Here is a 50,485-nt window from a genome sequence, read left to right as displayed (position 1 = left end):
CTGCTCGGCCACAGCTGCCCGATCCCAGGGCCTTCAGTGCGGCTGACTCCGGGACACGTAACCTGTGCCTGCACCCAGCCATGTCGCCTGCTGCTGTGACCATGGCAGCCAGCTGCCTGCTCCCAGACTTATGATGCCGTGAGGTGGCACTTGCGCTGTCCACGTGGTCAGCACACACTGGGGGTGTCAGCGCCAGTGCTAGGTGGAGACCAGCGTGGCTGCCAGCTCCCAGGAGGTGTGTCCGTGTGTTGACGCACAAGTGCTCAGGACGAGGCGCTCCGGCTGGCCTACCAGCGCCTACTTGGGACCCACTTATTAAAGTGTTCGGTTTGTACTGAGCTCTCCTGCTTCCTGTTGACCTCCTGTGCTCCGGCCAGCAGAGCCAGCAACGTGGACATGGCAAGGGTCTGGGGTTGAAGCACCAAGAGGAGACCAGTGATGGTGGAAGTCTCTTGGCCTTTCACCTACTTCTTGCTTACTCTTTCCCCCACACTCTTATTAGCGCAATTGGATACAGCTGAGTCCAGTAGACCAGGTGCTTCTAGCCCCAAGCCCACTCCTGTAGTGCTCGGCTTAATGAGCCCTAGTCAACTCCTTAGCCCACAACACTCCTGGCCGGATGCCCCAGGGTCTGGTGGGGCGGCGGGCCCTGAAGCCTGCTGTCCTGGGGTGTTCCTCGTGGCACTGGTTCCTGTCACCCCCTTCCCTCAGCCTACACCTCTTCCCAAGTGTCCCCAGTGCCTCGCCTTGCTCCTAGCCTGTCACTGGACACTCAGGACCTAGCTGCGCTTCCTCTCGACCGGCTGTGCAGCACGTGCCCTTGGTACCTGGCAGTCCTGTTCCAGAGCCATGACTGGTGCTGAGCAAGGGGACATGGGGACTGGGAGCACTGGGCGAGAGGAGCTCCTGGCCTGTAGTAGGTAGGAGGGGGTGTATGGCACAGGCAGTGCCAATGTCCAGGCCTGGGGTCACGTCCTCAGAGCCTCATGCCAGGATTGCCAGTGCTGAGGCCAGTACCCACGCAACTGATGCCCTGGGCTGCCGGGCTACTTCCTCCGCGCTCTGGAGGAGAAGCCAGTTTGGGCCGGCCGACATGGGCGGTCCGGTGGCCCGTTCCCTGGGTGGGAGAGGCAGGCAGTCTGGCATTGGCACGTGTGGGGCAGACACTGGGCAAAGCCTGGCCGTCATGGGCACTCCAGGACTAAGGTCAGAGCCAGCGCCGGGCAGTGGCCTCCCCTCCTCCCTGGGTCTAGAGCTCGGGACTCGGGTTTCCATCTGGGCCAGCAAAGCCCGGGATGGATGCAGGACTGGGAGGCGTCGGCACGGCTCGGCATTCCCTCCCCGGTCCCCAAGGCCCCTTCGTGCAGGCTGCCGCTGGCCGGGTTTAGCAAGCAGCTTTCCCAGCGAGTCGAGGCAGGTCCTGGTTGGTCCGACTTCCAGGGTGCGGAGACCCCTCTTGGGGCCAGTCCGTGTGAACGCCCCCCTGGCTGGAGGGGAAAGCGGGGTCTCGGACAGGCAGCTCCACCTGCTGCTCACTGCTCGAGTGGGCGCCTAAGGAGCCCCTTCCAGCAGCCGCCTTCGGGAGCGCTGGGGACGGGCAGGCGGCCGCGCGGTCCACCGCTCCCTCCGCACGCCTCCTTCAGCCCCGACACGCCCGCTTCCGCCTCAGGTCATTCCGGAAGTGACGCGTAGCCATCTCGGGACTGTGGGAATTGTAGTATTTCTGCCTCCGTGAGGGAAGGGTATGGTGACGCGCAGGGCTGAGCGCAAGCGCCGGCCGCCTGCATCCGGAAGCCGTCGCTTTCTGGGCTCCCGGCGTGGCCTGCGTCAAAGCGCAACCCGCTGTGAGGGCGCTGGGGTTTAGTTTCGGGACGGACCGGAAGAGCGTGGGGACGACAGTTGTGTCCGGCGGTGGAGCGAGCGGAACCGTCACGCCATGTTCCTGGCACGCCTGGCCGCCCGGCTGGTCAGGGCCGTTCCCACGGCAGGTGAGGGGTCGGGGAGGGACGGGCGGGGTGCGGGATGTGTGCCCCCAGACCGACCGTGTCCCTCAGGCTGACCGTGCCCCCACCCAGGCCGGGCGTGTCACCCCCCCCAGGCCGGCCATGTCCCTCCCCAGGCCGGCCATGTCCCCCCCCAGGCTGACTGTGCCCCCCCAGGCCGGCCGTGTCCCCCCCCCAGGCTGACCGTGACCCCCCAGGCCGGCCGTGTCCCCCAGGCTGACTGTGCCCCCCAGGCCGGCCATGTCCCCTCCAGGCCGGCCATGTCCCCCCCAGGCTGACCGTGGCCCCCAGGCCGGCCATGTCCCCCCCCAGGCTGACCGTGGCCCCCAGGCCGGCCATGTCCCTCCCCAGGCTGACTGTGCCCCCCCAGGCCGGCCGTGTCCCCCCCCCAGGCTGACCGTGCCCCCCCAGGCCAGCCGTGTCCCCCCCAGGCTGACCGTGCCCCCCCAGGCCGGCCGTGTCCCCCCCAGGCTGACCGTACCCCTCCAGGCTGACTGTGCCCCCCCCAGGTTACAGCCGCCCCTGGCCCACGGCCTGCCTGAGCCGGGCCGCCTCGGTCCCCGTGCCGGGCAGGGTGGCCCCACCGCCGCCGCTGGAGATGCTGGTGCCCCGGAAGATGGCCATCAGCCCCCTGGAGAGCTGGCTCACGGCCCGCTACCTCCTGGGCAGCCTCGCCCCGACCCCCGAGTGCCCGCCAGAGCCCCCGGCGGCCCCCGCCATGCGCTGCAAGAGCGTGCTCAAGATCCGACGGCGCAAGATGAACCACCACAAGTACCGCAAGCTGGTGAAGCGCACGCGCTTCCTGCGCCGCAGGGTGCGCGAGGGCCGGCTCAGGCGCAAGCAGGTGAGCTGCCCTCTCGAGTGCCCGGCCGGCCGGGCACTGCCCACGCTGGCCGCTCCTCTCTGCCTGCAGGAGCGCTTCGAGAAGGACCTGAGGCGCATCTGGCTGAAGGCCGGCCTGAAAGAAGCCCCCGAGGGCTGGCAGACCCCCAAAATCTACCTGAAGAGCAAGTGAGCTGCACACCCTCTCTCCCTGCCCTTGCCCTTGGCAATAAACTCGGACCGGCGCCCCTGCATCCTGCCTGCTGGGAGGGTCTCAGTGCTCCTGCGGAGTCCGGGGGCAGGGTGGGCTCTCCCCTGCACCTGGGACCCTCCCCAGGGTCATCAAATTGGGCACCACAGGCCCGGCTCACTGCCTGCTGAATCCCGGCCTGGCCCTGGAGCAGGCTCTCCTGCCGTTCCCACCGTGGTCCCTGCGGATGGTTTGGCAGATTTTATCTTATATCTGCCTCTCCTTCTGGAGGGCCCCCTGCCCTGGCCCCTGGGGAGGAGGGCCGGGGCTGTGGGACCCGGCCAGCCCCTTGTCCCTGTCAGGTTTGCCGACCACCAGGGAAAGGAAAAAAGCATGGACAGGCTGTTGACAAGAGGCCTGTATTGGGGAGAATTCAATTCTGGGTGCAGCGGAGAGGCAGAGAAAAAGCGGGGAGGTGTGGGGAGGAAGGGTGCAGGGGCTGTCACAGCACTCCTGACACGGGGGCTGGTGCTGCTCCAGCTCTTACTAGCAGAGGAAACACCCGTTCAGCCAGGCTCCTCTCCTGGTGACTGTGGGGTCTGACCGCAGAGACCTGGGTTCCGGGCTGTGGTGGGCGCATGCTGAGACTCCTGCGCACGCCTGGGGTTGGAGATGGGTCTCATGCCTGGTTCCTCCCCAGCCTTGCTCATGTCTTCCCGACAGGCTGGTCCCAGTGGCCTATGGCTGCGAACACAACACTGCCGGGTGGCCCCTGCTCCAGGTACACGTGTGGGTGGGCACAGCTCCTGGGCACCACATGCTGGCTCTGGGCACCCCAGCTGGACGAGCTGGAACCCCAGGCGTCTGTGTTATCACTTCCGGCAGCCCCAGGGCTGGGTCGTGGCAGCTGAGGGCCACCTGCGGGCATCCAGCTGGAGGCACAGGGTCTCCCTTGCGGAGGACTAGGGTCAAGCAACCTGCATCCCATGCCCTCCTGCTGATTGCTAACACTGTGTAGGCGACCCCTGCCTGCCAGCCTCACCCTCGATGGGCCCCTTCCACTCTGGGCTGGCAGCAGGAGCTTCAGCTGCATGATGGGCTTCTGGAGTGTTCTGGCTGAGTGTTCCCCATCACAGCGTGTTAGCAAGGTGACAGACATGTAGGTCACAAATGAAGACCTCGTTCTGAGGCACAGACGTGGCCCAGCAGCTAAGGGGCTCTGCGCTCGTCCCGTCGGCTCCATCACAGCCTCCCGCTGACGGGGACCACGTGGCGTGTTTGGCCCCAGCTGCGGTGGTCAGGTCCTGGTGTCAGGTCCACTGGGTCAGTGTTGTGTCTCCGCCGGCAGCTCCAGTAGAGGCTGCGCTCTGGAAGTCCAAGTTTCCTTCTGTTGATTGGAAAGGAGAGAGAGGAAGGGAGAGAGCTGCTGGTTCACTCCCCAAAGGACCACAGTAACAGGCCATCCCCTGCTGCCCGCGGGGCCTCTAGCAGCGAGCAGGGTTGCAACTGGAGCTGCTGGCATTGCAGTTACCCCCACCCGTGTTGGGCCTGTACCGTGGCTCCCGGCTCTTCCGTGGTCTCAGTGGCACCCTCTGCCTTTGCTGCTGCTGCTCCCCTGCAGTCTGTGACCTGCGCTGACCAGTGAGGCATGGTGGGATGCTGGGGTATTACACGTAAGGCCTCTGCCTTTGCTGCCACCATCCTATATGGGCACCAGTTCTACTCCGCTTCCCCTCGACTCCCTGCCTGTGGCCTGGGAAAGCCTTGGGATCCCGCACCCATGTGGGAGACCCAGACATGCTCCTGGCTTCAGCCAGGCCCAGCCCTGACTGTTGAAGCCATTTTGCAGTGAACCAACTTAGGGAAGATCATGTCACTCTCTCTTGTAATTCTGCCTTTCAAATACAAAGAAGTAAATCTTTTAAAAAATAAAGAAAAATACTTAAGTAAGCTTTTATCTTCATCTGTTACTCCCCAAGTGCATGCCGCTGCCGAAGTCAGGAGCCCAGAATTTCCTGGGGCCGACAGGGAGCTAGCCAGAAGCCCCGTGGGCTGGGGTTGCCTAACCTGGCAGGTGAGCTGCCAGGTCCCATGTGACAGGTGTCGGCCCTGTTACATGGGGAAGGGTGCCCCCTCAGTGAGTGCAAAGCTGAAGTGTCCCCAGGAACCTGGGGATGGGGTGAGAATCTGCTGGTTAGCCGGCAATGAGTCCTCAGATGTTGGGTCTTTGGGGACAGGTCCCGTCCCTAGAGGCCCTGATGGGAATGTCGGGGCCCTGGGCTGCAGCTGTCAGCAGGTGCAGCCAGCTGTGGGGTCCCAGGCTGGAGTCTGCTGGTCTGTGCAGGTCGTGCCTCCTCCACTGTCAGAACATGCAGCCTGGCACAGTTAATGTTTGGGCTCAGCATCTCTCAGCCCTTTAAAAAAAAATGTGAGCCCAGCACAGTGGCCTAGCAGCTAAAGTCCTCACCTTACATGCACTGGGATCCCATATGGACACCAGTTCTAATCCCAGCAGACCTGCTTTCAATCTAGCTCCCTGGTTGTAGCCTTGGAAATCAGTAGAGAATTGCCCAAAGACTTGCCCTGCACCTGTGTGGGAGACCCAGGAGAGGCTCCTGGCTTCAGATCGGCTCAGCTCTGGCCATTGTGGTCACTTGAAAAGTGGACAGAAGATCTTCCTCTCTGTATATCTGACTTTCCAGTTTAAAAAAAAAGAAAGAAGAAACTTAAGTAAATTAAAAAATGTGTGTGTGTGCATATATATATTTATTTGATTATGTAGATTGACAAAGAGGAGAGAGAAAGATCTTCCATCTGCTGGTTCACTCCCCAGATGACCACAATAACGAGCTGAGCTGATCAGGAGCCAGGAGCTCCTTTCTGGTCTCCCGTGTGGTGCAGGTCCCAAGGCTTTGGGCCGTCCTTTCCCAGGCCACAGGCAGAGCTGGGTGGGAAGTGGAGCAGCCGGGACTCCAACTGGCGCCCATGTGCAATGCTGAGGCTGGCATGTGGAAGATTCGCTTGTGGAGCCGCTTGCTGCTGGCCCTATCTCTCGGCCTCTTTCAACATATCAAGAGCTTGTGGCACTGCCCCACAGCAATGCTCAGGGCCTCAAGGTGTGGGTACAGCAGCGTGATGCTGCCAGGAAGGGCAGGCCCCCCCACACACACACACCGTCCACGGTGCCAGGAAGGGCAGGCCCCCCACACACACCGTCCACGGTGCCAGGAAGGGCAGGCGGGCAGCTGAGACTGAGTCCCCAGCTGAACCTTTCAGTCACTTTTCTGTTCTTTCCCCCCCCCCTTTTTTTTTTTTATCGGTAATCTTTCCATAGTTGATAAGGTGCAAAGGGTCAAGGGCTAGAGGAAAGTGGGCAAGACCATTGTTACTCTATTCCCTTTTCCTCTTGCATCTGTGGAAGGGGAAGATGTTTGCCCAGCCTCCCAACCGTCCCAGGGATGAGGTTGACGTGACAGAAGGATGTGTGCTCATGTGAACCATCAGTCAGGAAGGGATGGGGAAAGGTGGGGAAGGCAACTTTGATCTGGGGGAGGGGGAGAGAGAGGGGGAGAGGCTGCTCCCAGCAGCCTGACCACAGTACCGGAATGGGGACAGCCACGTGACATCACACTAGGGCCCCAATGTGCAGCACGTTAAGTGGTTCCGTAGTTCTGACACGGGTTGATTTTTGCTCCTTAGTTGAGGAAGTTCCTCTCCAGTCCATTGGCACTGCCAGTCACTGTTCCCACAAGACGTGACTGGCCTTGGCAGCTGGCACTTGTCCAGGTCACAGCTTCGTGGGCCACCTGTGCCACACCTGATGGCCAGCAGTGGGTGCTCCCTACTGCACCCCCACAGTGCAGTTCGGCCGCCTCTCGCAGGTGTCCAGAGGCTCCCACTCCTGGCCACGTGGGGAGAGGCCCTGGGAGCTGCCATCTGTCCTTGCCAGCCCTTAGGGAGACCTCCAAGGTCATGTCCTGGGTCACAGCTCCTGCTCTTTCCTGGGTCTGGGTGAGGGGTGCCTGTGAGGATTCTGACCCCCGAGTCTTGCCCTGTCTCAGGGTCCCCCCACAATCCCACCCTGTCTCGGGATCCCCTCCTAGTCCCACCCTGTCTCAGGGGCCCCCGCAGTCCCACCCTGTCTTTGGGTCCCCGCAGTGCATCCACAGCCCTGGAGACTTCCTGGCCAGCGCAGCAGCAGGCCCGCTGCCTTCATACAGGCAGTGACGGCCTGGAGGGCAGGTGTCAGGGTGCATGGCCCATCCAGTGGCTCAGACCAGGTCAGACTTGGGGGGTGGCGCTCCAGGAATTGAATCCCTGCTACCAAATGGGAGACCTAGGCTGATGTCCTGGCTCCCAGCCCTGGCCCTGGCGCAGCCCTTGCTGGTACAGGAGCTCTTCTAGGTCCAGATATTAAAGCAGAGGACAGCCATGGAATGTCCTGTTTCCCATGAATCCTCTGTGGGCCAGGGCCCAGCCCACAGTGGGCACTCAGCACACAGGTGATCCAGCCCATGAGCTCAGCACACAGACCCAGCCCACAGCGGGCACTTGATACACAGGGGACCCAGCCCACAGTGGGTGCTCGGCACACAGGGGACCCAGCCCACAGCGGGCACTTGATACACAGGGGACACAGCCCACAGTGGGTGCTCGGCACACAGGGGACCCAGCCCACAGCGGGCACTTGATACACGGGACCCAGCCCACAGTGGGTGCTCGGCACACAGGGGACCCAGTCCACAGTGGGTGCTTGGCACACAGGGGACCCAGCCCACGGCGGGAACTTGGCAAGTGCCCTCCAGGCGCAGCCGGCATGTGCGGTGGGCCTGGAGTGTCCCAAGTGCCTGTGGTTTTCCCTTCCCTGAGCCGGCTGCCTGGAATGTCCGAGTCACCGGAGCTGGAGCCAGCTTCGGATTCCCAGTCTGCAGGCCGGGGACTGGCCACGCCTCCTACAGCAGGGTTGTGGGGTCCTGTCTGCTGGGGCTCCGCTCCTGAAGGGCTGGGCAGCCGTCCATGCTGTCTGTCAGCCGCGGGCTCAGCTCCCGGGTCAGGAGGAGCCAGGAGCGGCTGTGGCTTGGGGAGGGGCAGGTAGTCGGCTGGGCGGCCAAGGCTGGATGTTGGGTTTCAGGGCTCTTTGTGGCCACTTCCTGTTGGGGTTGTGGTGGGGGTTGCATTTTACCTCTGCTGACCTCTGAGAGGACAAGAGGAACAGGGTGAGGATGGAGCCCCCGTCCCTCCTCGTGCAGGACCCGGGGGTCTGCTGCCCCTGAATGACCCCTTCCAGATTCCAGCGAGCGGCCTCTGGCCTGCGTCCCGCCAGTGGGGTCAGCATGCAGAAGTGAGGCCAGGGGCCTGCCGGGGACTGCCTCAGGGAAGGGGGCTTGTCCTGCAGCCCACTGGGAGGACAGCCAGGTAGCTCGAGGTGGGTGTCAGCAGAGGGCCAGCCTCCCAGGCATGCCAGGGAGACCCAGGGTCAGGCAGAGGGGCCAGTGCAAATGGGAACCAGCAGGAAGGCAGGAGGAGGGGCCGGGCCTTGAGGCTGGCCAGGCTGGCCTTGTTTTTCCAGAAAGAAAGGCCAGAGAGGACGGAGGGGGCATGCCGAAGGGTTCCGCCCTGGGGTCAGACGCAGCCGCAGAAACGGGTGTCCAGGGTGGGCCCACCATCTGGGGTGCTCAGCCCGGCCACCGGGCCTGGCGCCGAGTGGGACCCCCGCCTGCCAGCGTCAGCCCCCGGGGGCGGGTGCGGCTGCGCATTTTTGCGGTTGTTTGGATTCTTTCTCTTCCCTTTTTTTTTTTTTTTTTTAAGGTTTGCTTAAGTAGCAGAGAAGCCTGTGCTGGCCCAGAGCCCCTGCCACGGGGCAGCCCACTCCCCATTTCCTTCCTGTGGGGAGTTCAAGCTTCGGTCCCAGAAGGGCAGAGGCTTTCTTGAAGCCCCCCACACTGGCGCTGGCCCCTCTGGGTCAGGAGTGCTCTCCCCTCCACCTCCCGCTGCACCCCCAACACCCCCTCTCCGAGTTTGGCATCCAGGGTACATCCTGCTAGAGGTGAGGGGTCCACACCCGCTGCGGGCTCTCTCCAGGGAGGGTCTGCACCCTCAGGGTCATTTGCTGGGGACCTGCCAGCCAAGGGCTGAGCCCCTGTCCAACTCCTCCCCCACATGGACCAGGGGAGCTGCAACCACGCCGGCCCGGCATGGGGAGGCCGAGGGAGTGGGCGGTCCGCCGATGGCTGCCGGCCCAGGGCCCCGTGATGTCACGGCCGGCGGGGCTCCGGAGGGGGAGGGGGTCGGCTGTTTTTCTGGAGACAAAGCGGCCCGGGCAGGCAGGCGGGCAGGCGCCATGCAGCTGCCGTCCCAAGTCCTGCTGTGGGGACTGATGGTTCTTCAGGGTGAGTAGGGCTGGGTGAGAGAGGTGAACTCTGTCCAGAAGCGGATGCTCCCCACTAGGCAGTGGCTCGCTTGGGGGAGAGCAAGGTCTCCTGAGATGCCCCCTTGCCGGGGCCCTGGGGACTGCCTGCTCTTCCTGGGGTTCTGGGTGGAGCCCTTCGGGTCTCAGCGTCTCCTGTCCTGGGGAGGGGGAATGGCTGGAGCGGAGGCCGAGAGAATGGGGGCTTAGGAAGTGTCCTGCCTCCCGCCTGGCCCGATGCCTGCCCAGCTGGTCCTGCAGACCCTCTACCTTCCTGCAGGCTCTGGGACCCAGCCATGGCCCTGTCAGGAAACTGTGGGCTCTGGGTAGAGGACGGACGGGTTGGCATGTGCCCCTGCCTGCGGTGAAAGAGGGGGCTGCCAGGGCCCTGAGCAGGTGCAGGGACTCAACTGGGCTGTTTGTTGGGCCCTGGTGACAGCTCAGGTGTCAACTCCACCCTGGGCGACCCTGAGCTACTCTGGAACCACAGGTGGGGCTGGGGGCAGGGCAGGCATGAGCACCAGCCAAGGTGTTCCACCCCTTCCTCTGCTTCCAGGTTCCTGGGCACTTCTGTCCTCAGGTTAGTGACCCACCCAGACCCCCCACCACCCCCTTACCCCTGCCCCGCCCTCGCTGACACCCTTTCCCCACCAGGGCCCTCAGGGTCGGGGCAGGCAGGCAGCTCCGTGGTGTCCGAGTCAGTGGTGAGCTGGACGGCGGGCGCCCGTGCTGTGCTGCGCTGCCAGAGCCCGCGCATGGTGTGGACCCAGGACCGATTGCACGACCGCCAGCGCGTGCTCCACTGGGACGTGGCCGGCGGTGCGGGCGGCCCGGCGCGCCGGCTCGTGGACATGTACTCGGCGGGCGAGCAGCGGGTGTACGAGTCGCGCGACCGGGGTCGCCTGCTGCTGTCCCCCTCGGCCTTCCACGATGGCAACTTCTCGCTGCTCATCCGCGGTAGGCGGGCGGCAGGCACGGCGCGGCGGGGCGGGGGCGCGCGGGGTCCCGGCGGGGTCCCGGCGGGGTCCCGGCGGGGTCCCGGCGGGCGGGCTCACCTGCGTTCCCGGTGTAGCTGTGGAGGACGCCGACGCGGGGCTGTACACCTGTAACCTGCACCACCATTACTGCCACCTCTACGAGAGCCAGGCCGTGCGCCTCGAGGTCGTCGACCCCCGTGAGTGCCCTCGCCCCGCCCCGCGCGCCCTAGCTCGCGCCCCCCGCTGACCTCCGGCCCTCCGCAGCCCTGGCCCCGCGCGCCTACTGGGACGGCGAGAAGGAGGTGCTGGCGGTGGCACGCGGCGCTCCCGCCTTGCTGACCTGCGAAAACCGCGCGCACGTGTGGACCGAGCGGCACGTGGAGGAGGCGCAGCAGGTCGCGCACTGGGACCGGCAGCCGCCCGGGGTGCCGCACGACCGCGCCGACCGGCTGCTCGACCTGTACGCGTCTGGGGAGCGCCGCGCCTACGGGCCGCCTTCCCTGCACGAGCGCGTGGCCGTGGCGGACGATGCCTTCGCGCGTGGCGACTTCTCGCTGCGCATCGACCCGCTGGAGCCGGCCGACGAGGGCACCTACTCCTGTCACCTTCACCACCACTACTGCGGTCTGCATGAGCGCCGCATCTTCCACCTGCGCGTCAGCGAGCCCTCGGCCGAGCCGCCCCCGCGGGCGTCACCCGGCAACGGCTCAGGCCACGGCGCCGGCCCGGGCCCAGGTGTGTGCCTGCCTCTGCACGCCCTGCGCGGGGCCCGGGCCTTCCGCATGGCCCTGACGCCCCGGGTCGCCCTGCAGACCCCACGTTGGCGCGCGGCCGCAGCGTCATCAACGTCATCGTCCCCGAGGGCCGCACCCATTTCTTCCAGCAGCTGGGCTACGTGCTGGCCACCCTGCTGCTCTTCATTCTGCTGCTGGTCACCGCCATCCTGGCTGCCCAGCGCCGCCGCGGAGGTGAGGCCACGGCAGGGGTGGGGGGAGTCGGGGCCACCGCTGCCTCCTTCTACACGAGTCTCCCCTCCACAGGCGACCAGGACATGGACAGGAAGTCGGGAAAGTGGAAGGGGTGAGCGCACCCACAGGCCCGCCCCATCCTCCCCAGCCCGTGCGCTCTGACCACCCCCAGACCCCCGCCCCTTCTCTGACCACCCCCCTTAGGAAGCAGGTGAACCTGGTGGAGTTGGCCGTGGCCACAGACCGGGGCCTTCACAGGACTGAGGACGTCAACCTAGGTGACCACGCGGGGACTTGGGGTCCGAGCCTGGGCTAGAGCCTCTCCCGGGGCGCTAACCACCTCTCCACCCTCCTCAGATTACAAAAACAACCTCTTGAAGGAGAGGGCTGAGCTGGCTCACAGCCCCCTGCCCGCAAAGAACATCGACTTGGACAAAGGTGAGCGGCCCTGCCCCAGGACCCCAGGCAGCCCCGAGCCTGTCCCCTCCCCAATCTGAGGACCCCAGGCTAGGCCCGAGCCTGTCCCCTCCCCAATCTGAGGACCCCAGGCTAGGCCCGAGTCTGTCCCCTCCCCGATCTGAGGACCCCAGGCTAGGCCCGAGCCTGTCCCCTCCTGGATCAGGATCCCAGGCAGCCCCCCCGGGGATTCCAGGCCAGGCCCTGGCTGGTCCCTCCAAGTGCCCCTTGCCAGGCCCCACTAAGGTCCCCTGGGTTGGGACCCCTGCAGGGCCGGGCAGCTAGTGGCCTGTGCTTGGCCCCCAGGGTTCAGGAAGGAGTGCGGCAAATAGGAGTCCTGGTGCTGGCCGGGCCAGCAGCTCTGCCCACTCTGCCTGCCTACCTGGAGGCCGTGCTCCCGACCGTATGGCTCTCCTGGCGTTTCCCAGCAGGCCGGGCCGGCATGGAGAGCCAGGCTGCCTGCAGCTTCCTCTCTGCCTGCTCTGCTCCCCACCATCCTGATCCCCCAAGCCCCTCTCTTCCCAGTGGCCTCGGTTATCTGCCCCCCTGGATGGGCTGGGAAGGTTCTCTCCATGGGGCGGGGGATGGGAGGGAGTGGGGGAGGGCAGCCTCCCATCCCCCCCGTGCCATGCCTGAGCACTGCTGCCCACCCAGCCCAGCTCAGCCCCAGCCAAGCTCCCCCTGCTCTCCAGGGGGTGCTTGCCTGGGTGGGAACTGCTCCCTGGCAGTTTCTCTGCCTCTGACTCCTGCCCTGGCCTTGACTTCTGCCAGCTCACTGGCCTGGGATCCAGGTGACTTCAGCACGCCCCTCCCTGAGCTGGCCTCTGGGGCTAGGGCTGCACTGGGCTTCTCCCCGGCCCGAGAATGGGGAGTGGCTGGCAGTGGCGGCCCTGGGTGGACCCCAAGACCCCGCCTGCTCCCCTCACAATAAAGACCATGTCTGGACCTGGCCCTGGAGCTGTGTTTTTTTTTTTTTTTAAGATTTATTTATTTTTATTACAAAGTCAGATATACACAGAGAGGAGGAGAGACAGGAAGATCTTCCGTCCGATGATTCACTCCCCGAGTGAGCGCAACGGCCGGTGCTGCGCTGATCCAAAGCAAGGAGCCAGGAAGTTCTTCCTGGTCTCCCACGTGGGTGCAGGGTCCCAAGGCTTTGGGCCATCCTTGTCTGCTTTCCCGGGCCACAAGCAGGGAGCTGGATGGGAAGTGGAGCTGCCGGGATTAGAACTGGCGCCCATATGGGATCCCGGGCGCGTTCAAGGCGAGGACTTTAGCTGCTAGGACATGCCACCGGGCCCCAGCTGTGTGTTGTTTTAAAGCTTTATCTCCCTGAAAAAGACAGAGGTTTCCATCTGCTGGGTCACTCTCCAGATGGCTGGGCCAGGCTGAAAGCCAGACGCCCAGAAGTTTCTTCTGCATCTCCCACGCCGGTGCAGGAGCCCAGGAACTTGGGCCATCTTCTACTGCTTTTCCAGGCCACACACAAGCAGGGAGCTGGATGGGAAGTGGGGCAGCTGGGACTTGAACCCAGGCCCTTATGTGATGCCGGCATCACAGGTGGAAGCTTAGTTGCTGTGCTACGGTGCTGCCTGCCCTGCCCCAACAGCATTTCCTGAGCCAATCCTGCTGGACCAAGTGTCCTGGGTGCCCACTTTACCCTGCTGACGAAGCAGCTGTTGCCAGACACAGAGGGTTGGGTAGGGGTAGGGACCCTGAGGCCAAGTGGAGGGGGCTGAAGGCCCTGGCACCGCAGCCCTCAGCCACTGGTGGGACAGGCACCAGGGTCCTGGAGGGCTGTGACCCAGCCTGTGATGCTGTGACAGTACCGTGGGCTGTCTCCCAGAGCCTTCCGGTGACAGCAGGGACAGGAGAGCACATGACCATCGCTGAGGACTGAGCCCCACCCCCAGGCAAGGGTGGGGAAGGACCACAGTGGTCCAGGCCCTTCTAATGGTCAGCACTGCTTCTGGCTGCCAGAGTCACGGTGTCAGGGGTCCTGGCTGAGTCTTGTTGGCCTCATCGGAAGCTGAGCATGATGGAGTCCCTAGGTGCATTGGGACAAAGGGCTCAGGGTCCTGTGCCCATCCTGAGTCCCTCAGCCTGGCACCCGGATGACCACACTGGACATCACCAGCCCCCTTCCCTGTCTGCCACCCCTGCCACCTCCTCTGGCTCCCAGGGTGAGCTCAGCAGAGCCTGGCAGACACGAGAGGCCCAGGCTGCTCGAATGGACAATCATGGGCCCTGGCCAAGACTGAACGAGCCTGAAGGGCTTCCGGGGCTGCGGCGCCCAGCCGAGGAGGGCGCAGGCCCCTAGACCCGCGCGCCCGAGGGATCCGGGGTGCGTCCCTGACAGCCAGCCAGAGAGGGCACAGGCCCCTAGACCCGCGCGCCCGAGGGATCCGGGGTGCGCCCCTGACAGCCAGCCAGCCAGCCAGCCGGGGAGGGCGCAGGCCCCTAGACCCGCGCGCCCGAGGGATCCGGGGTGCGCCCCTGACAGCCAGCCAGCCAGCCAGCCGGGGAGGGCGCAGGCCCCGGGCGCGCGTGCGCAGCCCCGCCCGCCCCCCGCGGGCCGTCGCGACGTCACCGGCCGCTCTCGGGCGCCCCCGCCGGCCGCGCGCTCAGGCCCGGGTGCCCGCGGGGGCGGCGGGCGCGCTCCCGGCCGGGGCGGATGGGCGGGCGCGGGCGGCGGGGCGGCAGGCGGGGCGCGCGCGGGAGCGAGGCCGCGGGCCGGGCGGGCGGGGCGCAGGCCGGCGGGCGAGGAGCGCGCCCCGCGTCCGAGCCCCGGGCCGGGCCCTGAGCGCCGCCGCGGTGGCCGCGCCATGGCGGAGACCAAGATCATCTACCACATGGACGAGGAGGAGACGCCGTACTTGGTCAAGCTGCCCGTGGCGCCCGAGCGCGTCACGCTGGCCGACTTCAAGAGCGTGCTGAGCAACCGGCCCGCTCACGCCTACAAATTCTTCTTCAAGTCCATGGACCAGGACTTCGGGTCAGTGGACCGCGGGGCCGCGCGGGGTGGGGCCGGGGCGGGGCGGCGCGCCCACCCACCTGTCGGCGCCGTCCCTGCCCGGCTCGGCTGTGTCGTTTCTCCAAGGGGTGGGGGAGCCGGGGCAGGGGGCGGGGCAGGGGTCCCAGGCCGCCGCCAGCGTCTGCTGAAGTTGTCAGGTGCCGGCCCCTGTTCCTGACAGGACAGAGGTCAAGGGTCACGGGGACGGTGGACTCTGCCCGCCGCTGCCCTGCAGTGCCTGGCCTGCGGGCCTCCGCGCTGGGAGTCATCACTCCAGGCCTCTCCTGGCTGTCTGCGAGTGCCGAGTGGGGCTTCTGGGACAGGGAGCTGTGGGGTTGGCTGTCCCCTGGAGGCCTGACCTGGCACAGCCCTGGGTAACTCGAGTCCCCAGCTCAGCGGCGCCTGGGGGTGGGGGCCATGTCCTTGTGTGTGTGGCTGGGTCTTGCACTTGACATTGGGCCCGCCTCCTAGGTTCTGTGGTTAGGGTGGACCCTGGGCAGCCCCAGGGTGTCTAGTCCATGGGACTCTTGGTGCTATGCCAGGTCTGTCCAGGGGTCTTTCCTGTGGGCCACACAGCCTCCTGACCTCTCTGGGGTGGGACTGCCTGGGCTTGGGCACAGGGCCCTGCTGTGGCCTCCCTCATAGGCCCAGCCAGTGACGAGGACCATGCCCAGACACCTGGTGGATGTCCACTGTGGGGCCCCAATCCCATGGGCACGCTGTGGTGCCCTGGCATGCCCTGAAAGCAGCAGGAGGATGCAAGCGTACAGACCTGGGGACCCTGGGCACAGCCAGCTCTGGGACCAGGGGCCCCTGCTTCCTCCTCGGCCTCCGCTGCTGGTCTGGGAGCCTTGGAGCCTGGGAGGGGCCCCTGGCATGGCTCCTCCCCGTCCCCTTCCTGCAGTGCTGCCCGGGCCTCAACCAGCCCTCCTGTGCCAGGGTGAGGGAGAGCGGGGCTGAATGTCCACATCGGGTGCCCAGCGAGTGTGGCTGGTGTGGAAGGGACCCTGGGCTCGACTGGGCATAAGAAACCACAGCCTGGCAACTTGGGCCTCTGGTCTCCACGCCCACTGTGAACCCAGCCCTGGGTTCCCCGACTTTCTGCCCGCTCAGGACCTCAGCTGGCCCCCAGCAAGGAGGGGGCCTGAGGTTGCAGCCAGGGCTGTCTGCCCCAGACTGGGACCCACGTCCCTTGTGCAAGGGGAGAAGTGTCCAAAAGCTGCTTGCCGGTACGTCATGGCTGCCCTGGCCTCGGGTCCCGGGTCTCCTGCTGCGAGTGCCTGAGGCTTCCCCATGGGCGTGAGGACAGGAGAGAGCTGGGGCAAGGGGCAAGGCTGGCTGCCCACACAGCTGTCCTGCTGTTCCTAGGGTCCCAGCAGATCCCCCAACTCCTGCCACAGTCCCCAGCCTGGGCCTGAGAGTGGGTGCTCAGAGACCTGTGGGGCAGGCTGCAGCCAGTGGACAGTGCCTGCTGGGCAGCGCAGGACCTCAGTGCAAGAACTGGGCAAGGAGTGCCTGGCAGGGCTGCAAAGCCTACTCTGCCTCGGGTGGGGCCACAGCCAAGCAGGAGCTCCCCAGGAGCTCTGCCTCGGGTGGGGCCACAGCCAAGCAGGAGCTCCCCAGGAACCTTGTGAAGGTGCAGGTGCTTGTGGGGTGACCCCAAGTACCTGCTGTGGGGCCCTCTCACTCTCTGGCCTGGGGCAGGGGTCGGCTGTTGACAAGGGGCAGTGTCCCGCACCCAGTGGCCACTGTCCCACCTCAGCGCTGGGATGGGCAGGGGCAGCACGCACCCCCTGAGACTGAGGCTTTCGGAGGCCTCAGTCTGGGAGGCGAGGCATCGGAGGCCCTACTGGGGGCCACGTCTACCCAAGGGTGAGTGAGAGAGGTGGGGGCCTGGGCACTGTACGCGGGTGGCAGCTGTTGAGCTGTTGGTGGGCCTCCACACCCCACCCGCAGGGCCCCCTGTGGGATGGCCTCAGCTGGCCTCCAGCCGCAGTCTCCCAGGCTCAGACCTGGAGTTGGGTCCCAGGCTTCCCTGTCAGGTCAGCTAAGCTCTCCAAGGTTCACCTTGGTGGAGGAGGGGACTGGGAGCCAAGCCTGGCTGCCCTTAGGGTGCCCACCTTGCGGCTTTGGCCTGCCTTGGAGGGCCATTGGGTTGGCTGCATGGGAGCGCTGGGGCGCTGTCCCCCTTCCAGCAGTGGGGTGGGAGGGAGCTGGGCTTTGCCCCCAGTGCCAGACTGGGGCCAGCTCTCCTGGTGACCTGCCACTGCCTGCTCTGCCCGGGACTGGCTGAGGGCAGCGTCCTGGGGCCTGTGGGCCTGGAGCAGCCGGCAGGGCTGGCGCTGCAGCTGGCATCCAGCCCAGCAGGCCACGAGTCTGCTTCCTGCCAGGTGCACGTCCAGGCCCAGCCCCAGCTCCCCTTTCTCCACTGGGTCCAAGTCTGGGTGTGGAAAATGCCGCGGCCCTGGCAGGGTGGGGTGCCAGGGGCTGGGCTAGGATGGCCCCCGCTCCCTGCTGCAGGCCTCACCCTGCCTGCGCTGCTGACTGGCTCCTGGAGGCCCAGAGCAGGGAACATGTGGATGGTCCTGCCAGCTGCTCCCCGTGAGATGTGCCCTTGCTGCCCCCTCCTCAGGCCCCAGCCCCCAGCCTCTGGTCAGGCGCACAGCTGCGGCCACCTGCTGTCCCCAGGGCCCTGCAGGCTGTGTGCCAGCTGCCCTTGCGGGGCTTGGGTGGCAGGGGGTCAGGGTTACCCAAGAGCCAGGGGGCTGCTCTGTGTGGAGGCCACAGTTCCTGTGCTGGCTGGTGTGCAGCGCTGCCCAGCAGGCCCTGTCACTGGCTGCAGCCTGCCCCACAGGCTGCCCTGGGGAAGAAGGTGCAGACGGCCCCGAGGACTGTCCCTGGGCACACAACAGAAGCCTGGGCAGGGGTGAGGCAGGGCGCTGGGGCGAGGGCAGGTGAGCTGCTTTGGAAATGGTGGATTTGAGGTGAGGGAAATGAGAGCTGGGGGTCAGGTGCCTGTCAGGGGCACAGCCCCTGTACCCTGGGGCCCAAGCAGATCAGGAAGGGGTCATGGCTGGAGACCGGCCAGGAATGGAGCCTTGGCTGCGCTCATGGGTGCGTCTGAGATCACAGCCAGGGAGCCCTTCACCACGTGGTCCCCCCGGTCCTGCTGCTCAGGGCTAGAGCTGAGCCCTGGACTGTCCAGCCACCGTCCCTGGCTCAGGGTGGCTGCCACAGCCTCACAGATGCACCTGCCCCCAGGGTGGTCAAGGAGGAGATCTCGGACGACAACGCCAGGCTGCCCTGCTTTAATGGCCGTGTGGTCTCTTGGGTGAGTCAGGAGCTCCACGAGGCAGCCTGGGGTGGCTGTGCACCCGGCGCCCTGCTGCGGTGGCCTGGAGGCAGGGGCGCCCCCAGCCCTCTCTCTCCTTCCACAGCTGGTCCTGGCTGAGGGCGCCCACTCTGATGCGGGGTCCCAGGGCACTGACTGCCACACGGAGCTGCCACCGCCACTGGAGCGGACAGGTGGCATTGGGGACTCCCGGCCGCCCTCCTTCCAGTAAGGCCCTGCTGCACTGGGTTGGCCGGCGGGGCGTGGGGACAGCTGCCTGGGGCAGAGGAGTAGAGCTCGGCTGCCCCATGCCACCCTTCTCACCGGCACAGCCCCAATGCGGCCAGCAGCCGTGATGGCATGGACAGTGAGACAGAGTCTGTGGTCAGCCACCGGCGGGAGCGAGCCCGGCGCCGGAACCGCGAGGATGGTACCAGGCCGCCTTCACCCAGCTCTGGACCCTGGACCCCACCTTCCCTGGGATCCACTGGCCGCTACCCAGCTGGCCCGGGTGGGGTGGGAGGGTTGTCCCTGAGCGGGCCAAGGGCCCTCTCCCCACCATGACGTGGGAGGTGTCCTGCTCCCTTGTAGTGCCCACAGCAAGCTCCCTTCCTGCTCTCCTGCAGTCTCACGGGCTAATGGACACCCCAGGAGCGAGCGGCGGCGGGAGCTGGGGCTGCCCCCGGACAGCGCGTCCGCAGCGCTGAGCAGCGAGCTCGAGTCCAGCAGCTTCGTGGACTCGGAGGAGGACAACACGAGCCGGTGCGGAGGGCGCACAGGGGCACGTGGGGTGCAGGTGCAGGCATCCTGTGGGGCCCTGCCTGTGCAAGCCCAGCGCGGCGCCAGGGTGGCTGGGGGTCCTCGGCGTCGGGGCCCTGCCTGCTGACCGCTGCCTTTCTTGCAGGCTGAGCAGCTCCACCGAGCAGAGCACGGCGTCCAGGCTCATCCGGAAACACAAGCGCAGGCGGCGGAAACAGCGCTTGCGCCAGACGGACCGAGTGGGTGGCGGGTCGTGCCACGGGGGCGGGGCCTGTCCATGGGCGGGGCTGTGGGCTGAGAGGGGCGGGGCCTGTCCATGGGCGGGGCTGTGGGCTGAGAGGGGCGGGGCCTGTCCATGGGCGGGGCTGTGGGCTGAGAGGGGCGGGGCCTGTCCATGGGCGGGGCTGTGGGCTGAGAGGGGCGGGGCCAGTCCAGGGGTGGGGCTTTCAGCTAAGAGGGGCGGGGCCTGTCCGTGGGCGGGGCTGTGGGCTGAGAGAGGGGCGGGGCATGTCCAGGGGCGGGGCTGTGGGTGGAGATGGGTGGGGTGAGCCACAGGGTCGTGGCTGTGGGTGGAAAGGGGCGGAGCCTTCCAAGGGGTGAAACAGTGGGTGGGGAGGGGGCGGGTGAGCCAAGGAGCGTGGTTGTGGGTGGGGCGAGCCACAGGGCGTGGCTGTGGTGGAACAGGGAGGGGCCTATACAGGGGTGTGGCTGTGTGGGAAGAGGGTGAGGCAAGTATGGGGCGTGGCTATGGGCGAAACGGGGCGTGGCCTGGCTTTGGGGCGGGTGAGCCATGGGAGGGGCCTGTCCAGGGGCATGGCTGTGGGCAGAGAGGGGCAGGGCCTCTGCAGGGGGCATGACGGTGGTGCGGTCACAGGAGAAGCATACCCTGGGCGTGGCCTGTCCAGGGCACGGGGCGGGGCGGCAGGGCGTGGGCGGGGCGTATCCTGTCTAGGGTACGGGGCTGGCGGGAGTGTCAGGGGCGGGGCCTGTCCAGGGGCGGGGCGGCGGGGCATGGCCGGCGTGCCTGGCCGTGGGGTGTGCATGACCCAGAGTCGGGGTGCAGAGCCTGCTCCTTACCCGGGCCCTCCGCAGGCCTCCTCCTTCAGCAGCATCACGGACTCCACCATGTCGCTCAACATCGTCACGGTGACGCTCAACATGGGTGAGGCCCCGCGGGCGGGGGGGAATGGCCGGGGGCCCGCGGAGCCCCGCTGACCGCCCCTCCCGCAGAGCGGCACCACTTCCTGGGCATCAGCATCGTGGGCCAGAGCAACGACCGCGGGGACGGCGGCATCTACATCGGCTCCATCATGAAGGGGGGCGCGGTGGCCGCAGACGGCCGCATCGAGCCGGGGGACATGCTGCTGCAGGTGGGCCTGGGACCACCACTGTCCTTGACCCTACCCGCCTCCCAGCCGCTCACCCTGCTAACCCTAGCCCTGACCCTAGCCCTGCTGACCTTAACCCTGACCTTCACTCTGCTGACCCTGCTGACCCTGACCCTCACCCTGCTGACCCTCACCCTTACCCCTCACAGGTGAATGACGTGAACTTTGAGAACATGAGTAATGACGACGCAGTGCGGGTGCTGCGTGAAATCGTGTCCCAGACGGGGTGAGGGAGCACTCTGAGGGGCGTTGGGGTGGATGGTGGGGAGCTTGGCCCAAGGGCTGCTCTTGTAACGTGCTGGCCCCACAGGCCCATCAGCCTCACAGTGGCCAAGTGTTGGGACCCCACGCCTCGCAGCTATTTCACCATCCCCAGGGGTGAGTAGTCCACCAGGCAGGGGTGGGCATCCCCGACCCGGCTGCGTGTCCTGCCGTCCCTCCTCTGTCCCCGACCCGGCTGCGTGTCCTGCTGTCCCTCTGTCCACTCACTGTCCCTATTCCCTGGCATCTGCCAGCGGACCCTGTGCGGCCCATCGACCCCGCCGCCTGGCTGTCACACACGGCAGCGCTGACTGGAGCCCTGCCCCGCTATGGTGCCAGCCCCTGCTCCAGCGCAGTCACCCGCAGCAGCTCCTCCTCACTGACCAGCTCGGTGCCCGGTGCTCCACGTAAGTGGTCGATGCGCACTGCGACCTGTCCGAGTGGTCGGGCGGGGGGCAGTTGGACCGCGGCTGAGAGTCTGCCGGCTACCCCGTGCTTCCCCGGCCGTGGTGCCCGACTCGCAGGGCGAGCCCGTTTTTCGGCCTGAGGGGTAGGTACCGGCACAGATCGCGGCGCCGGGGGCGCCAGCGCGTCTGGCGTGTGAAGGCGGCGGATCAAGGGCGGGGGCGGCGGGGACGGGGAGAGGGGGGGGGCTATGCCGGAGGAGCCGGCTCGGAGTGCGGTGGACGACAAGGTAGGGGGGCGGAGGAGGCCCGGCGGAAGGGGGGGTCAGAAGATGGACCCAGCGCCGACGCCGTCATCGGTGAGGACGCGGGTGGAGTGCGGCGAGCGGAGAAGCGGGCCCGAGGCTGGGGGATAATAGTCCGTCCCGGAGTCTGACATCGGGGGGCCGGGAGAGGGAAAGATGAATGTGTGGAGGGGGGAGGGACGGGCGCTAACCGACGGCACGATTCTGAGGGCTGACAATGGATGGGTGCGGTAGGGCGCGCAAGTACGTCCGAGCGGCCTGTCTGACGGGCGCTGAAGTCTTCCTGCGGCACAGAACCGGGTGCGAGAGAAGGCGTCACAGTCTTCCGAGCGTGTGCTTAGATCCACGTCTTCGGGCGACCTGAGGCAGACATATAGGCAGTAGAGCCGATAGGGCTGTGGAGGTGACCCGAGGGCCGGCTGCGCCCCCGCCCCAGGAGGTCAGGAGCCCCCACCCGGCACAGAGCCCGGATATAGACAGTCCGCCACCCACGCCTAAGGACTCACGGGCACTCCCATTCTCCTCAGATCTTGCAGCCCTGAGTCTTGGCAGCGGCCCCAGCGGAGCTCCAGACCAGGAGGCCCCAGCTCCGCCACCACCCCCCGCGGCCCCCTGGTCCTTGGGCCAGGGTTACCCCTATGCGTACCCTGGCCCCCCGCCCTGCTTCCCGCCCGCCTACCAGGACCCTGGCTTCAGCTGCGGCACTGCTGGCAGCCAGCAGAGTGACGGTGAGACGGCAGGCCCACCCCAGCGGCCCCCCCAGCTCTGCCGCTCCCACCGCTGCCGCCCCTCGTGCTCCTGCACGGTGGGAGGGGGGCACCTGTGAGGTGTCTGTTTGTGCCTGGTCCCTGGTATGGCGAAAGTGGGCAGGGGGAGTGTGAGAGTGACCATCTGGGCCCAAGGCGGTGAGGTCAGTCTCCATTTGTGGCTCCTACGGCCTGGTGGGAGGTCACACAGCAACCCTGTCTCCAGGGGCACTGAGAGGGCCCGGGGGTAACAGTCAGAGGTGCATGTGGCTAAGGGGTGCAGACAGCCATGGGGGTGCAGGCGGCCAGCTGTGTGGGGGGGGTGCAGACAGCCATGGGGGTGCAGGCGGCCAGCTGTGGGGGTGCAGACAGCCATGGGGGTGCAGGCGGCCAGCTGTGGGGGGGTGCAGACAGCCATGGGGGTGCAGGCAGCCAGCTGTGGGGGTGCAGACAGCCATGGGGGTGCAGGCGGCCAGCTGTGGGGGTGCAGACAGCCATGGGGGTGCAGGTGGCCGTGGGGGTGCAGGTGGCCGTGGGGATGTGCAGCAAGCCAGTAGGAGATGCAGCAGCTGGTGAGGGACCCAGCCAGGGGTGGTGGACAGTGTTGTGGGTTGGAGGAGTCTGAGGACAAGCCGGATGAGATGGCTGTGGGCCTGGGCTGACCTGTCTAAGACCTGCCCAGCCCAAGGTTGAACGCAAGGGGGTTGGGTAGGCTGGCTTGGAGGAGGACCTGCGGCTGCCCCCTGCCTTTCCCTGTGCCTGACCCGTCTGCCACCACCCCTGTGGTGCGTGACCCATCCACCCCTCCCCATATGTGACCTGTCTGCACATGTGTGACCCTTCCATGCCCCCCCATGCATGACCCGTCACGCCTCCCATGTGTGACCCATCCGCCCTCTCCCCCATGTGTGACCCGTCCGCCCTCTCCCCCATGTGTGACACGTCCACACCCCCATGTGTGACCCGTCCACCCCGCCATGTGTGACCCTTCCATGCCCCCATGTGTGACCCGTCCACACCCCCATGTGTGACCCGTCCATGCCCCCATGTGTGACCCGTCCACACCCCCATGTGTGACCCATCCACCCCGTCCCCATGTGTGACCCGTCCATGCCATGTGTGACCCGTCCACCCCGCCCCCATGTGTGACCCGTCCACACCCCCATGTGTGATCCGTCCATGTCCCCATGTGTGACCCGTCCATGCCCCCATGTGTGACATGTCCATGCCCTCGTGTGTGACCCGTCCACCCTCTCCCCCATGTGTGACCCACCCACCCTGCCCTCCCGAGCGTGACCCGTGCTATCCTTGCTTTTGCTGAGCAACCCTTAGACTGAAGGACTAGCGGAGTGGACCCTCGGGACCGGTAAGCCCAGGTCCTTCCTGGCGTCCCTCCCGGCATGTCCCACATGTCCCCACCACGTTTGAGGAGCCCAGGATGAGGGCTGGGCCCAAACTGCTGGCCAGGGCCGTGGGTCAAGTCAGCCAGGACGGCCAGTGGGGCCAAGTTCAGGAGTGGGTGAGGTGTGGAGTCCCCATAAGCCTGCTTCTGCCCTTCATCCAAGCCCTTGTGTGCATGGCTGGCCCTCCCGCCCCATCCTGGTAAGGGGTCAGTGGCAGCCCCTGGCAATGGCTGGCCTGCCGCTGACCAGCGTGGGTCTCCGTTCCATCTCCCTGCAGGCAGCAGAAGTGGCGGGTCCACCCAGAGCAGCCGTCGGGCCCCTGGCCGAGAGGAGCGCCGGGCGTCCGGAGCTGGGGGCAGCGGGAGTGAGTCGGACCCTGTGGCCCCCAGTGCCGTGAGCAGCAGCAGCTGGCGAGAGCGCCCGGTGAGCCAGCTCAGCCGCACCAGCAGCCCAGGCATCCAGGCCCCCAGCACCGCCCCAGGGCTGCCCTCGCCACACCCTCTGACCATGGCCCACCCCATGGCTGGGGGGCCGCCTGGGGCGCCACCTGTGCGTGAGCTGGCTGCTGTGCCTCCAGAGCTGACAGGCAGCCGCCAGTCTTTCCAGAAGGCCATGGGGAACCCCTGTGAGTTCTTCGTGGACATCATGTGATGGGAACCGTCCTTGCCTGCACATGGCCGGCCTGTGGGGTTCCAGCTTGGGGGGCCCATGGGATCAGGCACAGGGTGAGGTGCTGGGTGCTCTGCTCAGGGGGTCCCATCTTCCCTGCTCAGCGTGAGCCTCTGGGACCCTGAGCCACCCTCCCTCCCCACCCCAGCCTCCCTGTGGCCCCTGCTGTCCTGCAGAACCCCTCCCCAGACTGAGTGGGTGACCTTGGCAGCCAGATGAAATCCCAGTGCCCAGTGGCCGCCCAGAGGGGCCCTAATTTATTTATTTATTGCCAGCCCGTGTACTCTGGGGATGGCCCGGCCAGCTGCCTGCTCCTGCTCTCCCCTCGGAGGCGGTGTGGGGCTGTGGGGCCTGGGGCTGCTGCAGGAATGTGGTCTGTGCCCTACCCCGCCTCAGTTTGCACCTGGGTAGCCGGCAGTTCCCACGGAGCTGTTGCTGGGTAAATGCTATTTTAAACACTAAAGGCCTTTAATTTTATGGACTGACTGTGGCTGTGTTCCTTCTCTGTCCCAGTGCTGTCAGCAGCTGTGGGGTCCTGGTGCCTGGTGTTCTGTCCGAGGTGCTGGCTCCGGGGTCCCAGTTGCCGCTGGCCTTGGTGCTGACGCACAGGGCTCTATCCACAGGGCTGCTGGCAGGAGTAGCTCCATTTGGCCTGCTTGGGCTGGGGCAGGAGGACAAGCTGACCTCTGCCACAAGTACTCGCCCACCACCCTCCCCTTCCTGCTGGCTGGACAGGGTGCTGGGCAGGCTGGGGCTGATGTGGCCCCATGAGGGCTGTCCAGTTGCACCTTCTACTTGTAAGGCCTGGCCCTGTCATGCCCAGTGCATTCGGCAAGGACAGAGGCAGAACCTGAGAGGTCGCTGTGGGGTCGTCAGAAGCAGCATGGGGTCACAGCAGAGCCTGTGGGGGTTGCTATGGGGTCACGGGCGGAGCCTGGGGGCAGCATGAGGTCAGATTTTCGAGCTGGAGGGTCACAGGGGCAGTGGGGCTGCTGCTGGGGTAGAGGGGCTCCTGCCTCAGGGTCACCCGTTTGTCCCTGGGCCGCCTTGCGCAGCCCCAGTGGCCTCTCCCAGGAAGAACTCTGGGGTGTTGAGGTCCGGCTGCCACAGGAGCAGGTAGCACTTGGGCAGGTGGAAGGCAGCCAGGATGCCCAGGGCACACACCAGGATGGCACCCATCTGTACAGCGGGCTGGTAGGCCACCTGCACGTTGGCCAGGAGGGGCACATAGGAGACCCAGGTGATAAAGTAGGCCAGCATGGCGAAGGTGAGGCCGCGGGCGCGGTTGTAGCGGCCGGGCTGGCTCTGCACCAGGAAGGTGCCCAGGAAGCAGAGGAAGGCCAGGGCGGCGTTGGGAGCGTGCAGCAGCGCGAGGCCGGCCCAGGAACGCAGGCGGCAGTGCACCAGAACCTCCGTGGGCAGCACCTGCCAGTCCATCACCACCTCGGGGGGGAAGGCCACCAGGTACCAAGTGCACATGGCCGCCTCCACCAGGACGGCCAGCAGCACGGCCAGCCAGGCCCGGGGCCCCCGCAGGAAGGCCCGCAGCTGGGTGGCCCAGGCAGGTGGCAGCTCTGACTCCACGAAGGTGTCGGCTGCCTGCAGCAAGAGGGAGCTGAGACAGCCGGCGAGCAGCAGGTGCGCAAGAGGCTGTTGGGCCAGGCAGCTGGCGGGCTGGGGCCAGCCAGGGAACAGCAGGACTGTGAGGCAGAGCAGGGCCAGGCAGGCCAGGCCGAAGCAGGCCAGCTGCCCTCCAGACGCTTGGACCAGAGGGCTGCGCCGGTGGTAGAGGAAGAGCCTGAGGGCGCCCAGCGCCAGGCCCAGCGCCAGGCCCATCAGCAGCAGCAGTAGCAGCAGTGCGGGCTCTCCCCACGCCAGAAACCTGGGCCTGCGTGGGTAGCAGCGCGTGCTGCGGTCTGGGGACCAGTGGTCATGGGCGCACGGGGTGCACGTGGGATCGTCTGCGGGGAGGGAGGAAAGAGGGTGCTGAGCAGTGCCACCGGGGCCCTTGGCCTGGCCTCGGGGTCGTCCCAGGGCTACCAGCTCACCTGGGTTGTGCCGGTAGGTGCCAGCCTTGCAGTCAGCACAGTCATAGCAGCAGGAGTGGAAGCCCTTGACCCGGCGCACCTGACCCTCTCGGCACTGCCGGGAGCACTGGGACTCGGGTACCTGCCAACGTGGCCAGTTCAGGCCCTGCACGGTGCCCGGGCGCCACCCTGACCCCTTGGGGCTCCCAGGCCGCCCTCACCCGGTTGTCAGGCGTGTGCCAGCTCATCTGGGCGCGGTTTAGGGAGAGCCGCCCATCGAAAGTGCCCACAGTGTGGAACTCGGGCCTGGGGCCCCGCCACAGCCACAGCTTCAGGTCGTACTGCATGCTCACGCTGCCCGAAGCGTCGAAGTGCAGGCCCAGCTCGGCTGCTCGGAAGCTCAAGTTGGACATGTGCTGCAGGAGCTGTGGGGACGTGGCCGCGAGTGGAGACGGGGCCTAGGCGGGCGGGGCCAGATGCGGGGCGGAGCCTGGGAGGCGGGGGCGGGGCCTAGGCGGGAGGGGCGGGGCATGGGCGGGGTAGGGCAGGTTCCCCCACCCCCCATCGCGGGCCGCACAGGCGCAGTGGGTCCCACCGCCACGCCACTCTCACCTGCCAGGGCCGCACGCGCTCCCGCGCCGGGCACCCAGACGCATTGCAGCGCAGCGTGTGGTGCAGGGCCTGGGCTACGCTGTGCACTGCGGCGTAGGTGGCGAAGATCTGGTGGTGCAGCTGCCCAGCTGCCAAGTTCTGCAGTAGCCAGGCGGACAGATTCTGCGGGGAGAGGCGGTCACAGTGCGGGCAGCGCGGCCCCACCGCGTGCTCCTCCAGACCTGGCTGCTCCGTGTCCAGCGAGGTGCAGAAGGTGGGGTTGGCAGCCAGGGCCAGGCGGGTCTGCACATACCCAGGGAACTGGTGCAGTGGGGCCCCCCGCTGCAGGAAGCCCAGCACCGTGCCCATCTGAGCCATGCCTGGCAGTGTCATGACCAGGTCTGAGGTCAGCCAGGCCTCACTGGCCACCCACACCTTTGGCAGGAGTTTGGAGTAGATGCAGTGGCGGAAGAGGGCCTGGGCAGCCTGCGCCGAGGCAAAGACCACCACCACCTGCACGCTGCTGCGGTTCACCTGGCGCAGCAGGTCCTTGAGCTGCTCCTGCCGCAGGCTGTCAGCAGAGGACAGCGGCGCCAGGCCCTCATGCGCGATGCACACGTTCTTGCTGCTGGCCAAGTTCGAGAAGATGTTCAGGCCCTGCCGGCCATATTCATCGTCGCTGCCCACGGCAGCCACCCAGTTCCAGCCCAGCTCCAGCAGCAGCTCCACGGTGGCCGCCAGCTGCACACGGTCGCTGGGCACCGTGCGGAAGAAGGACTGGAAAGTGTCACGGTTGCTCAGCTGCTCCATGCTGGCACCAAAGCTGACCTGAGGGGCAGGGCACGCTGGACACATCTGTGTGTTGGGAGGGGGCGGGGAGCAGGCCAGGCCAGCGGGCAGTGGGGAGGGTGCCTCGTGTGTGTGGTGGGGTAGGGAGGGAGCTATGGGGGGGTAGTTGTGCTGGCAGCAGGGGCGTCCTGGGTCAGCAGGCAGCCAGGGGAAGGCCGGGCCAGGGGGCAGCGGGGTGTTCTGGGCTGGGCCAGGCCGGTGGGCAGTGGGGGGTGCTGGGCCAGGCCGGTGGGCAGCAGGGGCCCACCTGGGGCATGAGGAAGAAGCTGAAGAACTTGCCGGTGATGAGAGCCAGCTCGGACGAGTGGGGCCCGATGACGGCCAGCACGCGGGGCTGGTACTGGGAGTAGTCGCAGTAGGCAGCGATGTCCTGGCTGCCAGCCTCAGCCAGGAACATGAGGCTGGGCTTCATGGTGGCCATGGGGTCCGAGCATGTGTCAAACAGGTCATAGCCCAGGCGCGGCCCGGGAAGCAGGTCTGACCTGTTGTTGACCTCCTCCACGGCCATCTGCAGGGCCAGGGCCAGGGCCAGGCCGAGGGGCGAGAACCTGCGGCCATGTGGGGAGGGGGAGGTTGTTGGCTGCCACTGTGGCCCTGACCGCCCCCAGCCCTGCGGGCCGCTCCCGCCGCCTGACCTGGAACATGTGGTGCTGTAGGGCCGGGTTCGGCTGCCCAGGCTGGCCTCTTCAGGCAAGCCCAGTGGGAAGAGCCCGCCTAGGATGTAGTCCCCGTGCATCTTGAGCTGCCGGGAGAGGCACAGTGGGGCCCCTGTCCTCGGGCCCAGAAGTACCACGAGGCCGAGGCCCAGGAGAGCCCGGCCGGGCATGGCAGCTGCAGTGCTGGCAGATGTGCGAGTGCTGGGTGTGCCAGGGCCTCAGGTGTGGCCAGTCTGGGGGAGGGCCCTAGATTTGTTTAGCAAAACCCTTGCTGTCCTTACTGGACAGTCCCCAGGTGCCTCCACTAGGCCCGCCAGGGCTTCGGGTGGCCCTGGACCTGCTTCCCTGCCCCTGCCCCCTCAGCACCCCCACCCCCATGCAGCCGGCCAGCCAAGAGGAGAAACCAGTCAGACCGAGGCCCTGAGGCCCTGGGACCTGCCCTCTGTAGCCGCAGGTGGCGCCTGCCTGGGGTGAGGTAGAAGTGGGGCCCGGTCAGGAGCGTGTGGCCTCTGAAGGGTCTAGGGGCCTGACCCCAGCCTGCACCCCCAGCTCCCTCTGGGGACAGAGCTGGCCAGGAAGGGGGACATGCAAACACGGAGGAAATGCCTAAACAAATCAGCAGCAAGGCTGTGCCTGCACGGTAGGGGCTGCCCCGTGCCTCTGCTTGACTCTCGTCCCAGCTCTGGGAGCCCTGGGGCTGCCAAGCCCAGGCCCTGTGGGGAACCCATGTGTGTCAACACAGCTTTACCCCAGGCCCATCGGCCCTTTAGCCACCTTTGTGGAAACCACATGGGGGACCTGGGAGTCTGTGCCCAGACCACCGCCAAAGCACATCACTGGCCCCACCTGGATGGGTTGTGAATCCTGGGCGAGCCCTTGCACCTGTCTCCCTGCCTGTGAAGTAGCAGAAAGTCATTGGGACCCAGCCCTCCCCCTGCCCCACCCCTCAGCCTCAGCTCAGTTGATTGTGTCCCTCCCAGCCTTGTTGAGCACCTGGCCTACTCCCAGACTCCTGTTTCGGATGCCACACCTGGTCCCATGAACGTGCTTTATTGATGTCGCAATGTGCTACACATGTTGGCTCCCAGGAGCCCCGTGCCCCAGGTGCTCGCCTGGGTGGGTCTGCTGTCCTATGAGTGGAGTCCCAGAGGTTTGTCTGCAGCCTGGAGCAGCAGCGGATGGTGGAACTAGGTCAGGCAGGGGCCCTGTTTCACTGCCACGGCTGCCATGCCCCAGAGCTGGGCAACTGGAACAGGGGGAGGTCCAGGCTCTGGGGCCCTGCTGTGCATGCCAATGGCAGCTGCCTAGAGTCTGCAGCCAAAGCTAGCATGTCCCCTGGGAGTAGATGTTGCTCAGGGGCCGGTCAAGTTGTCCCAAGGCGTTCCTAGGACCTAGGGAAGGGGTCCACAGGGGCCACTCGAATTCTGAGTATGAGGTTGGCTGACAAGGTGAGAGGGTGTGAAGCCAGATGCTCCACCCACAGCACTGCTGGCCCCACCCACATAGCCAGGTGTTCCACCCAGAGCACTGCTGGCCCTGCCCACATAGCCAGGTGCTCCACCCTGGCTAGGCCAAGCCAGGTCAGCTGTCAAGACTGGAGGGGCAGCCCAGAAAGGACACACATAGGTAGGCCAGGCCTGGGGCCTCCAGCTGTTCGACAGCCAGCAGGCACCATCCTTGGGCAGCTCACAGGCCTCGCTGACACACAGCGTGGGCAACCAGCTGCCCATCTCCTCTGTTCCTGGAAGCTTGGCTCATGGAGGCTGTGGCAGACACCCTCTTAGGGACCCAGAAAACTCCGTTGAAGGCTTGTGGGTCCAGCTCCCCATGGGTGTGGGAACTGGGAGCCCCTGGGCTTAAGGCAGGTTCAGCAGGGAGTGCTGGGCGTAGAGCTTCTGGGAGACCTCGTACACCTGCTCGATGTAGGGCAGGGCTTCGCCCAGCATCTCCACAGCCTGTTCAGGGGTTCCCACATTCATGGCCTCCAAGAAGGCTTTGCGCGTGGGCAGCGTGCAGAAGGCCACAGTGACAGCCCGACGCACAATCCAAGGGTGGTAGGCGGCCAGAGAGGCATTGTAGGAGTCGGTGCAGAGCACTGAGGGGCGGGCATCCTCAGCGCTGGTGCGCAGGCCTTCCAGGAAGAGCTGCAGCCAGCGCAGGGCACGGTGTAGCCGCAGCACCGTGCGGCAGCCCGAATCAGGGTGGCGGGAGCGCCTGTCCACGTCCACCAGCTGGTTCCCCGTCTCGTAAGCCATCATGGACTGTAGGCTGGCGTACTGCTCTCCCTGGGGGCCAGACCGCAGCCGCTCCATGATGTGCAGCTTGGAGACTACGTCCTTGGAGATGAAGGAGAAGACGGCACCCAGGCTATTCAGAAACCTGCAGGGGACAGCAGCGCTGTGGGCGGAGCACCTGGCTATGTGGGTGGGGCCAGCAGCGCCGTGGGCGGAGCGCCTGACCATGTGGGCGTGGACAGATCTGTGGGCGGGGCCGGCAGCGCCGTGGGCGGAGCGCCTGGCCATTTGGGCGGGCCAGCAGCACTGTGGGCGGAACACCTAGCTATGTGGGCGGGACCAGCAGCGCCGTGGGCGGAGCGCCTGACCATGTGGGCGTGGACAGATCTGTGGGTGGGGCCGGCAGCGCCGTGGGCGGAGCGCCTGGCTATGTGGGCGGGGCAGGCAGCGCTGTGGGCGGGGCCAGTGACTCCCCTCCCCAAGAGGTGACCCTCTGGGCTGGGCTTTGGCTGCAAGGCCGCCCAGGGCAGCAGCACGCACCTGACCAGCCCCTTCCAGCTGTCGAGGTAGTGGTCCAGCAGCACTTCCTCCTTCTCATTGAGACACTGCTTGAAACTGACCAGCACCATCTTCAGGTTGAAGTCAACCCCGGGCTCCTCCATGTTCAGACCGCTCTGAGGCACAGGGTGAGCAGGACGCAGCTCATCACCTGTTCCCGGGGCCTCCCGGCTGTGCCCCCTGTCCGGCTGTGCCCTTGGCCCGGCTGTGCCCTCTGTCCAGCTGTGCCCTTGGCCCGGCTGTGCCCCCTGTCCAGCTGTGCCCGCTGCCCAGCTGTGCCCTCTGTCCCGCTGTGCCCGCTGTCCGGCTGTGCCCCCTGCCTGGCTGTGCCCCTGTCCGGCCGTGCCCTCGGCCTGGCTGTGCCCTCGGCCCGGCTGTGCCCCTGCCCGGCTGTGCCCTCGGCCCGGCTGTGCCCCCTGTCCGGCTGTGCCCCCTGTCCGGCTGTGCCCCCTGCCCGGCTGTGCCCGCTGCCCGGCTGTGCCCCCTGCCCGGCTGTGCCCTCGGCCCTGGTGTCTTAGCCGTCCTGGGCAGCCCCGACCTGGACCGCCCCTGGGCAGCAGGTAGCAAGTCCTGAGGGGCAGGAGGGGCCTCCCCGGTGCAGCCCCTCGGCCTGCATGTCGCCCGCCGCTGCCCGGCCTTGCGTCTCCGGCTCGCATGCAGCAGGCCCGGCTGCACCCCACCCTGGGCCTGTCCACCCCGCTCACATCGCGCCCGCCTCTTGGGCCAAGCGCCTGGCCCCGGGCGGTCCGAGCGGGGAGCTCAGCTGCTCAGGCCGAGGCGCCGGACGGCTCGGCCCGGGCGGGGCGGGGGTCCGCGCAGGGGACGACCCCGCCAGGCTTACCGGGGCTGCTCCGGGAAGTGTCCGCTTCAGCTAGGGGACGGGGCGGGCTAGAGGCGCGGGCGGCGCTGAGCTTGAGGCTGACGTGAGCGGCGGGCGTCTTCGGCCACAGCCCGGCGTTCGGTTGAGTCGCCGCCGCCGACGCCATGGGCCGGAGCTGCTCACCCGGCCCCTCTCCGCTCCGCCCCCGGACCCGGAGCCCCGCCCCGCCGGCGCGATTGGCAGTCGACCGTCCAATGAGATGGTCCCCTCTCTGCTGCGTCCAGACTCGGAGCCTCGCCCCGCCGGCGCGATTGGCAACATGTCGCCCAATCACCTGATCCTGTCCTCTCCGTTCCGCCCCGGAGCACCGCCCCCGGTGCGATTGGCAGCCGACCGTCCAATGAGCTGGCCCCCTCTCTGCTGCGCCCGGACCCGGAGCCCCGCCCCCTCCGGCGCACGTTTCCTGCGACGGGACCCGAGAGAGGCCCGCAGCACTTGCGCAGTGCGAGGCGGCAGGGTCGCCGTGGCCCCGCCCCTCGCCGGTCCCGGGCGCGTGAGGCCGCGGCGCGGGAGCCATGCCCGAGATCAGGGTCACCCCCTTGGGTAAGCGGGCGGCCCGGGTGCGGGGCAGGACGGCAGTCCGCAGCAGGCCAGGTGGGGCCGCCGTGCAGCCGCGGCCCTCACCCGCGCTCTCCCCGAGCAGGAGCCGGCCAGGACGTGGGCCGCAGCTGCATCCTGGTGTCCATCGGGGGCAAGAACGTGATGCTGGACTGCGGGATGCACATGGGTTTCAACGACGACGTGAGCGCCGCGCTGGGGGGCCCTGCTGACGGGCGGGGTGCTGGGCCCTGGACCCCGCCGCCCGCCCGTGCCCACCGCCGGTGTCCGTGTCCCCGCAGCGGCGCTTTCCCGACTTCTCCTACATCACGCAGAACGGCCGACTGACGGACTTCTTGGACTGCGTCATCATCAGGTGGGTGCTGAGGGGTCACCCCAGGGCGCCGGGGACTCTGGGGGGTGTCCTCCTTGTTGCACGGCAGAGCAAGAGAGCAGGACAGAGAGAGGAGCAGAGAGAGGGAAAAAGACAGAGAGAGGAAGAGACAGGGAGAGAGACAGGAAGAGAGAGAGAGAGACTGGGAGACAGAGAGAGGAAGAGGGAAAGACAGAGGGAGACAGGTATTTCTTCTGCCCATCTGTGTGGCAACCCTGGCCAGGCCTGGTCCCGACGCAGGCCAGCAGCCAGCAGCTCCTTCCAGGGTTCCCTGGTGGCGGCAGTGTCCCAAGCCGGGGGCGTCCACTGCTGCCCCAGGTGCCGTAACAGGAGGAAGGGCATCTGGATAGCTACTGCGTGGAGCCTCTGCGCCAGGGCCTGTCCCCAGTGACCACTCTCCCCTGGCCTCCCAGCAAACTGCATGAGGCAGCCTGGTACTGGTGTCCCTTAGCGGGGAATAACCTTCCTCTTCCTGCCCTCATCACCCCATCACCTCCCTGTGTCACCATCCCCCTCACCTCCGTCTCCCTCATTGCTTCCCCGTCCCCTCACTGCTGGCTCTGGGACTCCCCACTGGAGGCCCCTGCCTTCCCTGCAGTCCCTCTGGTTTGGGGTTCCTCCTGGCCAGGGGCCACAGGCCGCGCCCAGCTGCCTGGCCTTCCCCTTGTCCCTACTCCACCTCGCCCTAGCAGGTGGCAACCCTGGTGGGCTGTTCTGCAAGGTGGGCTCTCTCTGCAGTTCTTTCTGTCCCCACCCTGGCGGGGGTCGGACAGGAAGGGCGCAGGGTTGACCCGGGTCCCGTGTCACACCCCAGCCACTTCCACCTGGATCACTGCGGAGCGCTGCCCTACTTTAGTGAGATGGTCGGCTATGACGGGCCCATCTATATGACCCACCCCACCCAGGCCATCTGCCCCATCCTGCTGGAGGACTACCGCAAGATCGCTGTGGACAAGAAGGGCGAGGCCAACTTCTTCACCTCTCAGATGATCAAGGACTGCATGAAGAAGGTGGTGGCCGTCCACCTGCACCAGACCGTCCAGGTCCTGGCCCATGGGGCTGTGGGGCATGCACTGGGTCCTGGCCCAGTTCGGTTTCAGCCTGGGGTGTTGGCTGTGTGTCCCTGGCTCTGCACAGGCCCAAGGGTCCAGGGTCACCTTTGTGTATCTGAGCCCATGGGGAGCCGCGGGAGACCTCAGTTTAGTGGGCGTTTGGGCCGTGGTGTGTGACGTGCAACCACGTGCAAACTGTTGTTTGCTGGTCTGGGGCCTGGCCTGTGGTCCCTGGGTGGCACTGAGGGCCTGTCTGGCCTTTGATCCAATGAAACCCAATACCTGTGCACCCTGCCCGTGGCCTCCTCGTGGCTGCTGCCCACCACTGTGGTGCCCGGACTCCATGTCTAAGAACTCGGTGGGGGGGTGCTCAGAGCAAGTGGGATCTTGTTGGTGAGTTCACTGCTTAGAAGGCCGCAGCAGCCAGGGCTGGAGGCTGGGCCTCGATGCTGAGCTGTAGCTGCCCCCAGGTACACGTCACAGAAGGCCGGGGTTGCGGCTGCCTAGGCCCGAGTGGAGCGGGAGCCCCGGCTTCTCAGGGCTACCTGCTCTGAGGCAAAGCTGGGGTCTGTGCAGAAACAGAAGCTCACAGCCCCCTCTCCTGTGCCCAGGTGGATGACGAGCTGGAGATCAAGGCCTACTACGCTGGCCACGTGCTGGGAGCAGCCATGTTCCAGATCAAAGTGGGCTCAGAGTCCGTGGTCTACACGGTCAGTGGGGGCTGGCCCTGGGGTGCTTCCTGGGCGTGCCATGCCCTCTTCATCGCCATTTCCTTCACAGGGAGACTACAACATGACCCCTGACCGGCATCTGGGGTGAGTCGCCAGGGCCCTGGCCGCACCCCAAGGACCGTCCTGTGGGGTTGTGGGTGGTCACAGTGGAAGCCTCTCATTGCAGAGCCGCCTGGATCGACAAGTGTCGCCCCAACCTGCTCATCACCGAATCCACTTACGCCACCACCATACGTGACTCCAAGCGCTGCCGTGAGCGTGACTTCCTCAAGAAAGTGCATGAGACTGTGGAGCGTGGCGGGAAGGTAGCTGGGACCCCCAGGCCCTCGGGGCTGCCCCAGCCTGGGCCTGCTCGGAGGCTGGTGCTGGCATGCCTGGGGGGGGAGTGATGCTGACGTCCCCTGCCTGAGCCTGCCCTGCCCTTCCAGGTGCTCATCCCCGTCTTCGCGCTGGGCCGCGCCCAGGAGCTGTGCATTCTGCTGGAAACCTTCTGGTAGGTTCCGTGGCCATTGCTGCCTAGTGGGGGCAGGGAGTGGAAGTGGCAGGTTCCCGGGCCATGTCCTCCGCAGTCCTGGTGCTGCTGACCCCGATGGGCCCCCAGGGAGCGCATGAACCTGAAGGTGCCCATCTACTTCTCCACGGGCCTCACGGAGAAGGCCAACCACTACTACAAGCTCTTCATCACCTGGACCAACCAGAAGATCAGGAAGACCTTCGTGCAAAGGAACATGTTCGAGTTCAAGCACATCAAGGCCTTTGACCGTGCTTTTGCTGACAACCCAGGGCCAATGGTAAGGCCTGGGGGCTGGGGGTTCCTGGCAGCCCCTCCCTGGGGTGGGGCGAGGGGCCCCCTGCCCGCAGGCCTGGGCTTAGGCAGCGGGCGTCTGGATGAGCCAACAGGAGCATTGCTGCCCTGTCTGTCCCCACCACATCCCCACAGGTTGTCTTCGCCACACCAGGCATGCTACATGCTGGCCAGTCCCTGCAGATCTTCCGCAAATGGGCGGGAAACGAGAAGAACATGGTGAGAGCTGGGCCTGGAGGCAGCAGAGGTGGGCCTGTGTCCTGCTCTCCCAGGCTTGCTACTGGAAGGAAGCTCCTGGGGCTGACCCTATACCTGTCCCCAGGTTATCATGCCTGGATACTGCGTGCAGGGCACTGTGGGCCACAAGATCCTGAGTGGGCAGCGCAAGCTAGAGATGGAGGGCCGGCAGGTGGTGAGTCCCCTCCCGCCACCCCCTGGGCCGGGCCGGCTGCAGGCCCTCTGGGTGACCAGCCTGTGCCCTGTGCTGCAGCTGGAGGTCAGGATGCAGGTGGAGTACATGTCCTTCAGTGCCCATGCGGATGCCAAGGGCATCATGCAGTTGGTGGGCCAGGCAGAGCCACAGAGTGTCCTGCTGGTGCACGGTGAGGCCAAGAAGATGGAGTTCCTGAAGCAGAAGATCGAACAGGAGTTCCGTAAGCCGGGGTACCAGCTGGTGGGTGGGCCTCCCTGCTGAGAGCTGCTGTGGCCTGAGGCCCACTCTGCCTCCACCCAGGAGTCAGCTGCTACATGCCAGCCAACGGGGAGACGGTGACCCTGCCCACCAATCCCAGCATCCCTGTGGGCATCTCACTGGGACTGCTGAAGCGAGAGATGGCTCAGGGTGTGTGCATGCGGGGTGCGGGGGGTAGGTGACCCAGGATGTGTGCATGGGGGAGGGGAGGTGACCCAGGGTGTGTGCATGGGGGAGGGGAGGGGAGGTGACCCAGGATGTGCATGGGGGAGGGGAGGTGACCCAGGGTGTGTGCATGGGGGAGGGGAGGGGAGGTGACCCAGGATGTGTGCATGGGGGAGGGGAGGGGAGGGGAGGTGACCCAGGGTGTGTGCATGAGGGGGTATGGGTGGCGGGAGGTGACTCAGGGGGAGACTGCTGGAGGGGCAGGGGCAGGTGGCTTGGGCAGTGGTGGGTAGGGGGGTGGATGGTGAGCTGGACTTGCTGACCATGCCTGCCCATTGCACAGTGTCGCTCCCAGAGGCCAGAAGGCCCCGGCTCCTGCATGGTACCCTGATCATGAAGGATGGGGTGAGTGCTGCTCCTGGGTGGGGCTGTGGGGGGGTCTCCTGTGCGCCTGAGCCGCCGCTGCCCTGCAGAACTTCCGGCTTGTGTCCTCCGAGCAAGCCCTCAAAGAGCTGGGCTTGGCAGAGCACCAGCTGCGCTTCACCTGCCGCGTTTACCTGCATGACGCCCGCAAGGAGCAGGAGACGGCCCTGCACGTCTACAGCCACCTCAAGAGGTGGGCCCCCGCCACCCGGTCTGCCCCCAGTGTGGTGGGCCCCCAGCCGCCAGCCTGTCCCCAGCGTGGTGGGCCCCCAGCCGCCCGGCCTGCCCCCAGCGTGGTGGGCCCCCAGCCGCCCGGCCTGTCCGCAGCGTGGTGGGCCCCCGCCACCCGGCCTGTCCCCAGCGTAGTGGGCCCCCAGCCTCCAGGCCTGTCCCCAGCGTGGTGGGCCCCCGCCACCCGGTCTGCCCCCAGTGTGGTGGGCCCCCAGCCTCCAGGCCTGCCCCCAGTGTGGTGGGTCCCCCACTGTCCACCCTGCCCCCAGCGTGGTGTGCTCCCAGTGTGGTGTGCCCCCAGCACCTGGCCTATTCCCAGCGTGGTGGGCCCCTTGCTGTCCAGCCTGCCCCCAGCATGGTGGGCAGCCTGCGCCAGGGTCTCACGGCTCCTCCCAACAGTGTCCTGAAGGACCACTGCGTGCAACACCTCCCTGACGGCTCTGTCACTGTTGAGTCCATCCTGATCCAGGCTGCCGCCCACTCCGAGGACCCAAGCACCAAGGTGTTGCTGGTCTCCTGGACCTACCAGGTGAGGAGCATGGCTGTGGAGCCCCTCCTTGTCCTGCTGCCGGCATGGGCTGAACCCCAGGCTTCTGTCCCTTTGCAGGACGAGGAGCTGGGCAGCTACCTCACTGCGCTGCTCAAGAAGGGGCTGCCGCAGGTACCCAGCTGACCTGCCGAGGCACTCAGCACCCACTGATGCCCCAGCCTGGTATCCGGCGATGCTGCCCCAGGTGCCTAGCTGAGCTGCCCCAGGCACCTGGCACCAACTGATGCCTCCACCTGGTGATGCCACCCCAGGTCCCCGGCACCTGGTCGAGCTGCCCTGCCCCACCAGTGCTGGGATCTAGACCCTGAAACTGGGAAGACACGGACCTCGGTGTTTGTGGCTAAAGAGGAAGTCCAGCCTCAGAGCCTCCTGGCCTTGTTTTTATTCACCCCGGGCACCATCTTGGGGTGGTGCCTCACATTTTCAGTAAAACCAACAACTGAAGCTTAGCTGTTTCCTGTTCACCCACATCTGGGTGCCGGGCGTCCAGGGTGGTGGGCACACCTCACGTACTTCCAGGAGCAGTGGCCAGGCCTTGAGCGTGTCCAGGGTCACCTGCAGCTCCTACAAGAAGCCGCCTGGCTTGGGTCACTGTCCCCCAGGCCACAGGGCACACATGCCATGATCATGGAGGGCTGTGGGAATGGTGGGCCTCACCTGAGTCTTCAAGGCCTCCATAGTGCACTGACTTCAGAAACAAGCCGTGAGCTGGGACCACACGGGCCTGGTATTTGCCCAGCGGGTCCCGGCTCTCCAGAATTTCCTTCACTTGGGCAGGCGTCAGGGTGCCCAGTCCCACAGCTACCAGCACAGCTGTCATCCTCCGTACCTGCGAGCCAAAGCCCACGCTGGCATGGAGCCCTAGTCCGCCCCAGAGGCCCGGGGAGGGGGCACTCACCTGCCGGTACAGGAAGGACTGGCTCTCAAACTCCAGGCTCCAGAACTGTAGCTTCCTGTCATGAGAGCAGGGCACGTCCACCTGGGGCCAACCAGCGGGAGGTACAGCCTGCCTTGGTTCACACCACTGGGCTGCGTGTGAACCAGAAGTCCAGTGAGACCCCCACCAGGGCAAGGGCCCACAGAGCAGCATGTGGCCGCTGCAGCGGGGACATGGGCCCTGCAGGAGCTTACCTGCTCTCCTCCGGGAGCAGCAAGGGGCTGCTGGGACTGGGGGCCACAGCCACGCGTCTCATTGTGCGCACAGGGCTGCTGGATGGGCTGCCCACCGACTGGAAGGCACTGAAGTCGTGAGTCCCGAGCAGGTGCTGAGCTGCCTCCTGCATGGCCGGCAGGTCCAGGCTGCTGCAGAGAGCCAGGCCAGCGGTCAGGGTGGGGGCGGGAGTGCAGCCAGGTGGGCCCACCGACCGTTCACACTTACTGTGCCCGAAGAGGCCAACACAGGTGTCGTTCAAACACGCTGAGCTCCTCTGCCTGGGAGCAGCCAGTGGCCAGCCGGTACACGTAGGTCCTGGCTGTGGCATGATGGCGGGCGTGGAAGTCGCTGGACACTCGAAAAGCCTGCAGGACCCTGAGGTGGCAGGGGTGGCTCAGACCCAAGAGATCTGGGCATGTCCCTGCCGCCACTGCCACTGCCACCACGGGCTCACCTGATGGCCGGGTGCCGCAGGTGGGTGTTGAGGGCCTGGACCAGGACTTCCGGGGAGAAGGCTGGCTGGCCTGGGCCACGCTCAAGGTCCACGTGCGCTGTGTTACTGAGGGCATGGACCCCGGCATCGGTGCGGCTGGAAATGGTGAACCTGACAGGTGCCAGGCATTTCAGCCGCCCTGCGGCCTCCTGCAGGGAGACAGCGAGGACAGGCTGGTGGTCCCTGGGCTTGGGGGCTCCCTAACCACCCCCCCCCCCCGCAGGCTCACCTCCAGGTAGTTTTGTACGCCAACAGCGCGCTGGGTGCCCCTCACAGCTGCGACCCCACTGCGGAAAGAGGAGAGTAAGCGGGTGGAGGCTACTGCATCCAGCCACCCTCCTGCCTGGCACCCGCTTGAGGCAGTGCCCACATACTGAGAGGACACGAGATAGCCCACCCGCACCTACTTGAAGTGGGTGCCCACGTACTGGGAGTGCACGAGGCAGCCCACCCGCCCGCACCTACTTGAAGTGGGTGCCCACGTACTGGAAGTATACGAGGTAGCGCGCCCGCCCGCCCGCGGCCGAGCCCATGGCCGTGGCAGCGCCGCACGTGGCCCGGAGCGCGCACGCACCGTGGGCGGGGCCTGCCGAGGGAGCGGGGCAAAGTGCCGCCCGCGGCCCGGCCGGCAGGGCGGCGGGCGGGCGCGGCCGCGCGGCGCGCACTTGGGCGACGCTCCCTGGCGGTGACAGGCGGGGCGGGGCGGCGGTCCGGGCCGGCCGGGGATCCCGCTCGCTCGCGCCGCGGGCCTCGGGGCGGGAGCCGCGGCCGCCGCAGCCATGACGGTGGAGTTCGAGGAGTGCATCAAGGATTCGCCGCGCTTCAGGTGCGCCGCCCGCGGGCCGCGGGGATCGGGTCCCGGACAAAGCCGGGCGCGCCCCGCCCCCGGGCCCGAGGGGCCGGAACAAAGACGAGCCTCCCGGGTGGACGTCCGCCCGGCCGGGGTCTGCCGCGCCCTCCCGGCTCCCCGGCTCCCGGGGGTGGGGCCGGGTCCTGGGCGTGCACCTCTGCCCGGGCCACGGTGGGCTCCCGGACACGTGTGTGCCCGGCCCGCGGCCTGACAGCTGCGTCGCGGGGCGCCCGGGGTTGGGGGGTGAGGGTGGACCCCGCCCTGGGCAGGGCCTCCTGGCTGGACACCCGGCCTCCACCCTGTGCTGTGGGGGTGCCAGAGCCTGCCCACCGCAGGGTCCTACCCCTGTGCCGTGCCCAGGGGCCACAGCAACCTGGTGCTGGGCTTTAGGCTAGGGCTGTGGTTAGAGGGGCTCTTGGTCACTCTAGCTTCTCAGTGGGAGTGGGGCATGCAGAACCTGGGGTCCCCCCAGCCCTGGGAAGGAGTACCCAGCCTGTGGTCACAGGATGCTGGAGGTGGGGTGCCTGGGAGCTGGGAAGGGGGTGCCCCTCCCTGGGTGGAGCTCCGGCGCTGAGTCACAGCTTTGGTGGAGGGGCCAGCCTCCCCCTCCCTGTCCCCAAGGCTTGGGGAAAGCCCTGTGGGGACAGCAGGAAGGGGACAGCGAGGACTCCCAGGCTGAGGAGCCGCCACCAGTGCCGGTGAGCACATTGGTCACCTGCCCAGGGGGCAGGGCTCCAGGGGCCGCTCCACTGTGCCCTTTGTTAAGTCAAGATGGGGGAGCTGGGACCCTCATAGGGGAGGGATGGTCAGGGCCTGAGCTGGGACCCTCATAGGGAAGGGACAGTCAGGGCCTGAACCGGGACCCTCATAGGGGAGGGACGGTCAGGGCCTAAGCTGGGACTCTCAGGGCTAAGGACAGGTCAGGGCCTGAGCTGCGACCCTCAGGGGGCAGGGATGGGTCAGGGCCTGAGCTGGCACCCTCAGGGCGGAGGACAGGTCAGGGCCTGAGCTGGGACCCTTGGGGAGAGAGCCAGATTAGGGGACAGGCGTCTCTCAGGGTCAGGGCCTGAAGGGGGACCCTTGGGACAGGGGGAGGGGGTGGGTCAGGGCCTGAGCCACCTGGAAAGACCTTGGCACATCCTGTCTAGGCTGTGGGCAAGGCTGGATCCCCCATCCCCAGTCTGTGCTGGGATGCGTGAGGCTGAGCCAGGACCCCATGCCCTCGTGCTCAAGAGTCCTGGGGACCCCTCTAGGCCCCCCGAAAGCCTGAGCTGGCCTCGGCCCCAGCTCTGAAGAATTAGGCCACGCAGGCTGTGCTCCACGTGACCCAGGCCCCGCCCCCTCAGTCCTGGGCAGCTGGGGGTGGCCCGCCTGCAAGCTCTGTGGACGCATCCCTGGGCAGCCAGGTGGGCCCAGCTGGCCAGCTGAGCTCGCCCCTAGGCTGTCGGATGCTGCCTTTGGGGCCCAACTTCCTGCTCCTCAGAAGACACAGAGAGAATGTGTGTTTGGGGGGCTATCACGTGCCCCATCCAGCTGCCACTCGCCTTCCGGGGATTCTCTCACTGATGTCATGTGTTAACCCCTCCCTGCCTGGCTTCGCGGCAGCTGCACTGTGAGGCTGGAGGGAGTGGGCTCGTCTGGGCTGGCCACCATACAGAGTCGATAGCCTCGGGCTGCTTGCCGAGAGCACAGGCCAGCAGGTCAGGGCTACGGTGGGCAGTCCACGGTCCAATAGGTCCAGTGGAAAGACAGGATGGACTCAGAGCCCTGGCCACAGTCCCCGCACCTGCTGTTGTCGCCAGGGCCCAGCAGAGCCCAGGCGGGGGTGGTGGCCGATGTGGCTTCCTGTTGGGGCACTGGTGGTGCCAGGAGCCCCTGTCAGCTGGACCTGGCAGGGAAGCTCCAGTCAGAGCTGCTGCTGGCTCCACCTGCCCGGCTTGTTCCAGGGCCACCATTGATGAGGTAGAAACGGACGTGGTTGAGATCGAAGCCAAATTGGACAAGGTGAGGAGCCTGCCCGGAGTGACTGAGTAGCTGGACTCGTGTGCCATGTGGACACGGGTGTGTTGTGGGGGCATGCATGTGTGGTGTGAGAATGTGTGTGCCAGCTCAGGAACTGTGCCAGCTCAGGAACTGCCCCGACCCTGTGCCCTCCTCCTCACAGTCTCCTTCTGTTGGGGTGGAAGGAGGGCCTCTGGCCAGTCTCCTGACTTGGGCATGCAGCGGCCAGGCACTGCCCAATGTCCTGCCTGGCCAGGAGGGCAGCACAAGCCTCCCAGCTCGACCAGATGTGTCCTGGAGGCTGCTGGCCTGCGCTGAATCCCGGGGCACCCCGTCCTCTGCGTGGCTGTGGCCCTCACTGCCTCTGCCGGTTCCCCGCAGCTGGTGAAGCTGTGCAGCAGCATGATTGAGGCCGGCAAGGCCTACGTGGCCACCAGCAGGCTCTTCGTGAGCGGTGTCCGCGACCTGTCCCAGCAGTGCCAGGGCGATGCGGTCATCTCGGTGAGGGCCGGCTTATCTCTGACCTCGGGTGGGCGCGCGGAGGGGCTCAGGGGAGGCATGGGCTCAGCAGGACTTCTGGCCTCTCCTCAGGAGTGTCTGCAGCGGTTTGGCGACAGCCTGCAGGAGATGGCCAACCATCACGTGGTGAGTGCCAGGGCGGATGGGAGTTCTAGAGGCAGAGCTGGGGGCGGGCTGGGGCCCCAGCACGAGCAGGGCTGTCCACTGGAGGTGGCTTCAGTTCTGGAGTTGACAGAGATAGACTAGGCCCAGGCTCACGTGGCAGGTGTCAGGCCCGAGAAATACAGCTCCTGGGTCTCCAGCAACACCCACGCTCTGGGCACTGGAAGCAGCTGTGTGCGTAGCTCCTAGGCAGCCTGTGGGTAGTATTGGTCTGGCCAGCTGGTCCTCCCTGGGGTGGAGACCATGTCCAGCAGCCACCCTTGTTCTCAGATCCTGTTCGACCAGGCCCAGAGGTCTGTGCGCCAACAGCTGCACAACTTCGTCCGAGAGTGAGTCCTGCCCCGGGGCTCACCTGGGGGGCACACAGGGTGGGAGGGTCTGGCAGGAGGCCTGAGGACATCTGGGACCCCTGATCCCCAGGGATGTGCGCAAGTTCAAGGACACCAAGAAGCAGTTTGACAAGGTGCGCGAGGACCTGGAGCTCTCCCTGGCCAGGAACGCCCAGGCCCCCCGGCACCGTCCCCACGAGGTGGAGGAGGCCACAGGTGCCCTTACCCTCACGCGGAAGTGCTTCCGTCACCTGGCACTGGACTATGTGCTGCAGGTGGGCAGGGGAAGGGAGCCCAGGCATATCCAGGGGGATGCCGACGGGGGCAGAGGCAGAGGAGGAGCCTCCAGGGCAGGTGACCTGGGCCTGAGCCTTCTGGCTGTTTTTCCCTCGGCAGATCAACGTCCTACAGGCCAAGAAGAAATTCGAGATCCTGGATTCTGTGCGTGCTAATGGCAGACATGAGCCCCCCAGACACTGTCCCTCAAGACACTGCCCCTCCAGACACTGCCCCTCCAGACACTGTCCCCCCAGACACTGTCCTCCAGATGCTGTGCCCCAGACACTGTCCCCTGTAGTCCTGAGCCCCACAGACTTTGTCCCCAGCTGACCTGAACCCCCTAGAGAGTATCCCCCCATATGCTATCCCCAGACGCTGTCCCCCGCTGACCTGAGCCCCCCAGATGCGTCCTCCAGACACTGTTCCCCAGATGCTGTCCCCCCATCTGCTATCCCTCCATCACTGTCCTGTCTCCATCACTGTCCTGTCCCCATCACTGTCCCGTCCCATCACTGTACTGTCCCATCACTGTCCTGTCCCCATCACTGTTCTGTCCCATCACTGTTCTGTCCCCATCACTGTCCCGTCCCATCACTGTCCTGTCCCATCACTGTCCTGTCCCCATCACTGTCCTGTCCCCATCACTGTCCCGTCCCATCACTGTACTGTCCCTCCATCACTGTCCCGTCCCCATCACTGTCCCGTCCCCATCACTGTCCTGTCCCCATCACTGTCCCGTCCCACCACTGTCCTGTCCCCATCACTGTCCTGTCCTATCACTGTCCTGTCCCCATCACTGTCCTGTCCCATCACTGTACTGTCCCTCCATCACTGTCCCGTCCCATCACTGTTCCGTCCCATCACTGTCCTGTCCCATCACTGTCCTGTCCCATCACTGTCCTGTCCCCATCACTGTCCTGTCCCCCCATCACTGTCCTGTCCCATCACTGTCCTGTCCCATCACTGTCCCGTCCCATCACTGTCCTGTCCCATCACTGTCCTGTCTCCCCATCACTGTCCTGTCCCATCACTGTCCTGTCCCCCCATCACTGTCCCGTCCCATCACTGTCCCGTCCCATCACTGTCCTGTCCCCATCACTGTCCCGTCCCATCACTGTCCTGTCCCCATCACTGTCCTGTTCCCATCACTGTCCTGTCCCCATCACTGTCCTGTCCCATCACTGTCCTGTCCCATCACTGTCCTGTCCCCATCACTGTCCCGTCCCCCATCACTGTCCTGTCCCCATCACTGTCCTGTCCCCATCACTGTCCTGTTCCCATCACTGTCCTGTCCCATCACTGTCCTGTCCCCATCACTGTCCCGTCCCACCACTGTTCTGTCCCCATCACTGTCCTGTCCCATCACTGTCCTGTCCCCATCACTGTCCTGTCCCCATCACTGTCCCGTCCCATCACTGTCCTGTTCCCATCACTGTCCTGTCCCCATCACTGTCCTGTTCCCATCACTGTCCTGTCCCCATCACTGTCCTGTCCCCATCACTGTCCCGTCCCACCACTGTCCCGTCCCATCACTGTCCTGTCCCCATCACTGTCCTGTCCCATCACTGTCCTGTCCCATCACTGTCCTGTCCCCATCACTGTCCTGTTCCCATCACTGTCCCGTCCCATCAGTGTCCCGTCCCATCACTGTCCTGTCCCATCACTGTCCTGTTCCCATCACTGTCCTGTCCCATCACTGTCCCGTCCCCCATCACTGTCCTGTCCCATCACTGTCCTGTCCCCATCACTGTCCTGTCCCCCCATCACTGTCCCGTCCCCCATCACTGTCCTGTCCCATCACTGTCCTGTCCCCATCACTGTCCTGTCCCCCCAGATGCTGTCCTTCATGCACGCGCAGCACAGCTTCTTCCGCCAAGGCTACAGCCTCTTGCAGCAGCTGGACCCCTATATGAAGAAGCTGGCCTCTGAGGTGGGCCTGGGGAGGGCTGGGCTGGGTTTCAGGGTGGGGTCCAGGGTGCTCCTAATGCTGCCCCCTCAACAGTTGGACCAGCTGGTGATCGATTCTGCCGTGGAAAAGCGTGAGATGGAGCGCAAGCATGCTGCCATCCAGCAGCGGGTGAGCCCCACCCCTGGGTGGCTCCACTCACCACGCCCCAGCCCTGCCCAGGCACCTGTGTGGCCTGGAGTGTGGCGCAGGGGCCTCAGGCTGTTCCTGTCCACAGCTTGGGGGCCCCCAGCTCCTGCCTGGGTGTCTGCTTTCCTAGCCAGCCCCGGGCACTCATCAGTGGGCTTCAGGGGGAGGAGTGACTATTCTGGGCCTGAGAGCCCAGCCTAGGTCGGGCAGGGCGGTCCCTCATTCCTCACTGGCTCTCTCCTCCCTCCCACTGGCGCTGGCACGGCCCCTCAGACACTGCTGCAGGTGAGTGAGCGTCCACTTTGGGGCGGGTGGTGGGGGCCTCTGGGTGAGGCCTCTGCTTTGGACCTGCCGCCCACCTTCGCCACTTCAGCACCACGGACACCTCCCTCAGCCGTCCTCCCAGAGGCCCCGCCTCCTCCCCACTTCCCTCCTTGTGATTGGCAGCAACTGTCTCCCAACGCCCCAGCATGAAGAGCAGGTGGCCGGGCCTCCCCTCCACTGGCCCACTTGCCCAGCGGCACAACACAGGCCTCTCGGGGCTGTGGGGCCCTCTGCTGGGTACTTGGAGCTGGCCCAGCTGCCCGGGAGCAGGGTGGGAGGGACAGCTTCCTCCCAGTCGGTACACTGGAGACATGGCTGGTGCAGGCAGGCCCAGCTGTGAACGTGGGGCAGGGACAGGAATGGGGTCTGGGGCAGGCAGGCCCAGCTATGAACGTGGGACAGGGGCAGGAATGGGGTTTTGGGCAGGCAGGCCCAGTTGTGAGCACAGGACGGGGCAGGAGTCAGGGCTGCCAGGGACAAGAATGGCATGATGGGGCTCTTGGGGCTGGCTGTGTCCCCAGGACTTCTCTTATGAGGAGTCCAAGGTGGAGTTCGACGTGGATGCGCCCAGTGGTGTGGTCATGGAAGGCTACCTCTTCAAGAGGGCAAGCAATGCTTTTAAGACGTGGAACCGGTGAGGAGTCTTCCCGGGCAGGCCGGGGCAGGTGCCTGGTCATGAGCCAGTCTGGCTTCACTGCCCTCTCCTACCCCCAATCCAGGCGCTGGTTCTCCATCCAAAACAGCCAGCTGGTCTACCAGAAAAAACTCAAGGTGGGCAAGACCCTCCCTGCCTGGGCTGTGGGGAGGACGTGTTGGGGCGTGGCTCTGGGCTGCGGGGTGGGTGTGTCAGGCGTGGCTCTAGCCAGGCACTGTGAGCTGGACATACTTGCATGGGTACCATGCAGGCCTCCCGGGGCTGGGCCACGCTGAGTGTGGGCACTGTGGTGCCACCCACAGGACGCACTGACCGTGGTGGTGGATGACCTCCGCCTGTGTTCCGTGAAACCCTGTGAAGACATCGAGCGGAGGTTCTGCTTCGAGGTGGTGTCACCCGCCAAGTGAGGAAGCCTGGCCTGGGCTGGGGTGGGGGGAGCCCCTGCACGCCCAGCCTGATAGCCCCTCCCCCCAGGAGCTGCATGCTGCAGGCCGACTCAGAGAAGCTGCGCCAGGCCTGGGTCCAAGCCGTGCAAGCCAGCATCGCCTCGGCCTACCGTGAGAGCCCGGACAGTTGCTACAGTGAGGTGTGGCCCTGTGACGACACCTGCTGGGCCTTGCATTTGTGCATGTAGAATGAGGGGCCGGTGCGGTGCACAGCTCCAGCAGGCTCATGCTGGCCCTCCTGGCTGAGGGGAAGTGATGCCCAGGAGGAGGTTGAGACTGCAGCCCCGGGCAGCACTGAGTGACCTCTCTTGGTCTCCCAGAGGCTGGACCGCACTGCATCTCCATCCACAAGCAGCATCGACTCAGCCACGGACACGCGGGACCGCAGTGCCAAGGGCGAGAGCGTGCTGCAGCGCGTGCAGGGGGTGGCCGGCAACGGCCAGTGTGGGGACTGCGGGCAGCCAGACCCGCGCTGGGCCAGCATTAACCTGGGTGTGCTTCTCTGCATCGAGTGCTCAGGCATCCACAGGTGGGGCGGCGTTCTGGGGAGGGGCGGGCCTGGGCGGGCCCACACCCGGCTGATCCCTCGCCCTTGCTGTCCAGGAGCCTGGGTGTCCACTGCTCCAAAGTGCGGTCCCTGACCCTGGACTCCTGGGAGCCTGAGCTGCTTAAGGTTTGGGGGGCAGGTGGGGGCCTGGCGAGGTCAGGGTTGGGGCTGGGCAGTGCCCAGGGCTGACCCCATGGGCTGTGTTTCACCAGCTAATGTGTGAGCTTGGGAATGGGCTTGTGAATCGGATCTACGAGGCCCGGTGCGAATGCCTGGGCAGCAGGAAGCCTACCGCCAGCAGCCCCAGGTAAGCCCCCGCAGCCCAGCCTGGCCGGGGGGAGCCTGGGCCAAGCGCCACCTCACGCCTGCCCATGGTCCAGGCAAGACAAGGAAGCCTGGATCAAGGACAAGTACGTGGAGAAGAAGTTTCTGCAGAAGCCACCCAGTGCCCCCGTGCGGGAGGCCCCCCGTCGCTGGCGGGCACAGAAGCAGCTGCGCCCCCACAGCTCGCCCCGCGCCCCGACCACTCGCCACAGGGTCCGGCAGGAGCCTGCCCTGCCCTCCATGGCTGCTCTGTCCTCAGGTGGGAGGGCGGGACCAGGGACCCGGGAGGTTGTGGGGATACTGCTGGGGCAGGGAGGCCTGTGCCCGGCCTGAGCCCGTGCTCCATCCCCGCAGCTGGCACGCTGGAGCGCAGGTTCCGCCGGGATTCCCTCTTCTGCCCAGATGAGCTGGACTCTCTCTTCTCCTACTTCGACACGGGGGCCAGCGGGGCTGGTCCGCGAAGTAAGTGTGGGCAGGCTGTCCGCTGTCCTCTGCTGCCCCTGGAACTGGGCCTGAATGGCGGAGTGAGGATGCAGGTGCCTCTTGCTTTGTGGAGAGGGGTCTCAGTGCAACCTTTATGCAGGACCCTGCAGCCTGCATGCTGTCCACTGTGGGCAGGAATGGGCTGGGGGCCCAAGTGGGGCCCTCTGGCATCCATGGGGGTTCCCCGAGGACTCCCAGGAGGAGCTGGAACCCCTATATGCAGTAGCCTCTCTTTGTTGCTACAGGTCTAAGCAGTGACAGTGGCCTGGGCGGCAGCTGTGATGTCCTGGCCTTTGGCACGGGTTCTGTGGTGGTGGACAGCGTCACGGAGGAGGGTACGTGCCCCTGTTCATCCCGCCAGCTCCTACCCAGCCCCAGGGCTGCAGCCTCTGATGGGCCCCCTCCCCACAGAGGGTGCAGGGTCGGAGGAGTCCAGTGGCGAAGCAGACGGGGACGCCGAGGCTGAGGCCTGGGGCCTGGCCGATGTGCGGGAGCTGCACCCTGGGCTGCTGGCGAACCGTGCGGCCCGCACACGTGACCTCCCTGCGCTGGCTGCAGCACTGGCCCACGGGGCAGAGGTCAACTGGGCGGACGCGGAGGACGAGGGCAGAACACCGCTGGTGCAGGCCGTGCTGGGGGTGAGCTGTGCGTGGCTCCCAGGGCTGGGGTAGGGTGCATGGGGAGCCCCACCTGACCACGTGGCCCCAACAGGGCTCCTTGATCGTGTGTGAGTTCCTCCTGCAAAATGGGGCCGACGTGAACCAAAGGGACAGCCGCGGCCGCGCACCCCTGCACCACGCCACGCTCCTAGGCCGCACCGGGTGAGTGCACCGCTACGGACCCCACACCTCTCCCCCTCTGGGTCCAACCCCTGACATCCCCTGCCCGGTCCGCAGCCACGTGTGCCTGTTTCTGAAGCGGGGTGCGGACCAGCGCGCACTGGACCACGATCAGCAGGACCCTCTGAGCATCGCTGTGCAGGCGGCCAATGCGGACATTGTCACATTGTGAGCGCTGGAGGGCGCCAGAGGCCCAGGGAAGGGTGGGTTGTGGCCAGGTGGGCTGGGTGGGCCCGGTGTCTCATTCTGCACACTGCTACAGGCTCCGTCTGGCGCGCATGGCCGAGGAGATGCGAGAGGCTGAGGCACCTCCGGGCCAGCCGGGCCCCTTGGCAGGCGGCAGCCCCACCGAGCTGCAGTACCGCAGGTGCTTGCAAGAGTTTATCAGCCTGCACCTAGGAGAGGGCTAGGGTCCCTTTCCTGCCATGGGGTGGGTACCTGGGGGCTCCCACCTGCCTGCTGTTCCCACCTTACACTACGCAGGCCCAGGGGACACAGAGGGACCCTGACACTCAGTCTCTGGTAACCCCCACAGTCCCCCTCAAGCAGGTGCTGCATTATCTGGTGCCCCTCCCCCACCCCGGGGGCCTTGTCTTCAGGTGACACTCCTGGGACCCGGGTCGCTCTTGTCACAAACCACTCAAGCCTTGACCCCCCACCTGTCCCCTCCAGCCTGGGCTGGTGGCTGGCCGCCAGCACCCCACAGGGCTGGCCCGTCGGGGGACCCCAGTACCTCACTTGGCGACCCCAGCTTCCGGCCTGGGCCCTCAGCCCTACAGGCCACTGGGTCAGCCACACAGGCCCCGTGCCTGCCTCTCAGAGGCCTGTGCCCACAGCCCCCATCCTGGGTGCTTCTGCCCGAGGCCATGGAGTGGGTTTCCTGCAGAATGCTCCTCTACTGCACCCCATGGCTTCCCTGTGGGGGCTCCCTGCCAAGCCCCGGATGCTGGTTCTGTCTACTCTGCTCCCTTGCTGGCCTCACCCCGGGCCCAGGGGTCCCTCCCTCGTCTTGCGGGACCACCGATGCCTTCACGTCCCCCTCCCCAACTGTGGGCCTTGCTCAGGCCAAGGCCAACCAGCTGGTCACTATGCAAATGCTGCCCAGAGGGGCACTGGGGCCCTACCCCTGCCTGTTGGCCATGCCTCCTCCCTCTGCCCGCCTTGGCCCTGGGCTGGCAGGCAGACCTCCCCTCGCCTGTCACCCCTCCTTAATAAACCTGTGCCACTCGCAGCCTGCCTGCTTGCTGCTCCGCCTCTGCTGGGGGTGCTCCAGGTGCTGCCCTTTGACCCCGGGATGCAACTCTGGGATACAGTGGCGTCCCCCTAACCTCCCAGTGTGGCCTCTCCAAGGGATGCTGGGATGCGCTTGGGTCAGCTGGCCTGGGCCCCCCACCAGGTGCAGCAGCCAGGGGCCCTAAAGCCCTGGCCAGGGTCTGCCTGCACACACACCTGGCCACACCTGTGGACACACTGCACGCACATGCACGATCCTGTTGGGGCTACTGGCAATG

At 66.3% G+C, this 50,485-nt stretch overlaps 9 protein-coding genes across 13 annotated transcripts in view; 6 read left to right on the top strand and 3 right to left on the bottom strand.

Annotated features, from left to right (window-relative positions):
* CCNL2 (cyclin L2) overlaps positions 1-403 on the top strand; it is a 5,582-nt gene extending 5,179 nt beyond the window's left edge. For both annotated transcript variants that reach the window (XM_040987761.1, XM_040987762.1), the window contains exon 10: positions 1-403. This exon is cut by the window's left edge and continues 343 nt beyond it. The gene's annotated coding sequence lies outside the window, so the exon portion shown is untranslated.
* A 1,397-nt stretch (positions 404-1,800) lies between these two features.
* On the top strand, positions 1,801-3,075 carry AURKAIP1 (aurora kinase A interacting protein 1). Its single transcript, XM_040987764.1, has 3 exons — positions 1,801-1,988; positions 2,513-2,847; positions 2,917-3,075. The coding sequence occupies exons 1-3, from the start codon at positions 1,937-1,939 to the stop codon at positions 3,016-3,018; spliced, it is 489 nt and encodes a 162-aa protein (XP_040843698.1). The 5' UTR covers positions 1,801-1,936; the 3' UTR covers positions 3,019-3,075.
* A 6,266-nt stretch (positions 3,076-9,341) lies between these two features.
* On the top strand, positions 9,342-12,671 carry MXRA8 (matrix remodeling associated 8). Its single transcript, XM_040987763.1, has 10 exons — positions 9,342-9,404; positions 9,978-10,001; positions 10,076-10,378; positions 10,494-10,595; positions 10,663-11,133; positions 11,211-11,366; positions 11,439-11,478; positions 11,571-11,644; positions 11,724-11,804; positions 12,129-12,671. Exons 1-10 carry the CDS (start codon positions 9,356-9,358, stop codon positions 12,152-12,154), a joined length of 1,326 nt encoding a protein of 441 aa, XP_040843697.1. The 5' UTR covers positions 9,342-9,355; the 3' UTR covers positions 12,155-12,671.
* Positions 12,672-14,613: 1,942 nt separating this feature from the next.
* DVL1 (dishevelled segment polarity protein 1) lies at positions 14,614-24,578 on the top strand. The gene is made up of 13 exons (XM_040987581.1): positions 14,614-14,817; positions 18,097-18,166; positions 18,273-18,394; positions 18,499-18,596; positions 18,793-18,928; positions 19,071-19,164; positions 20,018-20,087; positions 20,156-20,295; positions 20,463-20,539; positions 20,624-20,691; positions 20,829-20,981; positions 21,811-22,011; positions 23,710-24,578. The coding sequence occupies exons 1-13, from the start codon at positions 14,648-14,650 to the stop codon at positions 24,081-24,083; spliced, it is 1,773 nt and encodes a 590-aa protein (XP_040843515.1). The 5' UTR covers positions 14,614-14,647; the 3' UTR covers positions 24,084-24,578.
* Positions 24,579-25,124: 546 nt separating this feature from the next.
* TAS1R3 (taste 1 receptor member 3) lies at positions 25,125-28,394 on the bottom strand. The gene is made up of 6 exons (XM_040987580.1): positions 28,204-28,394; positions 27,816-28,116; positions 26,741-27,547; positions 26,350-26,553; positions 26,150-26,270; positions 25,125-26,062 (listed from the first exon to the last, which is right to left on the bottom strand). The coding sequence occupies exons 1-6, from the start codon at positions 28,392-28,394 to the stop codon at positions 25,125-25,127; spliced, it is 2,562 nt and encodes an 853-aa protein (XP_040843514.1).
* A 1,233-nt stretch (positions 28,395-29,627) lies between these two features.
* LOC121161413 (ceramide-1-phosphate transfer protein) lies at positions 29,628-32,039 on the bottom strand. 2 transcript variants are annotated; one of them, XM_040987759.1, is made up of 3 exons: positions 31,858-32,039; positions 30,999-31,132; positions 29,628-30,603 (listed from the first exon to the last, which is right to left on the bottom strand). In XM_040987759.1, exons 2-3 carry the CDS (start codon positions 31,118-31,120, stop codon positions 30,081-30,083), a joined length of 645 nt encoding a protein of 214 aa, XP_040843693.1. In that variant the 5' UTR covers positions 31,121-31,132; positions 31,858-32,039; the 3' UTR covers positions 29,628-30,080. The 2 variants fall into 2 exon arrangements, with proteins under 2 accessions (XP_040843693.1, XP_040843692.1); XM_040987758.1 differs by lacking the exon at positions 31,858-32,039 and having other exon boundaries at positions 30,999-31,225.
* Positions 32,040-32,346: 307 nt separating this feature from the next.
* INTS11 (integrator complex subunit 11) lies at positions 32,347-37,777 on the top strand. 2 transcript variants are annotated; one of them, XM_040987754.1, is made up of 17 exons: positions 32,347-32,439; positions 32,540-32,637; positions 32,736-32,809; positions 33,642-33,870; positions 34,491-34,589; positions 34,660-34,694; positions 34,777-34,915; positions 35,039-35,103; positions 35,212-35,401; positions 35,551-35,634; positions 35,738-35,827; positions 35,906-36,068; positions 36,149-36,256; positions 36,615-36,676; positions 36,745-36,887; positions 37,325-37,454; positions 37,533-37,777. In XM_040987754.1, the coding sequence occupies exons 1-17, from the start codon at positions 32,412-32,414 to the stop codon at positions 37,596-37,598; spliced, it is 1,803 nt and encodes a 600-aa protein (XP_040843688.1). In that variant the 5' UTR covers positions 32,347-32,411; the 3' UTR covers positions 37,599-37,777. The 2 variants fall into 2 exon arrangements, with proteins under 2 accessions (XP_040843688.1, XP_040843689.1); XM_040987755.1 differs by lacking the exons at positions 32,736-32,809; positions 33,642-33,870.
* Positions 37,778-37,834: 57 nt separating this feature from the next.
* PUSL1 (pseudouridine synthase like 1) lies at positions 37,835-39,655 on the bottom strand. Of its 2 annotated transcripts, XM_040987757.1 has the most exons (8): positions 39,587-39,655; positions 39,351-39,408; positions 39,083-39,270; positions 38,854-39,003; positions 38,607-38,777; positions 38,374-38,428; positions 38,133-38,304; positions 37,835-38,039 (listed from the first exon to the last, which is right to left on the bottom strand). In XM_040987757.1, the coding sequence occupies exons 1-8, from the start codon at positions 39,652-39,654 to the stop codon at positions 37,981-37,983; spliced, it is 921 nt and encodes a 306-aa protein (XP_040843691.1). In that variant the 5' UTR covers position 39,655; the 3' UTR covers positions 37,835-37,980. The 2 variants fall into 2 exon arrangements, with proteins under 2 accessions (XP_040843691.1, XP_040843690.1); XM_040987756.1 differs by having other exon boundaries at positions 38,133-38,428.
* Positions 39,656-39,871: 216 nt separating this feature from the next.
* On the top strand, positions 39,872-50,205 carry ACAP3 (ArfGAP with coiled-coil, ankyrin repeat and PH domains 3). The gene is made up of 24 exons (XM_040987753.1): positions 39,872-39,947; positions 41,918-41,975; positions 42,354-42,473; positions 42,564-42,617; positions 42,924-42,982; positions 43,074-43,257; positions 43,379-43,423; positions 45,096-45,191; positions 45,264-45,338; positions 45,630-45,641; positions 46,202-46,314; positions 46,400-46,451; positions 46,638-46,738; positions 46,810-46,921; positions 47,102-47,310; positions 47,385-47,454; positions 47,541-47,635; positions 47,709-47,911; positions 48,007-48,114; positions 48,381-48,470; positions 48,547-48,773; positions 48,847-48,956; positions 49,032-49,142; positions 49,237-50,205. Exons 1-24 carry the CDS (start codon positions 39,901-39,903, stop codon positions 49,382-49,384), a joined length of 2,499 nt encoding a protein of 832 aa, XP_040843687.1. The 5' UTR covers positions 39,872-39,900; the 3' UTR covers positions 49,385-50,205.
* The last annotated feature ends 280 nt before the right edge of the window (positions 50,206-50,485 follow it).

This window comes from Ochotona curzoniae, unplaced genomic scaffold (assembly GCF_017591425.1).
Source record: "Ochotona curzoniae isolate NIBS_2020 unplaced genomic scaffold, NIBS_Ocur_1.0 contig_4792, whole genome shotgun sequence".
Classification (NCBI taxonomy): Eukaryota; Metazoa; Chordata; class Mammalia; order Lagomorpha; family Ochotonidae; genus Ochotona; species Ochotona curzoniae.
Note: the sequence above shows the minus strand (reverse complement) of the source record. Positions and strands in the feature narration are given on the sequence as shown.

Excerpts from the sequence above, each read along its gene's own strand:
- MXRA8 (XM_040987763.1), top strand. The coding sequence starts at position 9,356 with ATGCAGCTGCCGTCCCAAGTCCTGCTGTGGGGACTGATGGTTCTTCAG. Across the intron at positions 10,379-10,493 it reads CTTCTCGCTGCTCATCCGCG|CTGTGGAGGACGCCGACGCG; the intron begins GTAGGCGGGCGG and ends TTCCCGGTGTAG. Across the intron at positions 11,645-11,723 it reads GACTGAGGACGTCAACCTAG|ATTACAAAAACAACCTCTTG; the intron begins GTGACCACGCGG and ends CACCCTCCTCAG.
- INTS11 (XM_040987754.1), top strand. The coding sequence starts at position 32,412 with ATGCCCGAGATCAGGGTCACCCCCTTGG. Across the intron at positions 35,104-35,211 it reads ATTCTGCTGGAAACCTTCTG|GGAGCGCATGAACCTGAAGG; the intron begins GTAGGTTCCGTG and ends ATGGGCCCCCAG. Across the intron at positions 37,455-37,532 it reads TGGTCTCCTGGACCTACCAG|GACGAGGAGCTGGGCAGCTA; the intron begins GTGAGGAGCATG and ends GTCCCTTTGCAG.
- DVL1 (XM_040987581.1), top strand. The coding sequence starts at position 14,648 with ATGGCGGAGACCAAGATCATCTACCACATGGACGAGGAGGAGACGCCG. Across the intron at positions 18,597-18,792 it reads GCGCCGGAACCGCGAGGATG|TCTCACGGGCTAATGGACAC; the intron begins GTACCAGGCCGC and ends GCTCTCCTGCAG. Across the intron at positions 18,929-19,070 it reads GAGGAGGACAACACGAGCCG|GCTGAGCAGCTCCACCGAGC; the intron begins GTGCGGAGGGCG and ends CCTTTCTTGCAG.
- TAS1R3 (XM_040987580.1), bottom strand. The coding sequence starts at position 28,394 with ATGCCCGGCCGGGCTCTCCTGGGCCTCGGCCTCGTGGTACTTCTGGGC. Across the intron at positions 26,271-26,349 it reads GGCACACGCCTGACAACCGG|GTACCCGAGTCCCAGTGCTC; the intron begins GTGAGGGCGGCC and ends CCACGTTGGCAG. Across the intron at positions 26,063-26,149 it reads CACCTACCGGCACAACCCAG|ACGATCCCACGTGCACCCCG; the intron begins GTGAGCTGGTAG and ends CCCTCCCCGCAG.
- AURKAIP1 (XM_040987764.1), top strand. The coding sequence starts at position 1,937 with ATGTTCCTGGCACGCCTGGCCGCCCGGCTGGTCAGGGCCGTTCCCACG. Across the intron at positions 1,989-2,512 it reads CAGGGCCGTTCCCACGGCAG|GTTACAGCCGCCCCTGGCCC; the intron begins GTGAGGGGTCGG and ends TGCCCCCCCCAG. Across the intron at positions 2,848-2,916 it reads GCCGGCTCAGGCGCAAGCAG|GAGCGCTTCGAGAAGGACCT; the intron begins GTGAGCTGCCCT and ends CTCTGCCTGCAG.
- ACAP3 (XM_040987753.1), top strand. The coding sequence starts at position 39,901 with ATGACGGTGGAGTTCGAGGAGTGCATCAAGGATTCGCCGCGCTTCAG. Across the intron at positions 39,948-41,917 it reads AAGGATTCGCCGCGCTTCAG|GGCCACCATTGATGAGGTAG; the intron begins GTGCGCCGCCCG and ends GGCTTGTTCCAG. Across the intron at positions 43,424-45,095 it reads AATTCGAGATCCTGGATTCT|ATGCTGTCCTTCATGCACGC; the intron begins GTGCGTGCTAAT and ends CTGTCCCCCCAG.
- PUSL1 (XM_040987756.1), bottom strand. The coding sequence starts at position 39,654 with ATGGGCTCGGCCGCGGGCGGGCGGGCGCGCTACCTCGTATACTTCCAG. Across the intron at positions 39,004-39,082 it reads CTGCGGCACCCGGCCATCAG|GGTCCTGCAGGCTTTTCGAG; the intron begins GTGAGCCCGTGG and ends CTGCCACCTCAG. Across the intron at positions 38,778-38,853 it reads TGTTGGCCTCTTCGGGCACA|CAGCCTGGACCTGCCGGCCA; the intron begins GTAAGTGTGAAC and ends GGCTCTCTGCAG.
- LOC121161413 (XM_040987759.1), bottom strand. The coding sequence starts at position 31,120 with ATGGAGGAGCCCGGGGTTGACTTCAACCTGAAGATGGTGCTGGTCAGT. Across the intron at positions 30,604-30,998 it reads AGCTGGAAGGGGCTGGTCAG|GTTTCTGAATAGCCTGGGTG; the intron begins GTGCGTGCTGCT and ends TGTCCCCTGCAG.